This window comes from Gorilla gorilla, chromosome 4, assembly GCF_029281585.2.
Source record: "Gorilla gorilla gorilla isolate KB3781 chromosome 4, NHGRI_mGorGor1-v2.1_pri, whole genome shotgun sequence".
In the NCBI taxonomy this organism is placed as follows: Eukaryota; Metazoa; Chordata; class Mammalia; order Primates; family Hominidae; genus Gorilla; species Gorilla gorilla.
The window spans coordinates 103,459,800-103,531,888 of record NC_073228.2 but is presented as its reverse complement, the minus strand read 5'-3'; positions in this window follow the sequence as shown (position 1 = coordinate 103,531,888).

The following is a 72,089-nucleotide window of genomic DNA, read 5'->3' as shown; positions in this document are numbered from 1 at the left end:
AGATGCAGTAGTGAATCCAGTATAACACAGATTCCAGAAATCCTTGCACATTTCTCCAAGTGAGAATTAGAATTTTAAATAATTCCTCTTTATAAGTCCAAATACGTTATGGGTGAAAGGTAATATACAGTTTGGATATATCTCAGATCTAAAACATGAGCCTGCAGGAGTTTGACATACCTGAGAAAACTGACCATTAAGCACTCAGGAATGTGCTGGGAATGTCCACAGTTACTTGCATCTGGTAAGAAGTTAGGCACATGGCCAAGCGCAGTGGCTCATGCCTGTAATCCCAGCACTTTGGGAGGTCGAAGTGGGTGGATTACCTGAGGTCAGGAGTTCAAGACCAGCCCGGCCAACATGGTGAAACCCAGTCTCTACTAAAAGTACAAAAATTAGACAGGCACAGTAGCACATGCCTGTAATCGCAGCTACTTGGGAGGCTGAGGCAGGAGAATTTCTTGAGTCTGGGAGACGGAGCTTGCAGTGAGCCAAGATTGTGTCATTGCACTCCAGCCTGGCAGAGAGAGCGAGCCTCTGTCTCAAAAAAAAATAAATAATAATAATAATATACACATAGCCACAGACTCCAAGGCAGTTGGGAAACGTAAGAAGAATCTAAAAATTCCCCTGGAAGGAATAGCAATGGGTGTTGAAGAACCTTTTGGGACCTCCACCCCATCAGATGATACATCTGCACCAGGAGGCCTTGGGGGCTTTGAAAGCAAGGGGGCTTATTTCTCTTAAGAAGGAGATTTTTCTCAAGTCTTTTCAATTGCACAGTTACCTAAGCATAGTAAGTTATATTATTTACATGCATATAAAAATATATCTTTTAAAATGAGTCCATTGGCATGTTTCTGTCAATTATTTTCACCATGTTACACTCCAACAACCGTGATTTTTTTTTTTTTTTTTTTTTTTTTTGAGATGGAGTTTTGCTATTGTCGCCCAGGCTGGAGTGTAAGGGCACGATCTCGGCTCACTGCAACCTCTGCCTCCCGGATTCAAGTGATTCTTCTGCCTCAGCCTCCTGAGTAGCTTGGATTACAGGCGCACACCACCACATCCGGCTAATTTTTTTTGTATTTTTTAGTAGAGATGGGGTTTCACCATGTTGGCCAAGCTGTTATCGAGCTCCTGAACTCAGGTGATCCGCCCACCTCAGCCTCCCAAAGCGCTGGGATTACAGGCGTGAGTCACTGAATTTCACAGGTATGAGCCTGTGAATTTTTATACTAACCAATTTAACTTGGATGTGAAAATTCAGAGGTCATGCAAGAAATGTCCATGTAATTAACTACCTTAGAAGTCCCCATTTTCTTCTACCTGGACTACTGTAACGATTTCTTACCAGATATTCCCACTTCAGCCTCATTCCTACTACAATCTATCGTATACACTGTTTTCAGGTGAATCTTCTAAAGTAGCTACATATAATGGAAACTGAATACACAAGGATTTGAATTCCAAGCTTTTCTGATTCCTTGTGTGACTAGGAATGTCACAAAAGAATCACTCTGACACTCAATTTCCTAATTTTCAAAATGCAAACAAGATGCTTCTGTCAGTTATTAATTTATTGTCCTTTAGCTCCAAATTTACCTTTCTTTGTTGGCTCCTACTCCTGGACTCGGCCAGCTGGCGTGATGTTAAGCTTTATCAGTAGAGGATGCTAGAGGGACACTGGAGGTGATAGGGGTTTCTCTTCCTCATTCTGATGTGGTTCTATCCCAGGTTCCTGCAACACACATGGATCCCATGGTACCCAACTCCTGCAGCATGTGGCAGCCAGTAAGTAGTACCTGATGGCCAGCAGCTTGCAGCACATCTGCACAGGCAGCTTCCTGTGGCACTCACTAGAGCAGCTTTGCAAGTGGTGCCAATGTCTCCATCCATCTTTGTGAATAGCATTCCCCTGTAACCCTTTCCACAGCTTTGCACATGAATTAGTCCCCACCTGTTTTCCCAGGGGTTCATTTTTCCTGGTTTCAGTTACCTGCTTTTCCAGTTACCCATGGTCAACCATAGTCTGAAAATATTAAATAGAATAATCTAGAAATAATTCATGTTTTAAATTGCACGCTGTTCTGAGTAGGGTGATGAAATCATGCTCCTTCCCCCTGGGATCCAAACTGTATACATATACTAGCTTCCCACTAGTCATCGACATCGTTGGCTCCTGACATCCAACCGTCATCATTGTTATGGTTCAATGATCCAGAATCACCCGAAGCAGATAATCCTCCTTCTGATGTATTGTCAGAAGGTCAATAGGAGCCTAAGGCGACACCACAATGCCTATGTCATTTACTTCACTTCAGATCATCATGTAGGCATTTTATCATCTCATGTCATTACAAGAAGAAGGGTGAGTACAGTGAGATAGACTGAGAGAGAGAGAACACATTCACATATTACAGCATAACATGATAATTATTCTATTTTATTATTAGTTATTGTTAATACCTTACTGTGTCTAATTTATAAATTAAACTTTATCATAAGTATGTGTGTATAGGAACAAACATAGAATATATAGGGTTCAGCACTATCCATGGTTTCAGGCATCCACTGGGGGGTCTTGGAGTATATCCCCCCATGGATAATGGGCAACTACTGTAGTTCTAATTCTCAGGACTTCCCCGTGAGCAACTTCTGCCATTACCCTGGAAGATAAATACCCCAGTGAGTCCTGCCATTGCAACACTTCAGCCAACTTATCCACCATCAAGTGAGACACAGTTGCACCATTTCCAGCAAGTTCTGCATCTCAGTCCTGTGAGAGAAACTTCGTGCAGATTTGCCTCTTTCTTGTGTGCTGGGCACCCAGAAATAGGGGTAGAACCCTTCTACCTGTATCTGCTCTATTTAAATTCTTTAGAATTTTCTTTTCCCCTCACCAGCCAGCCCCATATTATAGTTAGTAATTCGTATATTTAACTTTCCCTGTCTAATTTACTGTGTGATTTCTGTCTCCTAATTGGAACCTGATTTATACAAAAGTATTAACCATTGTCATAGGATTGTCCATTGAATAGAGGGTTTAAGTTATAAGCACGGTAGCATGTATATGGTAAAAGTGCTTAGTAAATTGTCGATGTTAATATTATTAATGAAATTTAATCCTGACAATGACAAGCACTAGTAAGTCAAACTGTAGAACTCACATTTTGCAAACACACTCCATGTTTCCTCTTTCTCTGTCTTTGCTCATGCCTATAGCTCAGCTTAGATTGCCTTTGAACCAATCCTTCAAAATTAAGAACCTTTGGAAAAACACTAAAATTTTAGCCTAGGGTTATTGAGTCCAAATACAAGGAAACCTTGATTTCAAAGCAAATGTTCTTAGTGGCAATAAATTCATTTCAATCTAACAAACATTGTTTCAATACTTTGTATATGTCAAGCATTATGCTAATCATAACAGATACTGAAGAAGAATAAGACTTCTTTCCGCCCTCAAGTCATTCATGTCCCATTAGTATATATAGAATTGATGACAAAAAAAGCTATGATATAATTCTAATGGGGGTCACAAATTTATTCACATTGCACTTAATGTGAACAGATCATAGATGTCCTTTTGTCTATAACTGAACTTACTTTCTGAGTAGCTCATATGCTGCTGAATAGTAAACATAAATATTAAATTTTCCCATCATAGTAAAATGTTTATCTTATGCCTTACTCTCTTTTAAAACTTTGTCTCTTATCTATCTAAATAATGCTTCAGTTTAACAAGCGTTCCACTCCAAGAAGACATCCAGGTTTACTAAAGGTAGTTTACTTGACTTCGCAGCATTAGAACAAAGAAAACTCCCTTGCCCTGTACTGATTCTTGTGTCTGTGCTGGCTGGGGTTTTGAGGCATTGGTACCAAGGTTCCCATTCTTGTGGAGTATGTTGCTTCCTGCTTCTCAACTACTGCCTGGAATAATGTGCGGCTTTTGTCTCTACTTGGTCTGAGGTCAGATAGACTTTCTGTCTGACTGGGCCCCACCTCAGTACTCTAGCTGGCATTACATATATATTCTGATTCTTCTCTTCCCTGTCCACCACAGGTTCTTAGACTTAGACATTCTATCTATCATATAGCCTTTGCTATATCTCTCTCTGAATCATCTTGGCTCTCATCCATGGAATGTCCACAAACTCTCAGCTACCTGCTGTAATGCCCCTGATATGGGACAAGTAGGAAACTCTGGGTGTCTTAAAACCAAAGAGAACCAAAAGTAACTTAATAATGCTAAATAGGTACCCTCTATCTGGCTACAGAACTTTGTAAAGAGTCTTCTGCTCTTTACAGGAATATCATGGGTTGATTCCAGACCTTGGTGTACTACCAGTTGTCCCTCTGAGAGTCCTAAAATCGAAGAGAAGACAAACCCTCTCTGGCTTCAATGATCCCCTCTATTACCTAAAATACTTTTCCATGCCAGGGTTTTATTTTAAAGGAGTGAGGCTTCGACTCACACATGTCAGCCAGGTGTTTCTCTTACCTCTGCTCTCTTTTGTCCACATAATTCTCTGTGGCCAGAAGAAGCACATATTTACTTTGCTTTTTTTTCTTCCCTGAGAGTTCATCTACATTGCATTTTTTCCAGCTTCTCTCACATAGAAAAGTCTTATGGCAGGCAGAAAAACTGGCTTACTAATAAAGAAAACACAAAAAAGTTTTACATATTACATCACTTTTATATTTCAAGAGAGTTTAGTTAGAATATTCTCTTCTCAATATTCCCCAAAGACTGAAAATTTCTGGTGCTCTTTGTTTACCTTAGAGAGAGAGAGATGCCACAGATTACATCCCAGTCCTTTTCTTCCTGATTGCCTGCCTCATTGCCTCAATGACATTCTAGCACCTGGCACTAGTCATGGTATTACCCTGACTTTTTGAGCCAGAAACTGATTTAAGAATCTGGTTTTCTCTCTTCATGTTGTGCTAGCAAGAGCATCTTCATTTCTCTCTATATACTGAATGAAGAAACAGAAATAGCTTGGGCACCAACTTAAAATAAAATAAATGTGTTTTAAATAGTTAAAATACTGTAGCTCCATTTCAGAGATACACAAAAAGTACTTAATGACCCCAACACAATCTCCAAAATAATTTGACCTAATTGCAAAAGGACATAACCTAACAGGATTATGAAAGATAAAAAGGAGGTATAAGTTAACCTGGTTGGGGAATGTTCTTGAAGTCAGAAATCATGTTTTATTTGTCTCTGTATTCTTCATAACACCTAACATAGTTCCTCATGCACTGTAGAAACAGTATTTGTTGAACTGAAGTTCATGGAATTGATGTGTCATACTTGGTTACATATTGAATAGTAGAAATTAAAGTCATTCACTGACCCCTTGATAATATAAAAACATATTCATCTGCAAAAACTTCTCACAAAACTCAGGCAGAACCTGAGATGTTTTGAAAAGCTAGGCTTATTTTTATTTCTTCTAAAAATGAAACCACTTAAATTTAAAAGGTTTACATGGCTGCCACTGTGTTTGGTTTCTACACCCCATTTCATAAACATTTTCATGAACCTTTGCTTTTGTTTGCTTTCTATTAAAGGGAGTCTGGGGTTTCTTTGAATGGAAAAAGAGAAGAGCAGTCATTGTTGCATGTACAGTTCAAAACAGCTTTTTTTTCCTGACTGATTCTTTAGTCACAGGAAGCATATCACTGCAGGTGGTTGTGAGTCTGAGATTCAGCTTGAGGGAGAGCAAATCAATGTTTCACTTTAAGGAAAAATAACTAGCTTTAAGCAAAAAATAAAATTCAGGACAATAAATGAAAGCAGTATATATCATGTTCAGAAATTATATTAGTGACTCAACAAAGAGCTGAGAAATTCAACACTGTGATATAGTCATCAAAGCTTTCATCTAAGCTTTCTTTGTCTGAAACAGTGTTTGGAAATTTAGCAGAAAATGAAATACCCTAAAAAGCAATGTGATCAAAACTCTGTCATACTGATCAGAACAAATCATCTACACAGGAACTAAATAAGCATGATTTAACTGTATTACTTACACACCACAGAAAGAGATTGAGCTGATTAGAGATTATCCTGGGAATGCTTTTGGAAGAATTTAATTAACATATTCAGGTACAGTTTTAAAATACATAAAGAGAAGCAGTAGAATAAAAATATTTACTATATTATAGAATGCAATACTATGGGAATAAATAGAGAGGCATACATTTGTTTTTGTAGCATAAAGAAGTTATTAGAATTGCATTTATGACACTAGAAAAAATATAAATTAGGTGTAAGAGAAGGAAATATAGCATAATAGAAAAGTATCTGCTTTCATTTGGATGAAGTATCATAGGCTGCAATTGGTAAAAATCCAAAAGTTACATTTTTTATCAAGTTGAGGTAAAAGGGGCCTTTATATGTTGCTAGTGGGAATGCAAAATGATACAGCCCTTGTAGAAGAGAATTTCATCATATCTAGCAAAATCATAAATGCTCTAATTTTGACCCAGCAATCTCTCTTCTATAAATCTATCCTAAATATATGAGGAAAAAAATTTAAAAAATATGCAAATGACAATGAATTAGACCATTATAATTTACTATCACAAAATATTGAAAATAACCATTAATGGGAAGCTTGGTGAAATATTTCATAAGTATGCAATGAAGTATACATATGTGTAAAAGAAAAAAACTAATAACTAGCCATATAGTGAAGGGAGTCAGCTCCAGTATACATTTCTAAGTGGAGAAACCAAAAAAGAGAAAGTTTGTATAATATGCTACAACTCATCTAAACTATTATTTTTTATGATTCTATTAATATTGGCTTTTTAATGGAAGCCTAATTCATTGATTTTTAAAACTTTTTATTTATTTTTCTAATTTATCATGTGTTGTTCATTATGTTTTTATCTCAAGCTACTTGTTCCAGTTTTGTCTATCTCCCCATTTAGAAAGTTATTCCGCTAGGACTTTTAACTTCTCTCTTTTTACCTCAAATTTTTTGTTATGTATATTATTACTTTTACATTGTTCAGATTTTATCAATTGTTTTTGTTTTGTCTTTTTTAATTTCAATTTTTATTTTAGATTCAGGAGGTGCATGTGCAGGATTGTTACAAGGGTACACTGTGTTGTGTTAAGGTTTGGCGTATGATCGAACCCATCACCCACATAGGGAGTATAGTACCAAATAGCTTTTCAACCCTTTCTTTCCTCCTTCACTTCCCGCCTTATGGTCCCCACTGTCTACTGTCCCCATCTTTATATCTGTGTGTACCTACTGTTTAGCTCCCACTTATAAGTAAGAATATGTGGTATTTGGTTTTCTGTTACTGTGTTAATTCACTTAGGATAATGGCCTCTAGCTGCATTCACATTGCTGCAAAGGACATGATTTCAATTGTGCTCATGGCTGTGTAGTATTCCATGGTATATATGTACCACCCTTTTTTTTTATCCAGTCCTCCAATAATGGACAACTGGCTTGATTCCATTTCTTTGCTATTGTGAATAGCTCTACAATAAACATACTAGTGCATGGGTCTTTTTGATACAGTGATTTATTTTCCTTTGGGTGTATAAACAGTAATGGGGGTGCTGGATTAAATGGTAGTTCTATTTTTATTTTTTATTTTTTTGAGATAATAGGGTCTCGCTCTGTTCCCGAGTTAGAGTGCAGTGACCTGATCACAGAAGCAATCCTCCCACCTCAGTCTCCCAGGTACCTGGGACTATAGGTGCACACCACATGCCCAGCTAGTTTTGTTTTGTTTTCTTTTTTCTATTTTTTTTGTAGAGACAAGGTTTTGCCATGTTGCCCAGGCTGGTCTCAAACTCCTGAGCTCAAAAAAATCCAACTACCTCGGCTTCCCAAAGTGCTGGAATTACAAGTGTGGGCCACCGTGCCTGCAATAGTTCTATTTTTAGTTCTTTGACAAATCTCCAAATTGCTTTCCAGAGTAGCTGAACTAACTTACATTCCCATCAATACTATATAAGCATTCCATTTTCTCCTCATCCTCACCAACATCTGTTATTTTTTACTTTTTCTAATAGCCAGTCTGACTGGTGTGAGATCGTATCTCATTGTGGTTTTGGTCTGCATGTCTCTAATGATTACTGATGTGAGCTTCTTTTCATGTTTATTGACCACTTGTCGTCTTCTTTTAAGAAGGGTCTGTTCATGTCCATTGCTTACTTTTTACTGAACTTATTTAATTTTTTCTTGTTGATTTGTTTACATTCCTAATTCTGGATATTAGACCTTCATCAAATGCAGAGGTTACGAATAATTTCTCCCACTCTGTAGATTGTTTGTTACTCTGTTGATAGTTTCTTTTGTTGCACAGAAGTATTTCATTTAGTTAGGTCTCACTTGTCAATTTTTGGTTTTGTTGAAATTGCGTTTGAGAACTTAGTCATAAATTCTTTTATTATTATTATTATTATTATTATTATTATTATTATACTTTACTAGGGTACATGTCCACAACATGCAGGTTTGTTATATAGGTATGCATGTGCCATGGTGGTTTGCTGCACACATCAACTTGTCGTTTACATTAGGTATTTCTCCTAACGCTATCCCTCCCCCAGCCCCCCAACCCCCAACAGGCCCCAGTGTGTGATGCTCCCGTCCCTGTGTCCATGGGTTCTCATTGTTCAACTCCCACTTGAAAGTGCGAACATGTGGTGTTTGGTTTTCTGTCCTTGTGATATTTTGCTAAGAATGATGGTTTCCAGCTTCATCCACGTTCCTGCAAAGGACATGAACTCATCCTTTTTATGGTTGTATAGTATTCCGTGATGTATATGTGCCACATTTTCTTTATCCAGTCTATTATTGATGGACATTTGGGTTGGTTCCAAGTCTTTGCTATTGTGAATAGTGCCACAATAAACATACGTGTGCATGTGTCTTTATAGTAGCATGATTTATAATCCTTTGGGTATATACCCAGTAATGGAATTGCTGGGTCAAATTCCCCAAGGCTGATGTCTAGAATATTTCCTAGGTTTTTTTCTAAGATTTTTATAGTTTGAGGTCTTAATTTAAGTCCTTCATTCATGTTGAGTTAATTTTTGTATATGGTAAGAGTTAGGGGTCCAGTTTCCTTCTTCTGCATATGGTTAGCCAGGTATCGCAGCACTATTTGTTGAATAGTGAGTCCTTTCCTCATTGCTTATTTTTGTTGACTTTGTCAAAGATCAGTTGGTTGTAGGTGTGTGGTTTTATTTCTGGGTTCTCTATTCTGTTCCATTAGTCTCTGTGTCTGTTTTTTATCGGCGCCATGCTGTTTTGGTAATTGTAGCCTTGTAGTATAGTTTGAAGTTAGGTAATGTCACGCCTCCAGCTTTCTTTTGCTTAGGATTTCTTTGGCTATTTAGGCTCTTTTTTGGTTCCATGTAAATTTTAACTTAGTTTTTCCTAGTTCTGTGAAAAATGACATTGGTAGTTTGTTAAAAATAATGTTGAATCTGTAGATTGCTTTGGACAGCATGGACATTTGAATGATATTGGTTCTTCCAACCCATTAGCATATAATATTTTTCCATTTGATTGTTTTATCTATGATTTCTTTCAGCAGTGTTTTGTAGTTCTCCTTATAGAGATCTTTTACCTTGTTGGTTAGATGCATTCCTAGATATTACAATTTTTGTGACTATTATAAATGAGATTACATTGTTGATTTAGCTCTCAATTTGAATGTTATTGGCGTTTAGAAATGCTACTGACTTATACACTAATATGTACATTGATTTTGTATCTTGAAACTTTACTGAAGGCATATATCAGATCTAGGAGCCTTTTGGTGGAGTTTAGGTTAGAATCATATTGTCAATTAAGAGACATAATTTGACTCCTTCTTTTCCTATTGGGATGCCTTTTATTTCTTTCTGTTGTCTGATTGCTCTAGCTAGGACTAGGACTTCCAGTACTATCAGAAATAGGAGTGGTGAGAGTGTGCACCCTGGTCTGGTTATGGTTTTGAAAGAGAATGTTTCCAGCTTTTTCCCATTCATTATGATATTGGCTGTGGGTTAGTCATAGATGGCTATTATTACTTTGAGATATTGCTTCCATGCCTAGTTTTTTGAGGATTTTTATCATGAAGACATATTGGATTTTATAAGGATGATTATATGGTTTTTGTTTTTCATTCTGTTTATGAATAATGTGGTTTATGTGATGAATCACATTTATTGATTTGCATATGTTAAACCAGACTTGCATGCAAGGAATATAGCCTACTTGGTGATGATGAATAAACTTCTTGATGTGCTGCTAGATTCAGTTTGCTAGTATTTTGCTGAGGATTTTTGCATCTGTGTTCATCAGGGATATTGACCTGTAGTTTTCCTTTTTCATTGTGTCTTTATCAGGTTTTGCTATCAGGATGATGTCAGCCTCTTTGTACATCTGGCAGAATTTGGCTGTGAATCTATCTGGTACAGAGCTCTTTTTTTTTTTTTTTTTGGTTGATAGGTTTTTTATTACTGATTCAATTTCAGAAGTTATTATTGATCTGTTCAGGATTTCAATTTCTTTCAGTTCATCCTTAGGAGGTTTGGAGTTTGCAGGAATTTATCCATTTCTTCTAAATTTTCTAGTTTTTGTACATACAGGTGTTCATAAAAGTCTCTGAGGATCTTTTGTATCTTTGTGGGATTAGTTGTAATGCCATCTTTGTCATTTCTGATTGTGCCTATTTGGATCTTCTCTCTTTTTTTCTTTGTTAATCTAGCAGCAGTCTATGAATGTTGTTTTATCCTCTCAAAGAACCAACATTTTCTTTCATTGATCCTTTGTATGGATTTTTGGGTCTCAATTTTGTACAGTTCCAGCCTGATTGTAGTTATTTCTTTTCTTTTATTAGCTTTGGGACTATACTGTTCTTGTTTTTGTAGTTCTTCTAGGTGTGATGCTAGATCACAAATTTAAAACTTTTCAACTTTTTGAGGTAGGTATTTGGCACTATAAACTTTCCTCCTTACACTACTTTTGCTCCACCTGAGAGATTTTGGTATATTGTGTCTCTGTTTTTATTAATTTCAAAGAATTCTTTTATTTCTGACTTAATTTTGTTGTCTACCCAAAAGTCATTTAGAAGCAAGTTGTTTAATTTCTATATAATTTTGTAGTTTGGGGGGATTTTCTTGGTATTTATTTTTATTTTCATTCCACTGAGGTCTGAGTGTATTGGTGGTATGATTTCAAATTTTTAAAATTTATTGAGACTTGCTTTATGATTCAGCATGTGGTTAATCTTGGAGTATGTTCCTTGTGGAGACCAGAAGAATGTATATTTTGTGATTGACGAGTGCAGTTTTCTGTAGATGCCTATTAGGTCCAAATGGTCAAGTGTCAAATTTAAGTCCAGTATTTTTTTGTTACTTTTCTGCCTTCATGATCTATCTAACATTGTTAGTGGGGTGTCAAAGTACCCACTATTATTGTGTGGCTGTTTAAGCCTTTTTATAAGTCTAGAAGTACTTGTTTTATGAATCCAGGTGTTCCAATGTTTAGTGCATAAATAGGTGCATATATGTTTAGGATAACTAAGTCTGCTTGTTGTATCGAACACTTTATCACTATGTAATGCCCTTCTTTGTCCTTTTATACTGTTGTTAGTTTAAACTGTATTTTTTATGATACAAAAATGATGACTCCTCTTTTTTGCTTTCCATTTGCATGATAGATTTTTCTTCATTCCTTTACTTTGAGTCCATGAGTGTTACAAAAAGATGGCAATTAGACTGGAAAATTCCATCAAACAACCTTGTTGGTTCAACAATTGAATTATAAGAAAAATAAAAAGAAGGGAGGGGAGCTTTAGGTTAAAAATACCAAGTGCATCAACCACTTTCAATGTATTAATCTCATAATCCTAACTAAAACAAGTAATTTGAAAAGAGAGAAATTTGAGTCCCTTATATTTAATATTAATAAATTATAATTTTTAAGTATAATCATCATACTTCTGGTAATTTCTCTAATAATTTTTTACTTTTAGACATGATATGGTTTGGCTGTGGCCCCGCCCAAATTTCATCTTTAATTGTAGCTCCAATAATCCCCAGGTGTTGTGGGAGGGACCTGCTGGGAGGCAACTGAATCATGAGGGCAGGTTTTTCCCGTGATGGTCTTGTGATAGTGAGTTAGTCTCACGAGGTCTGAAAGTTTTATAAAGGGCAGTTCCCCTGCACAGGCTCTCTTTTGCCTGCCACCATGTAAGACATGCCTTTGCTCCTCCTTCACCTTCTGCCATGATTGTGAGGCCTCCCCAGCCATGTGGAACTGTGAGTCCATTAAACTTTTTCTTTATAAATCACCCAGTCTTGGGTATTTCTTCATCGCAGTATGAAAACGGACTAATACAAGATGTAAGTAATATGAATATTTGCTTCAACATAAAACAGAGGGAGAGGGAAAGTAGGAAGAAGTGTTCATTAAATAAGACTGGTCAAGGGTTAATTATTGTAAGCTTGGCAATGGCACATGTGTGTTCATTATACTGCTATCTAGTTTTAAAAGTGTTTGAAAATTCTGGAAAAAGTTAATGTTGGTGCAAATTATTAGCTATGTGATCTACATAAGTTGCCTAGCTTCCCTGAACCGTATCTGGAAAAGAAGATGGTATTGTTTCCATAGGATAGTTATTTCATTAATTCTGACTTCTCTAATGTTTTAACTAAAGTCCACTAACATTAGCATCTAAAATAAAACTTAACAGAACCCTGCATGTGAAGTAAAATACAAACACTGTTATATTAGTAGGAAAGCAGAAACATTGAAACTCACACAAATTTGTTATGGTCATGTATTATAAGATTCAAGATTAAAGCTCAAATTGAAAACCTATGTTTATAATTAAAAATATAAATATTACAATGTTACTTTAAAATTTCTCAAGTTTTAGAGTTTTTCTCTATTTCATGTGAAACAAAAGAAATAACTTGAATGAAGATAAGAAAAAAGCACCAAGGGTAGCAACAGATTTACTTAATGAATTTAAGCCCTATTATTTTACAAAGTACATACCTATACCCTGAGCTTTGCCTGAGAATTACTGTAAATGCCAAAGCTGTATATGATACACAATAATTTGTTTTAAGCTTACTTCTGTAGAGGAAAATGTGCTGAATGCATCTTTAAATATAATATGTATTTTGAAGCTAACATTACACCAACCCTAGAGACATTGCAGGAACCTGTTTAGAAAGATTGGAAGTGACAGAGACAATTTTTATGGGCATGGAGACAACATCAAAGCAAGCTGTGGTTCACCCTGTGGCATTTTCACAGCAGCTCATCATAATTATGGATATAATAGGTGACTGGTCAGTTAACTCCATGAATTATTGGCAGGAATGCCAAAAAATAATCCTCCTATCCCTCCCTCATATAACCTGAGGCAGCATGATATTCCATATTTTCTATCATTTTAATCAACAGTCACAAATTTTGCTTTAAACTAAAATCTAATTTCCTGCGATGTCATGACTCTCTCTCCTTTCAAAAAACTACCCTTCCAAGATTATTTTTAAAATAGCGGAAACAGTAATAGCTAAAAATTGGTGTTTACCCAATTTGTACTTCCAAAACCATGTGGGAAATGGACGATGTAGAGGGTAATAGCATTTTGGTTTGCTACTTTTAAGAGCATAGGAATTTTTAGGAACTCTTTGGTTTTCCCCTTTTTGCACTATTCTCATAGATCTTTACTGTAGTTCCTTGTAAGTTTTCCCAATTTAGGAGAGAAACGGGATGTGATATTTCTTTTTTCCCTTTCTTTCTGTCTTTTTTTTTTTTTTTTTTTTGACAGAGTTTCTCTCTTGTTGCCCGGGCTGGAGTGCAATGGCGTGATCCCAGCTCACCGCAACCTCCACTTACCAGGTTCAAGCAATTCTCCCGCCTCAGCCTCCCAAGTAGCTGGGATTACAGGCATGCGCCACCATTTCCAGCTAATTTTGTATTTTTAGTACAGACAGGCTTTCTCCATGTTGGTCAGCCTGGTCTCGAACTCCTGACCTCAGGTGATCCACCTGCCTCAGCCTCCCAAAGTGCTGGGATTACAGGCGTGAGCCACCGCGCCAGGTGGGATAGGATATTTCTAATAGGATGTGGCAGCCCACGGGAAGGGTCAGAATTAAGAGGTAGATGGTAGATCTGAGCTGGGCCAAAAGGTTCTGAGCAAGAGTCAAACAAAAGTGGGATGTCACCACCTATGCCCCCAAATTATTTGGTTCTCAGTTCCAGAAAAGAAAGAGGCAGCATCCTACTGAAGACTATCTGCAGCTAGAGCACCAAGCCAGTAACTCAGTGGCTAGCTGAGTGGACTGACTGCAGAGGTGTGTATGAGTGACACATTCAGTGGTCTTTTCTTGCCTAAAAAGGCTCAGAATGAGGAAAGGATGTAACACTTATGCTGAAGTCAAGCCTATTTTAGTTTTTTTTTTAGTTTTCCTCTTTCCAATCTCAAATTGGAAATGTAGTTCTTACTAAGAAGAAAGGAGGGAAGGAAAAAATAAAAGAAGGAAGTGAAAAAATGTAAAGAAATATTGATGAATAAATGTGAACAGAGTCCCTAAGGGAGAAATGAAAATAAAGGCAAAAGAGGAATACATAATTTCAGATAAAGCTATAAAATTTATCACAACAGACCCTGCTACTTTATGCAGTGTTCATAGTAGTTCAAAGTGATTTAAAAATTTAAACAAAGCTGTCTGATTCCAAAGCTGACCATTAACAACTTTTCTGTATGAAATTTAATAAAGGTAGTCATTAATGTATGATGTTTTAAGATTTTTAATGTCATGAAAAAAGTTTATGTAAAATCAAGAAAGATACTAAGTTTAATATAAAATATAGAATTAACTATGAAATTACATGTTAAAAGGTGACATAAATTGGTTAAAATATTAAAAGTTGCTTTGGGTGGTTATTTTAAAGGTGCATTTTTCCCTAATTGTTTATATATTTTCTCATTTTTTAAATTTTTCTATAATAGCATACTTCGCTTTTATTATCAGAAAAAAAATGTGCAATAATTGGTTCTATGCAGCCAAATTATATACGCTCAGATGGATTTTAACTGATGTTATACTACTTCTCAAAAACCCCATTTATTAAAGCTCACTACTCGTTTTATCCAAAATCTAGTCAGTTTCCCTCTCCTAAAGGCTTCTGATCAACATGCCTAAAATCAAATTCAACATTTTATAAAACCAGTCATCATCTGTCTTGGCTTCCCTGTTGTTGTTCATTTTCCTAATGCCTTAAGCAAAATCCTTAAAGACATCTTATGTCCTATCAGTCTCTAATTCCTATTGGAAAAATAGTAAGAAACTTTCTTTCAAATATCTGCCACATGCATTCTTTTCTTTCATTCTAAATGGCATCACTCTGTTTCATGTCCTTATCAGGTTGGCCTGGGGTCTGCACTAGTTGGACGCATTTACCATGCATTTATCAAAGTTATTTAAAGCACTGCCTTCGCCATGTCATTTCAATGCTCAACAATCATCAAACACTCCTAAGTGCATTATCAACTCTTTATCCAGGTACTTAAACTCCACCTCCTGCCCCAACCTGTTCCAACCAACTTTTTTGGTCTCAAATCCCATTACTTGGTTTCTTCATACCATCTGAACTCTAATTTACTATTCATATATTTTACACTATATGAATGTGTTCAGTCTTTGAAGAGAGTCCTTAGACATTCTAAGAAGCGCCTAAGAAGAAATTTCTTAGACACTCTAGACAAAAATGTATCTTCCAAGTAAATCTAAACAAATTATAGAGAAATAGATGGATAGATAGATAGATAGATATAGATAGATAGGATCATTAACAGTATCAAGATGCAAAAAGAGGGTCTTGTTATTCCCCATTAACAAGTGGAGACCCTGAAGCATAAGTAAAGATTTAACTAAGCTACGTGAAAATCCAGCATCTACATTGTTATAAGTAAATATATTGAAAAGTACTAAATTAGTATGAGTGGCCTTTTTCAATTGAGAAAGCAGATTCATCTTATGAAATGTTTCATCAGACATCTGTCTCAAATAAATATATTGTTATCCACAGGAAAAGTATTGAAACCCAAATGTTGCATCAAGGATGATTAGAAACAATAAGTATTATTCCAAGTTCTTATTTCCATGTTGAGTTTAAAAAGACCATGAAAGAAGATAAATACTCTATCTTAGAAACATGCTTATCTCTAACACCTGCTTATCTCAGTCACTATTTTGATATACACCTTGACACAAACAGTACAACAGAGGTGTAATATACTGGGAACAAATAATTTGTATGGTGGCTTCATGGAAACACACTTGCATCAGAAGCAAACATAGAAAACTAAGCACAGATGGCCAGTGCAGTGGCTCACACCTGTAATTCTAGCACTTTGGGAGGCCAAGGCAGGAAGATCACTTGAGCACAGGAGTTCCAGGCCAGCCAGGGCAACGTGGTGAAACCCCAACTCTACAGAAAATACAAAAGTTAGCTGGGCGTGTGCCTGTAGTCCCAGCTACTCAGGAGGCTGAGGAGGGAGAACCACCTGAGCCCTGGGGGTTGAGGCTGTGGTGAGTGTGATCATGGCACTGCACTCGAGCCTGGGCGACAGAGCAAGACTCATTTCAAAAAGTAAAAAAGAAGGAAAGAGGGAAAGGGGGAAAGGGGGAAAACGGGAAAGGGGGAAAAGAAAGGAAGGGAAGGGAAGGGAAGGGAAAAGGGAGGGAGGGAGGAGAGAGGTCCCTTTTCTCTACTTCTTTCTATTGTCATGACCTTAGAAAGTCAGAGTAGATGTATATTTATTTCTGTTTGTTAATAAAATAATAAAGCCCAATCCTTATTTTATCTTCCATCATATAGTCAAATTCTTTGCTATTCTTTTCCTTACTGAGTCCAGCAATCGATTTTCATGTAAATGGTTTGTGGGTATTGTTTGGGGCTCTAGGAAGCCTCTAAGCATCATATACATTTTTTTTTTTTTTTTTTTTTTGAGACGGAGTCTGGCTCTGTCGCCCAGGCTGGAGTGCAGTGGCGCCATCTCAGCTCACTGCAAGCTCTGCCTCCCAGGTTCACGCCATTCTCCTGCCTCAGCCTCCTGAGTAGCTGGGACTACAGGCGCCCGCCACGACGCCCGGCTAATTTTTTGTATTTTTAGTAGAGACGGGGTTTCACCATGTTAGCCAGGATGGTCTCGATCTCCTGACCTCGTGATCCGCCCGCCTCGGCCTCCCAAAGTGCTGGGATTACAGGCGTTAGCCACCGCGCCCGGCCTACATTTTTTAAAGTAATGAATGTTAAATTACTTTAGTAACTTTCACTTTTAAAATATAGCATCATTCCATATTTTCCTGCTTTTTGCTTAACACTGTCTTGTGTTTTATAGTTCTATTTTCTCTTAGAAAAAATGAATACAGAGTTAACATTAATCAAAACTATGAAGTTCAATATAGATTTATGAAATGTTATTATGAAACTTAAAATTATGTACCTATTAACTCAGCAAGGTCCTATTTTATTTTCAAGAAAATATTAATTTTGTCCTTTTTATAACAATATTTTAGACTATAAATTTCCGAAAAAATTCAAGGGAGTTATATTCCTTTGCTTCAGCTATCAAATCAAATGTACATACATCCTAACAAAGAGAGAATTCCAGAAAGGGATATTTAATAAATTATATTCTGATTATCTTTTTTCATATCAAAAAACACAAAGTATTTGGGTATTACATAAAATCACAGATACAATGTGATAAAATTTAAACATATTCTTTAATTTCAAATTTTTGCAGTGACTTTAACTGTAAATAAAATATAAAACATGTAATGTATGCTTTCATATTTCTATGTAGTCTTCATAAAACTTTCTAATAAGTTCAATCTTATGTTATTTTAAATAATTAAAATAAATTATTTTGTTATTTAATTAAACGATTAAAAATGGGCAGATGCAGTAGTGACTACTTTTGGTCATAGATGAAGTAGTACACAACAGGCTTTAAAACGTCACTTTCCTGCCCACCACAAACTCACCTTCTAAGAAATTCCATTATCTGTAGCAGTCAAGAGCAAGGACCATTTGGTAGGCCTGAGGTCTCATTACCACGATTAAATATCTTGATTGCCCTAATCAGCAGAATATTTAGAAGCTGACAGTACAGAAGAGGTAGGCACAAAGAACAGAAACATCCAGGAGTCAGGCAAGATGGATTAGCAGTAGATTTGCAGGGGGAGGGGGAGCTTTGGCAGCACATCCCCAGTGGCCTCTGATGATAAATACTTAGTTTATGAGGCACGCCTCCCATTTGAAGCTATTATCATTTGCCCTGAGGTGCTCTTCTTTCCTGATTTCCTCATTTGGTTCCTTCTTTATCACTTTTCACGTTAGGATGTTTATAAATGTTTCTTGTGAAAGGTATTTGAAAAGTGAAGGAACTATGTGTAGAACGCTCTCTGTTCTTCAGAGGAAAGGTGCCATAAAATCTAATACATAAATACTAAATCAACTCAACAGATGTTGACTTTTTCTTGTCAGACAGAGACTTTAAACTCCTGATTCAAAATCTCTCTGACAGAATAAATAAACTAAAAGTGAAAATCAATTTGTCAACCTTACCCAAGGACAAAAGATAAAAACTTGGATTAAACAGAATTATCTATATTCTATCAAACAAGATGAGAAAAGAAACACCATTTATGTCTTCAAAGTAGATCTGATAATAAAAGTACATAAATATCCTATTCAGTGTGCAGAATAGGATATTTTTCAAGTTGCATATTCTGTACAGTAAATGAAAATTAATAAACCCACATCATATGCTTTTCATGAGATTCTGAAAATAATTTAACACATCTTTTAAAAAAGAAAACAGATACTGAATATTATCCAAAAAATATTAAAATCTAAGCACTAATTGAGAATCAACTTACAATTTCTTTTCTAAAAGAGCACTGTTTTCTGGCATTAAAAACAGAACATTAGCCAAGAAGGAGACATAATCCTTGTACCAAAAATTGGAGTATGCCCTCTGGAATTGTAAGTTAGCTATCCAAAATTGTTTAAAATGTATGCTCATTGCCTATGTTTCTACCTTAAGCATGGCAGTGGAAATGCTTTTTATTTGAATTTCTGTGTTTCTGAAAATCCCACATTATTATACTATTGTAAATTGTAAATATCATATGTGGGAAACATCTTTGAATGTTTGTTATTTAACATGCTGTGCACAGACATGCCACATAGTCATCACATTGGGACCTATTAGACACACAGAATTAAGGGCCCCACATCAGATCCACTGAATCAAAATCTGAATTTTGGCAAAAATCTCCAAGTGATTTCAATGCATAGTACAGTTTTAGAAGCACTGATTTAGCCACTTCCTGGTATGTAATCAGCCTTCTATATGTGTTAATAATCGTTCAGTAATTTCTTTTAGTTATTTATAAATTTAACTCAAGCTACCAAATACACTTGCCAAAAGAATGACATCACTACAGTTAATAAATGGAAATAATTGCCTCTGCAGTTTAAATGTCCTGTTAGGAAAAAAAATTCATATTGAATGAAAAGAAGTCTTAGAAAAACTGTGAAACAGACCAAGTTGATCTTTTGTGATCCAACACTATCCTCACCAATGCCCAGAACTCCCTCACAAATATCCGTATTCCTTTAAAACACTTTCCTTTCTGTATTATTCTTCTACATTGTTTGTTTTCTTTTCTTTAAGAAGATTAATTTTGCCAAATTTTGTCAAGCCTCAAAATGTTTTATTAAATACACTTAATATTTAAAACAAAAATTCTTTCCTTCTAATGTTTGTTTTATTATATATCAAAATTGCACACAAAAATTACAGGAAATATGCAGTATTTAAAAATAACTGTAGGAGCACAAGAATCATCCATTTGAAAAGAAGGAAGCCCTATGTGCTTCTCCCCAAAAAGACACATTTTTTTTAAACTTTCATTTTAGGTTCAGGGGTACATGTGCTGATTTGTAAACTCATTTCACAGGGGCTTGATGTGCAGAATATTTTGTCACCCAAGTACTAAGCCTAGTATCCAATAGTTATTTTTTCTGTTCCTCTCCCTCCTCCCAAACTCTACTCTCTGGTAGGCCCCAATGTCTCCTCTTCCCCTCTTTGTGTTCATGTGTTCTTATCATTCAACTCCCACTTATAAATGAAAATATTTGGTATTTGTTTTTCTCTTCCTGTGTTAGTTTTCTAAGAATATTGGCCTCCAGCTCCATCCACATTCCTGCAAAGAACATTATATTTTTCGTTTTTATGGCTGCATAGTATTCCATGATGCATATGTACCACATTTTCTTTATCCAGTCTTCCACCAATGGGCATTTAAGTGGGTTCTATGTCTTTGCTATTGCAAGTAGTACTGTAATGAACATACACATGCATGTGTCTTTATGACAGAAAAATTTATATTCCTTTGGGTATATACTAAGTAATGGGATTGCTGGGTTGAATGGTACTTCTGTTTTTAGTTCTTTGAGGAATTGCCACACTGCTTCCCACAATGATTGAACTAATTGACCCTCCCATCAACAGTGTACAAGCATTTCCTTTTCTCTGAAACCTCACCAGCATCTGTTTTTCACATGATTGTTGGCTGCATATATGTCTTCTTTTGAAAAGTGTCTGTTCATAAACTTTGCCCACTTTTTAATGGGCTTATTTGTTTTTTTTTCTTATAAATTTCAGTTCCTTGTAGAGGCTGAATATTAGACCTTTGTCAGAGGCATAGTTTGCAAAAATCTTCTCCTGCTCTGTAGGTTGTCTGTTTACTCTGTTGATCATTTCCTTTGTTGTGCAGAAGCTCTTTACATTAATTAGACCTCATTTGTCAAATTTTGTTTTTGTTGTGATTACTTTGGCATCTTCAACATGAAATCTTTGCCCGTGCCTATGTCCTCTCTGGTATTGCCTAGGTTTTCTCCCAGGGTTTTTACAGTTTTGGGTTTTACGTTTAAGTCTTTAATCCATCTTGAGTTGATTTTTAATATGGTCTAAGGAAGGGGTCCGGTTTTAATCTTCTGGATATGGCTAGCCAGTTATCCCAGCACCATTTATTGAATAGGGAGTCATTTCCCCATTGCTTGTTTTTGTCAGCTTTGTAAAAGATCAGATGGTTGTAGGTGTGTGCCCTTGTTTCTGGGTGATGTATTTGTTCCATGGTTTTATATGTCTGTGTATGTACCAGTACCATGCTGTTTTGGTTACTGTAGTCCTATAGTATAGTTTAAAGTCAGGTAGCATGATGCTTCCTGTTTTATTCTTTTTGCTTAAGATTGCATTGGCTATTTGGGCTCTTTTTTGTTTCCATATGAATTTTTAAATAGTTCCATATGAATTAAGTTAAATATGAGTTAGTTAAATATGAGTTAGTTAAATAGTTCCATATGAATTTTTAAATGTGAAGAATGTTATTTGTAGTTTGATAAAAATAGCACTGAATCTGTAAACTGCTTTTGTCAGTATGGCCGTTTTAAGGATATTGGTTCTTCCTATCTATGAGTGTGGGATAATTTTCCCATTTGTTTGTGTCATCTCTGATTTCTTTGAGTAGTGTTTTGTAATTCTTGTTGTAAAGATGTTTCACTTTCCTGGGTAGCTGTATTCCTAGGTATTTTATATTTTTAGGCAATTTTGAATGGGATTGTATTCCTGACTTGACTTTTGGGTTGGGTGCTGTTTAGTGTATAAGGATGCTACTAATTTTTGTATACAATTTTGTATCTTGAGACTTTGCTGAAGTTGTTTATCAGCCTAAGGAAGTTTTGGGCTGAGACAATGGGATTTTCTAGATATAGGATGATGTCATTTGTAAACAGAGATAGTTTGACTTCCTCTCTTCCTATTTGGATGCCCTTTATTTCCTTTTCTTGCCTGATTGCTATGGCCAGGACTTCCAATACTATATTTGAATAGGAGTGGTTCGAGAGGGCATTCTTGTCTTGTGCTGGTTTTCAAGAGGAATGCTTTCAGCTTTTGCCCATTCATTATGATGTTGACTGTGGGTTTGTCACAGATGGCTTTCATTATTTTGAGGTATGTTCTTTCAATACCTAGTTTGTTGAGAGTTTTTCACATGAAGGGATGTTGAATTTTATTAAAAGCCTTTTCTGCATTTATTGAGATAATCATGTGGTTTTTATCCTTAGTTCTGTTTATATGTTGAATCCTGTGTACATTAAACCAACCTTACATCCCAGAGATAAAGCCTACTTATCATGGTGTATTAGTTTTTTGAAGTGCTGCTTGATTTGGTTTGCCAGTATTTTCTTGAGGATTTTTGCCTCAATGTTCACTAAGGGTATTGGCCTGAAATTTTCTTTTTTGTTATGTCCCTGTAGGTTTTGGTATCAGGATGATGCTGGCCTCATAGAATGAGTTAGGAAAGAGTCCCTCCTCCTCAATTTTTTGAAATAGTTTCAACAGGAATAGTACCAGCTCTTCTTTGTACATCTGTTAGAATTTGGCTGTGAATCCAAATGTTCCTGAGCTTTTTTGATTGGTAGACTGTTTATTACTGATTCAAGTTTGGAGTTTGTTATTGGTCTGTTCAGATATTTAATTTCTTCCAGGTTTAGTCTTGGGTTATGTGTCCAGAAAAGTATCCATTTCTTCCTCACCACATTGTTTTGTCAGCATTGTGTGTGTGGTGGACATAGCCTTGCCTTCCCAGGCAGCCTGCATGTGCCTGTGCACACTGCCATGCCACTACTGCCAGAGTGAGTGCACCCCATCTTCCCCACTCCCAAGCCCCACTGCAGGACCCTTGTTGTCAGAGCATTCACAGGCATGGATTAAGAAAATGCGGCACATATACACCATGGAATACTATGCAGCCATAAAAAAGGATGAGGATGAGTTCATGTCCTTTGTAGGGACATAGATGAAGCTGGAAACCATCATTCTGAGCAAACTGTCACGGGGACAGAAAACCAAACACCACATGTTCTCACTCATAGGTGGGAACTGAACAATGAGAACACTTGGATACAGGGCGGGGAACATCACGAACACTGGGGCCTGTCATGGGGTGGGGGCATGGGGGAGGGATAGCATTAGGAGAAATACCTAATGTAAATGATGAGTTAATGGGTGCAGCAAACCAACATGGCACATGTATACATATGTAACAAACCTGCAAGTTGTGCACATGGAACCTAGAACTTAAAGTATAATAATAATAATAAAAGAAAATTTATAAAGAGGTTTCTGTGTTTGTCCAGAATAGTAAAACATTAATATCTCTTTATGAGTTAAATGTTAAACTTCTAGAATGTGTGACTTGAATTGCTGTGGTATATGTAGTGGCTGTTTTTATCAGGCATTAATACCTTTGTATTCATTATGCCATAAACATACTTTCCCATTGTTTGTAAGAAACTTTTGATTGAGATAGGGTAGTGAGACCTTCCTGATGGGCACAGGTTAATGTTATAATCAGTATGTTTTAGATGTGGTATAAATATTTGGTTGGAAATTTGTTGTTTAGTACTTCACATGGGCTGGGTGCAGTGCTTCCTGTCTGTAATCCCAGCACTTTGGGAGTCAAGGCAGGAGGATTGCTTGAGTCCAGGAGTTCAAGGTTGCAATGAACGATGATCATACCACTTCACTCCAGAATGGGTGACAGAGCATGACCCTGTCTCAAAAAAAAAAGAACTTTACATGTGTACTTTAAAAGACACACTGACTTTATTGCATTTGCCTTCCTGAAAGAGAAAACCCTGGGCCATGTAGGGAACAGGCATACTCCCATTAAAATACTGTAGTACCAATTGGTTTAGAATGTGATTTTGCAGGTGGGTGAGGAACCTCAGTCCCCTAATGTCCTGTATAGCACTTACACTCTTTCTGCATGATAAGCATCACAAGGAGAACAGCACACAAAATATGAAACTAGTTGCAAACATTCTTAGATCTAGTCCAGTGACACAAAACATTTGCACAAGAAGTCAGGGAAAACAGATTTATGAATCAAAGATAGGCAGCAATGATAAACAGAGGCACATGCAGGGTGCTCTCAGGGTCCATGGCCCACAGTGCAACATGGTGCATGTGCAAATGAGACTTCACCCACCCTCACAGTAGTGAGTTAAATTATTTAATATTTTAGACAATTTAATCTGAATTATTACACTGCCTCTTTCCTAGTTATCTTTGTTTGTTTCAGCAAGGATCAGAATTAACAACTGTAGGACAGGTCTTACAGTATATTTAAGAGCCTGATGGCATGATCTCAAGAAAATGTAGGCAATTGTTCCTAGTTCTAGTTCAGAGATGTCAGTTCAGGAAAATGCCTGCAGCAGAATGTGTTATTATTTTAAACTAGAACACACTGTTCCAATTATTGCTTAAAATCCATGTTATGTCATCCTTTGCCTTATATTAAATAATACATTTTTGCATTTTTTTAGTTTGCTTTTTTCTTCCATTTCAATTCTGTCTTTGCTGCAAATTATAATAGGGAAGCTAAGGACTAATTAAATATTAAAATACCTAAATATGATAACAATAAGAAATTATTGCAGAAACAAGTGCAGAGTCTACAGAAACAATATAATCAAAACTGAAAAGAATTTTTTTTTTTTTGAGACATGGTCTTGCTTTATTGCCCAGGCTGGAGTGCAGTGGTGTGATCATAGCTCACTGTAACCTCAAACTCCTGGGTTCAAGCAATCCTGCTGCCTCAGCCCCCTGAGAGCTAAGACTATAGGCATGTGCTAGCATGCCCAGCTGTTTTATTATTATTATTCTTTTTGTAAAGATGAGGCCTTGTTTATCTTGAACTCCTAGTCTTAAGTGATCCTCCCACCTCAGCCTCCCAAAGTGTTGAGAATGCAGGCATGAGCCACCACACCCAGACTGAAAAAAATCATTTTTGCTATAATCTCTAGAATCTGATATTTAAGAGCAGGAGAATAGGTTTTTATTTGTTGGAAACTAATATAAGAAATAAGTCTGAATGTGACAAGGTATTTTTGTGCCATCAGATTTTAACATAACCCAAGATGGAAAAAGAATGTCTTCTTACTTATTTAAATGGATGTCCCTGTTTTTTAGCTGACATTTCAAAACAACACAAATCTTATTTTTTTTTCATTTCATTAGTGCATGAGACTGTGCCTATATGGCAGAATTTAATTAGAAAATTAAATTCGAAAATTTAGGACATAAGAGATCATTGATACACTAATATATGATCACCCATTTCATCACTTGGCAACTTCACTTTCTAATACCATCAACTCTATTTTTATCTATGCAAAGGAAACAAAGTTGAAATGATTATTCCTAAAACTTACAAAGAAAAGGCAATTTACTTTTGGTCTCTACAAACCTGATTCATAAATATGGTCCTTTATGTACAAATCCTCAGGTGAAAGGATCTATTATTTATTTATTGTTGATTTATTTAGTCTGTACTTACTGTTAGGCAATATACTAAATGCCACTGAAATAAAGACTAAGATAAAATTATTGCCCGCAAAAATCCTAAACCAAGTGGAAGAGATAGACAAGTGAATTAAGACGCACAAAACTGCATGTCACATTTGATCACTGGTATGGAAACGTTCCTATTAAAAGGTGAAAGAAGTTGGGGGAGAAAAAAATGGTAGGGGAAGAATCTATAGAGGAGGTGACACTTAAGCTGATCCTTGAAGGATGAATAGGAGCTCCCCTGTAGAGCAACAAGAAAAAGGGGATTTCCAGACTGATGAGGCTTTGTGATCACAAGCAGCTTAGCAAAGCTAGAATACAGTGTAAGTACAAGGGCATAGCAAAAGAGGAGTCTGACAGTTGGCCCAATCGTGAAGGGCTTTGAATATTAAGCCAGAGAAGCTCATAGAAAATGGGCATTTTGGTTGGATTTAATCAAGCAAGGGATATATTTGGGGTTTGGATAGAACCCTTTGTAGTTCTGTGGAAGATGAATTTGAAAGGAACAATATTGGAGGCAGGGACATGAGTTATGATTAACTGCAACCACACAAAGGAGAAACTGTCAGCCAGTGTCTAAACTAAAGAAGATAGACAGGACAAAGAGCATGGAATAGATCTGAATATGTCCAAGGAGGTAAAATAGGCAGAACCTAGAGACAGTTTGGATTTGAGCCATAAATGTGAGATAGGATAAGTTTTTAGCTTATGTCATTGCAGTGAATTTACTGAAGAATTATAGAAGAAGACCAAGATGGGTTGTTTTTGTTGTTGTTCTTACTTTTGTTTGTTATTTTTGTTTGTTTTGAGAGTGAGGAAAGACGAAAATGGTAAGTTTAGTGATATCCAATAAGCATTCTGTAATATGTGTTTTCAGTGATGATTTTCAAAATATTTAACAATCAGTTCAACAGGCAAATCACTGAGGCCAACCAGGGAGAAGGTGTTTGTGCAGAGCCCTAGAGCCACCTGCAGTGTCAGGTATCAAGTCATTAGTTACTCCGTTGTAGGAAGATTTGGGCCAAGACACTGTAGTGAGAGGGTGTGGTCACAGGGCTTAGGCAAGGACTGTTAACTAACTAGTATAGAAGTATTTCAAAATTTTAGCAACTATAATAGCCATAGGGTACATACAAGCTAAATATCATCCCTAAGCAAAGGGAGGAAAACAATAGAAAAAATTTTAAAAGCTGTAATTCTTTCATCGTTTGAAGAGGGGCAGAATATGACTTTGGTGGAGAATGTTCATTTGAATGGGACCATGTTACTGGGTATTTTATCTATGCAAAAGTAAGTCTCAGGCTCAGGGCCATCCCCTGAAAGGTAGAGGTTTAGGTAAGAGTGAGATAAAATGCTTTGAAGAATAAAGCAAAAGACTTTTTCATATATTGAAGAAAAGATATGTTGCCCCAAACAGATATTTTGATACTAGGAGATTTTCCACTTTCTCTAAGGGGCAATAAAAAAAGAACATAAAAAGGATGAGTGGACCCCAGCACATTACGACTGACCATGTCTGGGTAGAAGGACAGTTGGCAGGGCACTCCCAGCAAAAGGCAGGATAAATGTCATGCATGAACTGAAAGGCCTCAGACAAAAGAGAAGCCATGATTTGGTGGCCAATCAAGGCAAAGCAAAAGTTCCATATAATAAGTAATGAGCGGCAATTTAAGCTCCCTCTGAGGACATTGTAACTTGAGGAGGTACTAAGCTTCCTGAAGTCAGACAGGATGAAGGTGTAGCCTGTGGTTAAATGGATATTAAACGAGAAGTAAGAAAAAAACTGGAAAAACTCAGGAAACCTTGGGTATCATACAGATATATAGTATTTAAGATAATTGTGGGATTTATAGGATTGAGTCTTGGGCTGAGAAGTCATCTTATAATTGTATATGGTTAAATGATTGAGAGTTTGTAAAATTAGGAGAACTGAGGATGTAACTGCCAGACGCTACCATCTATGGAACAGATGGAGAAACATTCACATTCAAGAAACACCAAGGAGTGAGTCTGAAATGCAGAAGATTCGGTGACTGAATTTTTGAAGAAACTAAGAAAAAAAAGATTTTGAAAGTGTGCATGGTCAGGGAAGTTAAGTAAGATAGGACTGGAAAGAATCAACAGTATTTGGTAATAAGGAAGCCATTAGCAAGCAATGAGAAAGGGCTCCTAGTGTTGTACCAGTGGCCTTAACCTATTTGTAGTGAGTTGAGGAAGGAAAGCACAGTACAGATAACGAAATAGTAAATTTAGACCGCACTCTTGCTAAACGGATGTAAGAAGAAATGAATGACATAAAGCAAGAGCTAAAAACATTACTGGGTTAAGAGAGGTATTTCTTTTAAGATGGGATAAAGCTAAACCTATTTATATGATGGAGAAAGCAATGAGGGAGCAAAGGAAAATAAAGAAAGAGAGCAGAGGAGAAATAAATAGTGATAGATGAGCTCAGAAGGCTAGAGACTGATGACAATCCAAACACAGTTAAGAGATAACATTGAGTAGGAAAAAGTAACTCTCCTCCATTAGTGCAATCCTTGTCTCTTTATCTCAAGTTTCATAGCTAGAAAACACAGAGGTATCAGTAAGTGAGACACTACAAGAGTATACCTCTCTTTCAGTAAGTCATTGTGTAATAAAAACTGAAGTTCTTCTGCAGAATTTTAAAAATAGTTTTCAATATCTAAGGCAATACTTCATATGGAAGAGCTATTCTTCTAGGGTACTATTTGAATAGTGATCACGTTTTAAGAATTAATGTGTAAGTCATTCACCCACAATACTGCCATCAGTAGGATGATTATAGGTCATTTTATTTATGGAGAGAAAACTCTAAGTTTCCCATCAAAAAATAGTTGTTTTTCAAAGGAAAAATTTCCATCTAATTGATCCCTGTAAGAATGCAGCTTGTGGGCCTGGCATGGTGGCTCATGCCTGTAATCCAAACACTTTGGGAAGCCAAGGTGGGTAGATCACCTGAGGTCAGGAGTTTGAGACCAGCCTGGCCAACATGGTGAAACCCCATCTCTACTAAAAATACAAAAATTAGCCAGGTGTGGTGGCAAGCTCCTGTAATCCTAGCAATTCAGGAGGGTGAGGCAAGAGAATCGCTTGAACCTGGGAGGCAGAGGTTGCAGTGAGCTGAGATCGTGCCACTACACTATGGCCCGGGCAACAGAGCAAGACTTTGTAAAAAAAAAAAAAAAAAAAAAAAAATTCAAGAATGGAGTTTGTATGTGTTTTTTTTTAAATTTTAGCTATTATGTGGTTCTCAAAACAAGTGAGGTAAATGGCTGACTTAAGTAGATGTGGGTTTATAAATCGCTAAATCATAACATCAAAGCATATCCTAGTAGTTAAAAGAGTGAATTTGAAAACGAGACTGCCTAAGTCATAGGATTGAATCCCTAATTCAATCTAATCCTAATTACCTAATCTAAGTCTCAGTGCCTTCATCTGAAATAAGAGAATAAAAATAGTACTCATTTTACAAAATAGTTAACAGGTTTAATTATACACACATACACACACACACACATGCCCCTAAGTGTATATATGCGTGTAACACGTGGAATAGTGCCTGGCATATAGCAAGTATTTATGAGTATTTGTAATTTTTATTGTAAAATTGCATTTGGGGTAGTTAAGAAATTTATTTCTCACAGGACACTGAGTTTCTTCACTGGAGATGTTCAAGAATCAGCTAGAAAATGAAATTATCAAATGATGTTTTCTAGAATTCGCAAAAACTCTTAAGATTTTGAGTTTTTATCATTTTCATGTTAAAGATAGAAAAAATGCAGTGACCATCTTTATTTGACCCAAGACAAGCAGTAAGTAAATAAATCCAAAGCCTCCAGACCACCTACCTAATCATGATCAGCATAAGTTGGAAAATCAACTTAGATTTATTGTGTATGTGCTTAGTGTGTTACAGAAAATACTACTGAAAGGAATTTGAACAGTTATCTGTTGTTAAAGTCAGTCACTGACAGTTTGTTATGCATCTGGTTGACCTCTTCTGAGGTAAACAAGCCACTGGAAATATGGAAAACCAGTTCTGAGTCTCCATGGAGCCCTATGAGGCACATGGATGGATAGAGAGTAGAGACGTGTAGACCAAATAGGTGACATTTTGATAATACATTCTTTTGAAAGTGACATCAAGAAAAGGAGACCTTTACCAGCTCTGTCTTGGAATGTCAGTGTGGCACTTCGGGGACTCACTGAACTCCTTATCCTGTTGAACTTTTAACCTTCATTGATCTAAAATTCTTGTTCTAAAACAAAACCAAGAAAAAAAAAAGGTTGCCTTTCTCTCATACAATCCTCAAGGAGAAACAGACATACAGTCATAAATTATTAATTCTCTGCCTTTGAAAAATAAAAAAGCGGCATCTCGTACAATGTCTGCAACCGTATTATTGTTTAATTTTTTCTTCATATACTACCTTGGAATTATCATACTACAATGAGATTAGAAAGTCATACTCAGAAACCTAATGGATATTCAGGGAAGTGGAAAAGCGCTGGCCCACCTTGGGAAAGATTCACTTTTTAAATGCATATCGAAGTTACAGTTTAATTACAGTTTTTAAATGAAGGGTAATCCGAATGTTACCTCTAATTATAATGGCCAATTGAATTGGAACACGGTTTTGTAAATAATCCCATTGGTTTCAAGCAAATACTAACGAACCACAATTTCCATCTTAAATTGGAGCATTTAGTATCTTTCTTTTTCAAATTTTCAAAAATAAATTTCACTGTATATATTGAAGGTATACAACATGATATTATAAGATATATATATGTTAAGATATATATATATCTATGTTAAGTCATATACATATATATGACCTAACGCTGCTGATAGGTTCTCAGAAACTGCAACTTTAACTGAAATTACATATAATTAAACCAATTTTACCAAAGGTTAATTGATGTAAACAAGAGTTAAGTTCCTATATATTTCTGGTCATAAAAACCAACAAACTTCTAAAAACACTTCTAATATTTAACATTGAAATAACTGTGAGTTATATATACATTTAAGAAAGAGTAGTAGAAACAAGTAAGATACTTATTTATCCAGTTATTCTAGCTCAAGATTTCGAGTGGTTGGAGCCACTCCCAGCAGTGCAGTACACAAAGTGGAAACCCACTTTGAACAGGAAGCCTCATCACAGGATGCACTCATATACACACTCACACTCATTCAGACTGTGACAATTTAGACATGCCAATGAAGCTAACGTGCATGTCTTTGAGATGTGGGAGGAAACAGGAGAACCTGGAGAAAACCCATGCAAAATATTGGGAGAACATGCAAACTCCAAACAGACAGGATCCAGGGTCCAGAATCATCTTTTTTTCTCACGAACATTATAATAAAATGACTCAAATGGATAGGATGTTATTTGAGGACCTGCTGCATATAGTAAAGTGGTTACCAAAGTATAACAAATTAACATATCCATCCTCTCACGTAGTTACCAGTTTTTCCTCCTGTGGCAAGAGTAATCTACTGTAGTACTGTAGTACTGTAGTATAGTATCAGCTGTAATCTACTCATCTAGCAAAACTTCAGAATACAATATTCCATTATCAACTATAGTCCTCATTTGGTACATTAGATCTTTCAACTTGCTTGTCCTACATATTTGCTACTTTGTATCTCTTTTAACCTCCATCTACCCATTTCCTTCCCCGACCTTAACCCTGAAAACCACTGTTTTATTTTCTGTCTCTATGTATTTGACTTTTTAAAGATTCCATATATAAGAAGGATCATGCATTTTTTTTTGGTGTCTGGTTTATTTTACTGAGAATAATGTCCTCCAGGTCCATCCATGTTGTGGCAAATGGGAGAATTTCCTTCCTTTTTAAGGCTAAGTAATACTCGTGTGTGTGTGTGTGTGTGTATGTGTGTGTGTGTATCACAGTTTCTTTACACAGTTGTTCATTGATAGACATCTAGTTTGTTTCCATACCTTAGCTACTGTGAATAGTGGTGCAATGAATAGAATTCAGCTCTTTTAATGAGATGGTGATTTCATCTCAGAAGAGGGATAGCTGGGTCATATGATGGTTCTATTTTCATTTATTAAGGAACCTCCACACTGTTTTCCACAATGGCTGCACCAACCCACATTCCCACAAAGAGTACACAAGCATTCCCTTTTCTCCACACACTTGTTACCTCTAGTTTTTTTGATAATAGACATTCTGACAGGTGTGAGAAAAATCTCGTAGTGGTTTTGATTTGCATTCCCCTGATGACGAGTATTGATGTCAAAACAAATCTCCAACTTCACAGGACACATGAGATTATTAATAAGCATATGAAGTCATATCTGTACAAATAGATGTCTGTTTCTGGAACGCAGTTCAAAGGATAACAGTTTTTAATTAAACATTTTTCAAATCCATTTTATTATCTTTATTCTCACTAAAATGGATGAATCATGCCTTCTCTATCAAGAGGCAAATAGAAAGCAGATTTGTAAATCAAATATTACATAAGGGTTTAGTATGCAGAATATACAAATTCTGTAACTATTAAAACTCAGCAATCAAAAGACAAATTACTCAATTGAAAATGACAAAATACTTGACTAGACCATTTTTCCAAAGAAGATATAGAAATATCCAATAAAGCGTGAAAAGATTAGAATATCGTTCTCAAGGTCTATCTATGCTGTAGCATGGACCAATACTTTGTTCCTTTTTCTGACTGAATAATATTCTATTGTATGCATATGCCACAAAAAAATAGACAAATGATACAATTAAATTAAAAAGCCTCCGCACAACAAAAGAAATAATCAACAGAGTGAACAACTTGCAGAATGGGAGAAAATATTTGCAAGTTATGTGTCCAACAAAAGACTAATATTCGAATCGACAAGGAACTCAAACATCTGAACAACAACAAAAACCCAAATAAGTACATTAAATAGTGAGCAAAGGACATGAAAAAGATATTTTTTAAAGCCATGAAAGTAGACAATAAGCATATGAAGAAATGCTCAACATCACTAGTCATCAGAGAAATGCAAATTAAAATCACTACGAGGCTGGACACAGTGGTTCATGCCTGTAATCCCAGCACTTTGGAAGGCAGATCACTTGAGTCCAAGAGTTCAAGACCAGCCTGGCCAACATGGCAAAACCCCATTTCTAATAAAAATACAAAAATTAGCTAGGAATGGTGGTGCACACTAGTAGTCCCAGTTACTCAGGAAGCTGAGACATGAAAATCGTCTGAACCCAGGAGGCAGAGGTTGCAGTGAGCCAAAATCACACCACTACACTCTAGCACCTCTAGCCTGGGCAATAGAGTGAGACTGTCTCAAAAAAAAAAAAAAAAAAAAAAAAAAAAGCCACTATGATATCCCCTCCAATACCAGTCACAATGGCTGTTATTAGAAAGTCAAAAAAAAATCAATTGTTGCTGAGGATGTGGAGAAAAGGAAACACACACTGTGGGAATGTAAATTAGTATGACCATTATGGAAAACAGTATGGAGATTTCTCAAAGAACTAAAAATAGAGCCACCATGCTACCATTTGATCCAGCAATCCCATTACTGGTATCTACCCAAGGGGAAAGAAATCATTATACCAAAAAAGATACTTGTACTCATGCTTACTCCAGCACTATTCACAATAACAAAAATATGGAATTAACCCAAATTCCTATCAATAGATGATTGAATAAAGAAAATGTGGTATATATGTGTGTATATGTATATATACATATATACATATACACACACACCATAGAACTGTACTCAGCCATAAAAAAGAATGAAATCATATATTTTCCAACAACATGAATGGAACTGGGGGCCATTATCTTAAGAAAAATAACTTAGAAATCAAATACTGCATATTCTTATTTATAAGTGAGAGCTAAACAATGTGTACACATGGACATAAAGAGGGGAATGATAGACATTAGAGACTTGCAAGGGTGGGAGGATGGAAAGGGGGTGAGGAATGAGAACTTATTTAATTGGTATAATGTACATTATTTGAGTGATGGCTATACTAAAAGACCAGATTTCACTGCTATGCAATATATTGATCTAACAAAACTTCACTTGTACCGCCTAAATCTGTAATTTTAACAAATGTCTATTCTGGACATTTCATATAAATGGAATAGCACACTATGTGAACCTTTGTGTCTGGTTCCTTTTCCTTAATATAATGATCTCAAGGTTTATCCAAACTGAGCATGTATCAATACTTTATTCCTTATATAGCTGAATAATATTACATTGTATGAATACCACCTCTTTATTCACTCATCCATTAATAGACATTTGGGTTGTTTTGACTTTTGGGGCTAGTATGAGTAACACTGCTATGAGCATTCCTGTACAAGTTTTTGAGGGGGCATATGTTTTTATTTTTCTTGAGGATATATCTAAGACTGGAATTGCTGGATTATAGGGTAACCCTACACTTAACATTTTGAGGAATTGCCAAACTGTTTTCCAAAGTGGCTGCACCATTTTACATTTCTCAGTTTAATATAATTCAGCTTCTCTCTGTGTGTTCTAATTCTCATATTCAAAATCAACCAGGAGAAGGTTTTCCCCTATCCCTGCTTCTTAGGGTTTCACCTAAATTCCAGGCTTAAGATTATGGAATTGGAGGGAAATGATTATTTGAAAAGGCAAAATAGCGATTAAATTGAGCTGTAGCAAAATAAGGTTACATTACTTGGCTAAGTTAATTGAAAGACATAGAATTCTGTACTTGACATATGCAGATGTAATCAGAATGATGTTTATGTGCACACAGGTACGATGGTTGATTATTTTAAAATCTTAGGAGTTGTATTTCAGGAAATGGCTATTTCTACTTTAATTGGCTGGAGGAAACATTTTTGAGCCTGTGAGATTAGCTATTTAAATGATAGGAGGCAGAGTGTTTGGGACACTTGAAAAGCGGTGGTTCAGGAGAGAACCTGGAAATTTGACTGAGATAATTAAAAGCAAACATCAAAGAGTTTGGAAGAACCATAAACACACGGATATGGAGATTTAAAGTAGAATCTTGGTCTGAATTTGTAGGGCATTTGGGAAGCCACTACACAGTGTGAAGGAAGCAGGTGACAACGTTAAAGCAGAGGTCAAATTAATGATTTAACAGCAGTTTTGAGAAATTGCTGGAGTCAGGCAGGACTATAGTCTGCGAGTGAAATGATATTAAACCAGGCCAGGTGGAAGATGCTGGCTCTGAGTCTTGGCAGCTGATATGCTTGGTTAGGAGAATGATTGATAAGAGTCTACATCTTGCTAAAAAGCTGATTGTAAAATGTTTACAGTAGAACAGAAAATGGACACTTGTGAAGACTAGTCTTTGGTCCTCTTTTGTATTCATCTGTTACGTAGATTGATGAGAAAAGAAAAGAAAATCAATTTAGATGATTAAAGAAACTCTTTCCTTCCAGCCATCCAGACTGGGTCTGTTGTCTCCAAACATACTTGGTGATAGGAATTACCTGGCAACAACAAGAAAATATCTTTCACTAAACAGAAGGTTTTTCAAAGACCATTCAGTCAAGCAAACAGCTACCTCATTAACCAAACTGGAAAAGATTCCAAATGTTTACAAAATAATTATATTCAACACCTACAGGCACATCTCAAGCTTCTTTCATGGGCATTCTCTCCTTTCAGCCACAGTAAAGCAGCCCACCATTTTCCTAAGCAGCATTTTAAAACACTTTTGTTTTTTATTTCAGACAAAACATGATGGACAGTGATAAAGCAAATTATATATTAATTCTCCCCACCAAAAACAAGTAAATAAAAAAGATGCTTTCAGATGCTTCATGCTTCCATTGAGACTGGGGTATGAATTCTGAACGATTCATTTGAATGAGTTCACTACATCTTTTGTTTAGTTATGTATGCAACCTGAACCAGTAGGACTGCAGAAGACATATAATTACTACGTCTATTCTGATTCTAAAAATCACTTTAAATCTTTTCTGCAAGTAATGATTTCAAAAAGCAACATCCTGGTACTATTCAGTTCCAGGCCTTTTACCTAAATACACACACACACGTACACACATAAACACATACACACACACACACATATGGTTGCTTAATATTTTTGTAGCAATTAAGAGAATTAAACAAGACCAGCCTTCGTCTGGGATCCCCTTCATTTCCACTTAAAGTCAACAGTTTATTTTGTGGACACACTAATTCTTAGGTTCTTAGTGACTTCCAATTTTCTCTATTTTTAGAGTGTTAATAGATCAGAAAACCACGCATAACTTCATGCTTCAGATGTTTCCATTCAATTTACCATCAAAATGCACTTGCCCTTGGCTTTAATTCTTCAGAGCTTTACTTTCTGAAAGGGATCTATCCTAGTATTCAGATTTATTTATTCGCTAAGATTGGCGTTTTATCTCATCACCCCTCCAAGAGAATGTATTTAAATCAGAACAGTGACCTTCTGTTGATACCGTCTTAGCTCAAAGACATAATTCTGACTGTGGGAATACCAAGAACTATGGCACACCACTTTGGAAATATTCTGAGCAAAACAGAGGCAACTGCCTATTCCACCTTTGCATCAGACTGCCTCAGGCCCAGAAAATAAATGCACATGTGCAGCAAATCTCAAAAGAGCAAACCCTAAGAGGCTAAGTCATAGAAGTCGTTCATCACATTAGGTAATTCTTGAGCCTTAGGATGATTGATGTGTTTAATTTAAACTGGCCTGGGTACACAAGATATGTCCCTGAAGTGGAAATAGCGTGAGTGGGTGAGATGGAGGAAGAGATTTTAAAAGAAAGCAGTTTTCTCCTTCAAGCTTTTCTGTGTACATGTCTTTTAACAAAACAAACGAGAAAGTGTTTTAATTACCACATTATAGAATTTTATCCTGTTCTCTGGTTTTCTCCTGTACTTGTGAGGTAAACGCTGTCTTGTCTCATTTCATAAGAAGTTCATTTTTATAAGTAATAATGCCTTTAATAAGAAACTCATTTTAGTGTGTTATGACAGTGGAACACACAGTCATATAGATCAGTTAAAGTCCCACTCATGATGCGTTAAAAGATGCCAGCTGAAGTAATGGTATTTATACTGATGGGCTTAGCTTTGGTCTTTCTCTTTAAGGGAACATACAGGAAAATTACTAAATTGGACACCCAATACAACAACAAAGCATATTATGTAGTATGACTTTCTGAACTTCATTGCTAATTAAAAATATTTTCTGTATATTTAATTTAATATTACCTATATTGGGTAGTAGGATATGACTATTTTAGATATGACTATATGTCAAACTCCAGTATTAAATTTTGGTGCATATATGAAATATCTAAGTAGCTTTGATAAGGGGAATTCCTTAGATTGGTCTGATTTGCTAGGCCAAGGACTACATTAGATTCTGTAAATAAGATGGTGAGATGCTTTGGACTGTACAGTTGAAGTATGCAAATTGGTATGAACAAAAAGAATTTCACACATAAAAATACAACTATAACATGTATTTATTTCTAAGAAGAAAAATTATAGAGTATTTTGAAGGCATTTTATAAGAGATCTATTATAGACAATGTTTGCGGTCCCCCAAAATTTACATGTTGAAATCTTCACCCTCAACGTGAAGGTGTTAGGAGGTGAGACCTTTGGGAGGTAGTTAGGTCCTGAGGGTGGAGCCTTCATGATAGAATCAGTGCTCTTATGAGAATAAATGAATAAATATGATGAGTAGTGCTCTTATAAAAAGGACCTGGCTTCATTTCTGTTCTCAGCCATCTGAGGATACAAGGAGAAGATGTTCATCTGCAAACCAAAAAGCAGGCCTTCACCAGACACAAGATCTACAAGCACTGTGATCTTGGGCTTCTCTGGCTCCAGAACTGTAAGAAATAACTTTCTGTTGATTAAGCTACCCAGTCTATGATATTCTGTTTCAGCAGCCCAAACTGACTAAGACAAGATTATTATGCAATCACGGAGAGTAGGAAAAGCCTCCCTGACATCGTGTAATCAGAGCAAGCTCTGAAAGATGCTTAGTAGCTACGTAGGTTGGAGGAAGAGTACTAAAAGTGGTTAAAAATTGATGGAAGAGGACCCAAATGGGGAAAGTATGGTGCATTTGAGGCAATGGAAGAAGATGTTAATGACTGGAGAATAGTGGACTCGAGAGAATTAAGAAAGATGAGAATAAAAATATATAGTCAGAAAGCAAATCATGGAGGGCCTTATAGGCCATAATAAATTTTTTTATCCTATAGTTACTGGAAAATGATTAAAATGTTTTAATCATGACACGGCATGAGTACCCATCTGCACTCATACTCTCCTGCTTCTCCTATGAAGAATGGTTGCAAATTGGGCCAGAGTCAAAATAGGAAGTTTAATGAAAAGGCTATTGTATTAATCCAGAAAAAGCTTCAACTTTAATGGCATGGCAAACTCTATTTCCCTCTAGAGAGGTAGACCATTTTAGGAAATATTCAAGAAGCAATGCGAACAGTATTTAATGAATGATGAGTGAAGAAGATGGAGGTTTCAGAGAAAATATACAGGTTTTGTCCTGTACAAGTGGATGGATGTAGTGTCATTTGCTGAAATAAAGAACATCAGAGGGGAATATAGTTTTCTGAGTAAGCCAGTAACTCGATTTTCATCATAATCATATTGAAGTTCCTTTGAGACATCCAACGGTAGTATATAAAAATCTGGAGCTTACAAGATAAATTGGGGCTAGAGAGATCAACTAGAGCTCCTTGGCATGTAGATGGCAAGAATCCTATGAACATGGAGAGAAGAGAACCTAGGATGGAATTTGAAGAAACTAAATATTTACAGTCGGTATGAAAAGTTGAGCAGGCAAAAAAGACGGATTAAGAGATTTCATGTAAGACTGCTATGCTTTTAAAGAGGTTTCTGAATGGAGTAAAAGCTGTAAAAATATAAAACACATGGGATTGAAACAGTAACTTTTAGTACTATTAAGATAGGATGGAAAATAAAGGGTAGGTGAGTTTTTGTTCAACTTAATGAGCAGAGAGCACACTTATTGGAGATGAAAAAAAGATGGTGGATCAAAAACAAATGAAAATTAAGTTTTTCTTCTTACCATGAACTTCAGAAATGTTCAATGACACCATAAAAAACGGAAAATCCTTATAAGATGAAAAATCTGCATGCTAATTGTATGGCTTTTAGAGTCTCAGTGGTAGGTGTTACAGCAGATCAAAACATAAGTACCAAAGATGTCACTTAGGCTTAAAGAGACCATCAAAATTAAGGCATTCCATGGATATTCTGTGTCAATTGAAATTATATTTGTTTTCATTTTCCTGACACTTGCTTAATCTCCTATATTCTTAGGGCTAATTGTTCACCAAGTTTTCTGGCAGGAGTGATAATCTTGTATGAATTCATGCAAAGCGAAACTTCAAGTGAGCTACATGTTTTGGCCAAGCTGACCCTCCTGGAATTCACTGTTCTCCATCTTCCAACTGGATTAGGTGCTCCCTAATCTGTCATAACAGTGTACAACTGGATTCCTGGAACTTATCTTTGCCAGCACCTTGGGAATTTTCTTTGTGGGTTTTTTTTTTTTTTTTTTTTTTTTTGGAGATGGAGTCTTTCTCTGTCACCCAGGCTGGAGTGCAGTGGCGCCATCATGGCTCACTGCAACCTCCGCCTCCCTGGTTCAAGCGATTCTCCTGCCTCAGCCTCCCAAGTAGCTGGGATTACAGGTGCATGCAACCACACCCAGCTAATTTTTGTATTTTTAGTAGAGATGGGGTTTCACCATGTTGGTCGGGCTTGTCTCAAACTCCCGACCTCATGATCCGCCCGCCTCACCCTCCAAAAGTGCTGGGATTACAGGCATAAGCCACCATAATCGGTCTTGTGTTTTTCTTAAATCTCATGTTGTCTCATTTCTTGATTTTCTTTATTGTTTTAGTGGAACATCTCATCCAGTAGTTTTCTAAAATAAACAGACTATATGGAAGGTAAATTTTAAAAACTTTATGTGTCTGAAAACACGTTTCTTCTACACTTGCACTTGACTGATAGGTTATTAAAGCATTCTAAATTGGAAATTACTTTTTGTTATAACTATGAAAACATTGCCTCATTATCTTTGAACTTTTTGTATTGCTATTGGTAAGTCTGATGCCATTTTAATTTATCTTTTCTTTCCTATGGAGTCTGTTTTCTTTTGTCCATATGAAACAAATTGGAATTCTTTCCTCATAGCCAATGTTTTGAAATTTTATGCTAATGACTCTTGGTGAAAATTATCTCTGTCCACTGTGCTAAACAATTATGCACTTTTTGCTGTCACCTTATGCACTTAGTTCTGGGTAATATTTTTAGGTTAAATCTTTGCTAATTTTTCTTCATCTCCATTATCTTTCTTTGAAATATCCAAATACATAAATATTGCACTTTGGGGGCTAATTTTTAATTATCTTTTATTGCAATACTTTATATCTCTCTGTCTTTTTGTTCTATTTTATGGGAGATTTCATTAACCTTATATTCCAACCTTATATGCTATAATATTTTCACTTTATAAGATTACCATTCAGATAATATTATTTGGTTAAATTTTTTTTCTGTTGTCTTTTGCATCTGCCTTGTTTATTCTCCAAGGATATTTTACACATATATTTCATTTTATATATTTTAAGAATATTATTTCTATACTAATAATCTTTCTCTGAAGCTTTCTCTAATTTTTTGGTGATCCTTGGCTATTCATTAATATTGTTAAGGATGAGGTCAATTGTGAGCCTCTAATGGTTTAGTATGACTTGAAGAATGGGCGTCAGTATAGAGAGAGCAGGAAAGGAGCTCACTGTGTTGGGGCCATTCTTTCTCTTTAAACAGTTCATTTATCCTGAAATAATATCTGCAATGTCCTGCTCAGTTGCTATGAACTGGGCTGCCAAAACACTGGGAAGAGAGTGAGAAAAGGCAAATGTGCTACTCTCTGCTTTGTATGTGCAGTTAATTCCTATATGCAATATGGCATCTCTGATCTCTGCGTATTTTTCCAGGAGTCAGAGTCCTTTTGGCAGGAGTCTGTCAAGAAAGTATACTTTCTACTTTTAGAGTGTGGAAGTGTAATTACCTGAACACAGGTGGTTAGAGAGAAAATTGATGTCTCCTTATATAGACTTTCTGCCAGTTTTTCTGTTTTCAAGACACCTTGTACCTTTACTTTCACTGGTATTTTGTGCCCCCAACTTCTAAGCCTATTTCTCTAACACACTCCTAATGGACATGACTTAGCTACTCCAGAATTTCTAATGACATCCTTTTCCACATTCATAAACACCAAAAGAATAAATATGCAAATTCTTCGTATAAATCACTCTTACTTGAGGTATTGCTCCTCACAAGAGGCCATTAGCTGCGGGTGTGTGCCCGCAGACCCTGACCCAAAGGACGGATGAATAAACGTACACTGACACACATTCTGCTTTGCCAGTCCTGCTGAGTGTCTGACCGCCTACACACCAAGAGAGGTTTGTTACTGTGGCCAGTCTTGATCAACTAGGGAGACTCGCATTTATTCATTAAGATTAGTTAACAAAAGCTTGAGTCAACACCATTAGAGGGTAATTGACATTGTGGACTTCCCCAGCAAAAAGCACACATCAGAGGCTCCTCTTAAGACCACATGAGTAAACAAGCTAACTAGATAACTTCCCCACATCCACTTGTTTACTACTCTAATCTATTTAACTAAAGGTAATGGAACCAGGCCACCTTCCGTCCCTTCTATTACGGAAGTCATGTGAAACCCTCGAGCCTTCCAAAAGGGTTTTGTGGCTATCATAACTAATATTTTTCCCACCAGCCTGATCGAATCCCAACACTTACCCTTAGGAGTTTTTGCTTATTTATTCCTTTACTGGTCATTCCATTAAGTTTAACAAAAACTCTCGATAGTTCTTTAAATGAGAATATTTTAAATACAGGTTACATTCCTATTTAAAATTTGGTAGTGCTACATATAGATATTGCCCAACAGTCTGTCAAATTGCATCAAAACTAATGAGAGGTACACTTGACTTTAAAACCTCATCTATATCTGACTCTAAGAATTTCTTTAGCCTCAATGTTAACCCAAAATATTAATTGCCTGTTAAACAAGAGAGGGTACGATCATCATACATTAACCGAAAAAAAGATAGATATATATATATTTAAAATACTATCAAATTAGGTATTGACTACACATATCTCTTAGATTTATTAATACATTTTTACAGGTGCCAACATAATAAAAGGTGGCCGGGATAGAAATTATATATATATATATATGTGTATATATATATATAGAAAACACTTCAAATGTTGACATTTGGAGTGTTCTGGTCCTAAAGGCAAATCAGTGTTGAGTGAGTGGAGCTCCTGGCTGGGGTAAAGTCCTCTAAAGCCTGAACCAGTAATACTTCAGGGTTCCATCTCCTACTTGGTAGCCCAGGCATGTCCCTCTGCTCAGAGGCCTCGTGGAGGAGGGACTTTGAAGAGAACATGGCTTCCTCAGGTCAGGATGCTCTGATAAAGGATCACAGAGGATTTTGCTCTTCTTGTAAGACGCCTGATATTAGTATGAAACATGACCAGAATATATTTGGAAAGCAGTTTCTTCCAAATAGTTTTCAAGAAAAATCCTTGTCAGTAATTTTTAACATATATAATCTGTGCCTTATTCTACATCAAAATCTAAAGATGTTTATATTGTGTCATCACACAAAGAAATTAATCTGATAAAGTTCCAAAAACAATCATTTGGGATTTTGTTTGGACTTGCATTAAAATGAATAATATTAACAACTGGGAGAATGAAAAGCTTTACAATCTTGACAGTTCTCATCCAGGAACTTGAAAACTGCAAGATGTGAATTAACATGGTTTGGTTACGTACATTTCTTTTCTGAAACACTGCTTCTTCAAATAAAGCCTAAAATAGCAAAGAATGGCTTAAATGGTCAGGAAAAAGAAAATTGGACAGATAGTAAAGAAATCATGGAAACTGATTTGTTAAAGGGAGACAACATTTTCCACCCAGCACACAGTAGAATCAAAATCATTTAGATCAGTAAACAGCCATAAATCTCAATTTCTTGAGCCAATTTGTAGTTTTCTTTTGAAGAAATTGAATAAAATTGAGTATTTTCCAGAAGCAGATTTCAGATATCTTGATCTAAGTTAGAAGAAAATGATGTTATTAAACGTTAGTATTCTTTAAAATGTAGTACTTTCCCTTACAAGAAACTATTCAGTAATACACATTACTTAGATTATAAATCTTTCTGAAGATAATACAGTGAACTTCCACTAGAAAGTAGGTTCCCCAAACATAACATTTTATAGTTTTCACATAAACTTTTCAAGAATTATTTTTACAAGTAGACTATATAATGTTCCCAAATCCACTTCCCTTCTCTTTTTCTCCGGCTCTCTTCATTCCTCCTCCAAGAATTGACCATTAATCTAATTCAGTATTTATTATTCTCGTCTGTTTTATATTATATCTACATTTGTGTTGTATGTTTTTAAACTTTATAGAAATTATATCTCATATATTCTGCTATACATTTTTATTCAACAACAAAACAAGAAGTTCAAATTCACACATTAGCTCTAGTTTAATCATTTTCATTATTCTACAGTTTCACTGATCATATTAACCAAAATTTACTTATGTATTCCCAAATTGATAGACATTTAGATTATTTTATTTTATTCATTGTTATAAACAATATCACAACGAACATTTTTATTTGTGCCTCCCCCTTGTGCACATGGATGTGAGTTTCTCCAGGGCATTTCTCAGCCTAAGCACTAATGGAATTTTGGGGAGATTAATTATTTGTTGTTCAAGTTAGAAGTGGGGTGGGAACTGTCCTGTGCATTGTAGAATGTTCAGTAGAATCCCTAGTCTATATCCATTAGAAGCCGATATCAGCCTATATTTTGTGACCAAAATTTTAAAAAAGTCTCCAGACATTGCCAAATGTTCTCCTTGGGACATTAGCCCTCATTTAAAACCACTACTCTGAAGTATAGGCATTTAAGTGCTGTTTCACAGACTCGCATGTCCCAGCTTTACTAAATATTGCCAAATTGCTGTACAAAACAATGTGTCACTTTCCATTGCCACCAGCAGATGTTGCATTTCTAGATCTTTATAATGAAATATTCCTAACATACAAAATAATACATAAAGTACAGATATAAGAAGTCAATTATAATAAATAGATTAGCACTATGTATTTACAACCTGGTTTAAAAAATAGGAAATTATAATACTTTTGAAATTCATATGTCCCTTTCTAATATTAATTATTCTTTCTCACTCCTCCTTCTCTCAGAAGTAACCAAGAGGTAAAGCCTATCCTTTAGAGTAGTGGTTTTAAATGAGGGCTAATGTTCCCAACAGAACATTTGGCAATATCTGGAGACATTTTTTTTGGTCACAAAATGTTGGCTGTGAGTTGCTTCTAATGGTTATAGGTTAGAGATTCTACTGAATATCCTACAATACACAGGAAAGTTCCCACCCCGCCTGTAACTCCAAAAACAAAGAATTATTCTCCACAAAATATGACTAGTGCTGAGGCTGAGAAATCCTGCCCTAGAGAAATTTGCATCCGTGTGCACAAACAGACATAAATAAAAATGTTCATTCCAATATTGTTTATAATAATGAATAAAATAAAATCTAAATATGTACCAATTTGTCTAAAAATATCCTCATATTTTTATTCATTTCCTTCCTTTTCATACCACAAATAGGCACATATCTAAATATTATGCTGTTATTCATCTTTTTATATACTTTTAAAAATTTGTCTAATCAATTTTATCAGCTTTATTAAATTATAATTGTATATTTATAAACTGTACATGTTTAATGTCTACAATTTGATGAGTTGGGACATACGCAAATACTCATGGTACCATCACCACAATCAAGGTAATAAACATATTCATCAAATATTTTCTTGTGACCCTTTGTGTTTGTGCTTGTGCAATGAAAACACTTAACGTGAGATCTAACTTCTCAACAAATGTTTAAGTGTGCAATACCTTATCATTAACTATAGATGCTATGTTGCACAGCAGATGACTAGAGCTTATTCATCTTGCATAACTGACACTTTGTACCCATTAAGTAAAAATTCCCCATTTCCTCTTTCCCTCAGCTCCCAGAAACCACCAATCTATTTTCTGCTCCTATGAGTTTGACTATTTAAATCTCATATAAGTGAAATTGATAGTGACAGGAGGCAGAGAAACTCTAGGCAGACAGGCAGGTCCCTGGCAAAACCCCACCTTAGAGCCAAAAGGCCTGAAACTCATGGCCCAAGGTGAGAACTTTCATCCCTGTGTGCCCAATCTCTCCTCATTGGTTCTTTCTGAATAATGTCTTTTCACCAATTGAATGTTGCCTCTTCCAAAACTACCTATGGCCTGCCCCCATCCTATGCCTATAAAGACCCCAGACTCAGCCAGCAGAGAATAGAAGCAGCTGGACAATGGGAGAAGCAGCTGGATGTTGGGAAGATGTGGCTGGACATTGGAAAGAAGTGGCTTGACTTCAGAAGATGGAGGAAGAGAGGCAGTTTGACTTTAGAGGAGAGCAACCTTCCCTGCCCAACCCCTTTCCAGCTCTCCTCTCTGCTGACAGCTGCTTTCATCACTCAATAAAATTGTCCACATTTGCCATCCTTCAATTCATCTGCATGACCTCATTCCTCTTGGGCACCAGACAAGAATTCGGGATACACCAAGTGCAGGTACTCAAAAAAGGCTGTCACACTGGCCCTTTGCCCTCACTGGCAGAAGACATCCCACCCCACATTATGAGGCAAAGGATCCACTGAGCTGATAACACACTGCTGTCTGCAGGTGGCAGAGGTAAGAGAACATTGTAACATGCCCTCTGGGGCCTTGGGGTGGCAGGAACCTTCACCAGGACGCTGCTGAGGGGCCCGCACAGAGTTTGCTTCTGCCAGCACCAAAGCAGCCGGTTCCTGCACTCATCTGCTCTGAGTCCTGTATTCCTTCACTTGCATGCTCCCTCCCATGAGGGATGGAGTGGGTGGCCTGACTAATTGAGGCTGCTTTGTCACTAGTCCCACGAACGGGTCAAGAAAATATCTTGCATCAGAATCATGCAGTATTTGTCCTTCTGTGGCTGGTTTATTTCAGCTAACATACTATCCTTCCAGTTCATTCCTGTTGGCACAAATAGTAGGGTTTCTTTCTTTTTTTAAAAGACTCAATAATATTCTATTTTATTTATACACCACATTTTCTTTATCCATTCAACTGTCAATAGACATTGGAGTTGCTTCCATATCTTGACTATCAGGAAGAATAGGGCTATAAACATAGGAGTAACGATATATCTTCCAAATCCTGATTTCAATTTTTTTTTTCTTTTGAGACCGAGTTTCACTCTTGTCACCCAGGCTGGAGTGCAACGGCACAATCTCAACTCACTGCAACCTGCATCTCCCGGATTCAAGTGATTCTCTTGCCTTAGCCTCCTGAGTAGCTGGGATTACAGACACATGCCACCAGCCTAGCTAATTTTTGTATTTTTAGTAGAGATAGGGTTTCACCACATTGGCCAGGCTGGTCTCGAACTCTTGACCCTAGCTGATCCACCTGCCTCGGCCTCCCAAAGTGCTGGAATTACAGGTGTGAGCCACTGCACCTGGCCCTCAATTTTTAAAATATATAACCAGAAGTGCGATTGATGGATCATATAGTAGTGCTATTTTCAGTATTTTGAGGAACTTCCATAGGCTTTCCATAGTGACTGCATCATTTTCAGTGTTACCCTCATGGGATCATATTTCTACAACTTGGTTATTTTGTTTTGTTTTTTTATCCCCCAACTTTACGATTTTTGCTTATCATTCTCATTGTGAGTTTTATCAATACTCATGCAGAGTATGAGTATGGCCAAAATATAATAAAATAAAATTCAACCAGATTTATTATATCATTTAGGTAAAAATCTAAAATCTCTAAACCAAGGCTCCAAATAAAAATAAAATAGGCTTGCAGACAGTCAAACAAAAATGGTCTTTACTTATCCCTCCATGAAATCCTGAAGTTTTACACATAAGCCACTGAAACCCAGGACAATTAAATAACCACATATGATTTGTACACCATATCAATTTAGTTGCATAATTCAAGACCATAGTTTCCCAATTTCCAATTGTAGTCTTTCCAGTCATTAACTTAATTCTGGCCTAAGCACCATAAGGTAAAACCTGTCTTTTTCATCTTTTCCTGTCCTTCTTTTTGACCCAGTATACAGTATCATGCTTTACACATAGTAGAGTGAAAATCAAACATTTGAACATATTTGCAATTGTGCCCCAATAAAGTATGACTAATTTTAGCTGACAAAACATCTTAATCAGTGTTGAATTAAAGGAAATCAAAGGGAAATGGTATTTAAATCAAGAATGCACTTGAATTTGTCCTCGGTGGAAATGTATGACCCAAATATATGCCTCCCCCTTGAATGTCATGAGTGTATTCATCACTTAGCATTACCTTTATGGACAATAGATACAAGAGTCCCAGGAGGAAAATGGATTTTTTAGGATAGCAGTTATAAGCATATGCTATCTTAAAAAGACAAAGTACAAAGGAGGAAAGGAAAATTGACATGTTTATGATCGCTCAGAAGTGGAAGAAAATAACCTAGTAATGATAGTATAATAAGGTATTACTCTGTGAGCTTTGCCCATTCGGTCCCAACCAATTGAGAAACAGCTACAAAACTGATAATTACATGCATAACTGGTATGAAATGTTATTAAACCTGGCATTTTAAAAGTGTATTTCCCATTCCCCTGAAAAGTGTATGCAAATGAAAAGCGATATGAGGCTGCTCACTGAGCTAAATAAACTGAGACAAGAGTTAGATGACTCATTTAACATATTTAGGAAAATAACATGATAGAATGCATTTCTAATCTGTGACATAAAAGGAAACAGACCTGTTTTTGGTGGTGTTCAGTGGTTTCCTCATTTATGGCAAAGGGGAATTTTCTAATTAATTTATAGCCTAAAATTAACTTTTCAATCGAGCTATGACCAGGAACAGAGAGCATGGTATCCCCTCAGTTGTATTACACCTGGTACCACTCAAGAGATCTAAAAGGAAAAAAAAGTTGGGCCTTTGCTCACATGATAGTATGCATTTCCAGATTTATTATGTGGAGATAGACCATATTAAGCACATTGTTCTCTCAACATCTTTGTACTACTTTACTAAAAAATCAGATCATAAGTTTCATAGCTCTTTTCTTCCCTTTCTTTTTCCATTTAACATACGTCGTTTTTGGATTCATTCAATGAACTTTATTTCCTCCTATGTGCTAGACTGCTGTGCTAGACACCAGAGATAAGTAATAAATGAAGATATACTTCTGACCTTAAGTAGGCATTAAATGAATATTGCAAAGCTTCATTGGTTCCAGGAGGGGTAAAATTCATGTGTCTTTGGAAGGGAGCAAATCTAGAAAGAGCAAGATGCATCTAAACTGGTGTTGTATTTGTTTTCTTCTGTCTGTGTCTCATTCTCCTGCATGATCAAGAGAAATACATAAATTCAATTATCAGTTACCATAGCACATGGTAATCTGATTCAATTTAATAAACATTTGAAGGTAAAGATAGGGACTTTGTCTTGTTCATTGCTGTATGCCCAGTACCTAGCATAGCACTTGGTACATAGTAGGTTTTCAAAAATCTATGTTCAAAGAAGCACTTACAGAATAAATGATAGGGTAAGGTTTTCCAATAATCAGTTGATCTATAAAAGCAATGAGAATACTGGCAAAAACAAATTACCAAAATCAACTTTTTCTGAAATATGGAAATTGGCCAAAGGCTTGCAACAATCCCAGGAGTGCTTATTTAAGAATCTCAGTAAGAACACTTTTTAATTATTTAAATCACACTATTCTTATCCCTTTTCCCCAGCTATACAGAATCTCAAAAAGCAGCAGTTTTAAAACATGGTAGCTGTGAAAAACAGCATTCTGGTAGCAATTACAGGAAGCAGAATAGATTTGAGCTCCCCCTACAAACGAAATTCCATCTCCAGGGAATTGTCACTATTTGACCTTTCTGGAAACTCCATGGAGAAGCCCCATTCACAGAGTTTGTCTTCATTTGACCTGTCTCAGGGAAAACTTAACGAGGAAAGCCTTGACTCCAGGGCATTTGTAGAAAACAATCAATGGAAATTGTTTAACATCATAGCTGTCTGAGGCAGCAATACCAGCTGAGGTAAACAAGAATCTGGCCAAAAAAAAACCTTGAAAGGAATATCTGGAAAATTAGATGTCCAAGTTTTGAAAACTCTCAACATTTTTGTGGGAAAAAAGAAGGCCATGCACATGAGTAAGGCAATGAACATGCTCAAGAAAATTCTGAAAAATGTCAGTGTCTGACCACTGACTGATACTGAGATTCTATACCAGCAGAAATTTCAGGCTAAGGCAGAGTTGTAAACTCTCAAACCACTGAAGCATGGAGCAGCACACATACAGAGTCCATCAACAAAGGGTGGGAGACATCAGATCAATTTATTTAAGGAAGCCCCTTTGTTGTCATTCATATACACTCTGGTTTCTGGTACGTTGACTTTGAATATTTTTTTATTTCTCACTTTTGATATTTCCTAATTCAAAGTCAATGTAGCAGAAAGTAGAGTGTATATGAATGACAACAAAGGCTTTAGAAAATTAGAGGAGAAAAATTACTAAACAAAAACAATAACAAATAGCAACAATGAAAAAGCCCTGGAGTTTTATTATGTTAAATATCCAGTTTTCAGCAACAGTAAAAAAACTATGAGATGCACAAAGAAACAGTAAAGTGTAGCCCATATGCAGGAAAAAGATCAGTCAATAGAAACTGTCCCTGAAGAAGCCCAATGTAGACTTGATTGACAAAGATGTTAAATTAGCTATTATAAATATACTCAAAACACTAAAAGAAAAAATGCATAAAGAATTAAAGTATAAAAACAATGTCTCATGAAATAAAGAGTATCAGTTAAGGAAAAAGGAATTATATACAAAAACAAAACAGAAATTCTGGAGGCAGAAAGTACGATAAACATAATTTAAAATTTACCAGAGAAGCTCAAAAAAGACTTGAGCTTCAGAAAAAAAGGACCAATGAACTTGAAAACAGGTTGAGATTATCCCATCTGAAGAACAGAAAGAATAAAAAATAAAGCAAAACTACCAGAGCCTAAGAGACCAGTGGTACCCCATGAAGCATACCAACATATGCATAATGGAGTCCAAGGGTGAAAGGAGAAGGGAAAAGGAACAAAACAAATTTTTGAAGAAATAATAACCAAACATTTCCCAAATTTGATTAAATTTTATCTACACATCGAAGAGCCACAATGAGGTCCAATTAGGATGAACTCAGAAACATCAAAACCTTGTCACATGATCATCAAACTACTGAACAACAAAAACAAAGAGAGAATCTTGAAAGCAACAAGCGCAATGTGACCCCACACATAAAAAGGAGCTGCAATAAAGCTAATTTACATAAAAATAAAGATATTTCATATAATATAACACTCTTTCAACAATGGAGTCCTAAATTTCATAGAAACTAACAGATTGATTTGGGAAATAGAGAATTAAACAATAATAGTTGGAGGCATTAATATCCCACTTCCAATAGGAAAACAACTATGCAGAAGTTCAACATGAAAATAGAACATTTGAAAAACATTCAAAAACAATTAGACTTAACAAATATCTATACGACATTTCATCTAAAAACAGCTGAATATAAATTTTTTTCTCCAGTGTGCATGGAATGTTCTCCAAGATAGGTGATAAAACAAAACTAAACTTAAAATATTTAATTCATAAAAAGTATATCTTCCAAACTACAATGGAATTAAGATAAAATCAATAATAGGATGATATAGTTTGGCTGTGTCCCCACCCAAATATCATCTTGAATCCCCACATGTTGTGGGAGGGACCCAGTGGGAGGTAATTGATTCATGGGGGCAGGTCATTCCTTGCTGTTCTCGTGATAGTAAATAAGTTTCACAAGATCTGATGTTTTTAAAAATGGGAGTTTCCCTGCACAAGTTCTCTCTCTCTTTTCCTGCTGCCATTCAAGTAAGATGTGACTTGCTCCTCCTTGCTCCTCCTTGCCTTCTGCCATGCTTGTGAGGTCTCCACAGCCACGTGGAACTGTAAGTCCATTAAACCACTTTTCCTGAATAGATTACCCAGTCTTGGGTATGTCTTTATCAGTAGTGTGAAAACAGACTAATACATAGGAGAAATTCAGAAAATTTGGAAACATACAGAAATTAAACAACATATTACTAAATAACCAGTAGCACAAAGAAAATCACAAAGAAAACCAGTAGCACAAAGAAAAACTGTAAAATACTTTGAGATGAATTAAAATTAAAGTGAAAATACAACATACCAAAACTTCTTGAATGAAGCTTAGGTGATACATTTATAGCTAAAATTTCTGTATTAAGAAAAAAATCTCAAACCATTGGTCTAATCTTCTACATTAAAAAACTAGAAAAAGAAGAGGAAACCAAATTCAAAGTGAGAAGAAAGAAGGAAATATTTAAGATGAGACCAGAAATAAATGAAATAGAAAATAGAAAAGCAATAAACATAATGATTAAAACCAAAAGCTAGAGGAATCACCCTATCCAATGTCAAAACTTTTTACAAGGCTACAATAAGCAAGAGAGTGTGGTATTAGCTACACTCTCTTGATACAAAGATGGATTAAAAGAATACAAAGATACATTAGATAGATACCCAAGCATAATGAGATAAAATACATAGATCGATACAAAGAATAATGAGATAAAATTGAGAGTCCAGAACCCTTACATTTATGGTGAATTGATTTTCAATGTGATTGCCAAGTCAATTAAATAGGAGAAAGAATAGTCTTTTTAACAAATGGTGTTGGGACAAGTGAATATCTACATGTATAAGAAGAAAGCTATAGTCCTATCTCACAACATAAACAAACATTAACCCAAAATGGTTCACAGAACTAAATGTAGGTGCTAAAACCATGAAACTCATAGAAGAAAATATAGTATTAAACCTTTGTGATCCTAGGTAATCTTCAGAGATATGTTTATCTTAATCTTACTGATGGCAGTGGTGGCCCATCTGGAGCGGTGCTACCATGACGCCGGCTGCAGTGGGAGAGGCAAAGCCAGGGCTGAGTGCTCCAAGAAGCCAGTTGGAGTTGGGAACAAATGGGGTCCCTGCTCCCTTCCAAGTTAGAGGAGTGGGAGCCCCACCCTCCCAGGTGCACCTGCAGCTTCTCGGTCATGACTGCAGACCTGGGCATCCTTGCACTAGGAGATCCAGAAAGCCCATGGGCTCAAAAGTGTCTGCTCCTGATACATGGGCTCTCCCCATTCCCAGTTCCCACTCTGATTTTGGAGCAAAGTTGAGGCTGAGCCAGGTGCTGTCACAATGCAGCCAAGTGTAAGTTTGCTTGGGGCAGCTCTGACATGCCAGCCCCCTACCATCTCAGGCCCCTCCAGACTTTGGGTAAAAACAAGCATGAAAGGGAGGCTGAGGGGGTGTTGAAGGCAGCTTGGTGCGGGCCTGCAGGCACCCCTCAGCATGAACCTGGGTGATGTGGGCACTGTGGAAAGCAGGTTGATGGTGGCAGGAGCAGACAGGCTCCTGGGTAGAAATGGGCATGTCCCCTGTGAAGCCCTACCTTCAAGTTAGGGATGGTCAGAAGCCTGGGGGTTGGGCTACCAGTTCTGTGGACTGGAGTGAAAACTTATGGTGGTTTTTCCGGGCCCACTCATGGCTGCCCTTGGACCAATCAACATGCACTTCCTCCCCTCTGAAGCCCATATAAACCCCAGACTCAGCCAGGCTCAGACAGATGATGGAATGACCTGCTTGCAGATGGGAGCTACCCACTCTGGGTCTCCGCTCCATGGAGGGCTGTGCAGATGATGGAATGACCTGAATGCACATAGGAGCTACTCACTCTGGGTCTCCTCTTTGCTGAGAGCTGGAAACTCATCTAGATGACCTGCCTGCAGAAAGGAGCTACCCACTTCAAGTCTGATAACCATTCTGCTATTCAATGAAGCTCCTCTCTGCCTTGCTCACCCTCCAGTTGTCTGCATACCTAATTCTTCCTTGACATGGGACAAGAACCCAGGGCCTGCTGAATTGCAGGACTTAAAGAGCTGTAACACAAACAGGGCTGAAACTTGCCCCCTCCCCACTTACCACTCACCACGTTGCAGGTAATGAGAAAAAAAGAGCTGTGGACATTTGGGGATCCTAGACCTAGGGGCTCCTCAAGCCAGGGCTGTGACACTTTCTTTGGAGTTTTGCAGTTCCTGGCATTGCCAAGCTTCCAGGCACCACCACCTTCCCCTTATCCAGATGCAGGTGCATGCAGCAGAAGCTGTGTGCGATATATGTGGTCCACCTGCAGCCTGGCATGAAGTCGGCACTTGTGCCAGCACCTGGAGCTGCCTTTCCTGCCACAGCACCCAGTGTGCTTGGATGTACACAGGTACACAGTTGTTGGACCCTGCACTCACTCACCCACACACCCTTTGCCACTCCATGCCTGGCTCACTCTTGACAGGTATAGGATCCAGGCTGGTAGCACAAGCTGAGCACAGCCTGCTGGGCTGAGTGGATGGAATGAGCCCAGCAAGTGCAAGTAATACTCAAGCAGAAGGTGCTGCCAGCCACAGAGGTTTCCAGCTGGTGAAGCAACACCCTAAGGATCCTGTGACATTACTAAGTTTGCAGAGTTACTTAGCCAAGACATCTAGCCTTAGTGAAAAAATTAATGGTAAAAACTCCAAAGTTTAAAATCTTTTAATTAGAACATATCACCCTCAAAGAGAACCCCCAAAAGCAAAAATGTCCACTTTTATTAAAGGAATCCATATTTAAAATAAAGGATCACTGTTTAAGTTTAAATCACTTAATGAATTATTCTGATTTTTTTAAAAAATTGCTATTGTTTATAGTTACCATCAACATTTTCATTTGAAAGTTAAAGTCTTATCTCTAAGATCACTTTTTCTACATGCTTCTATCCCCTACTATGATAAATTTCTGACCGTTTGTTCTTCGTGCTGTTTTAATAGCTTTGCATGTGTGATTCTCTGTCTGGAAAGGTATTTCTGTCTTCAACTAAATAAATACTATTTATTCTTCCAGATGGAGATTATGGCTAACCTCTCTGGGAAGTTCTTCCTCTCCCTTAGCCAGTTGGTCACACACTTTCGTCTACTTCCACAGCATTTCCTCACTCTAAGGCAGCAATTATTTTTCAATGTATTAGAACTGCTTCTTTATCTTCCTCCTTTACTAGACAATGAGTATTTGGAGATCATGGCTTATGGTTTCTAATTTTTTTACCTGCAGTGCCTAGTATTGTAGCTATACAATAAACTTTGATTTAAAGTAAAAATAATCCCATGTTTTCTGAATATTGAAGGAATACTGCAGCATTTTTAAAAGTTATTTCCCAGTGTACAGTTGTCTCAGATTCCATATATTAGAGATGGGGAAGAATGCAAGGGCAGAGTTTGTTTTGTACATAACTACATGAATAGAACACTCTTTACTAAATTGTAAGAGTACATATGTGTATTTACCTTAAGTTGAATGATAACAGATGAGGTTCAGAGACAAACCCTTTACTAATAAGATATTTTCAGTTATTTCATCCTTAAGTTATCATTGGAATGTCGTTGGAAATACAAGTTTCAAAAATTAAAACATGAAAATATTCTATGGGTTTTTATTTATTGCCCTTTATTTGTCATTATATATTAGGCATGTATTCTGAGATTATTGGTAAGTTTAAAAGCCTTACAGAAATATTTTCCTTTTTGAATCAGCTAAAATGGATTTTAAGAGGAAATTGAAAAATGTCTCAAATCAATTCAATTTAAAAGCTGAATTCACTTATACATTTTCCACATGAATTTTGTTACAGTGCTACATTGGAAAATCTTAAGACTTGCAAGATAAAATGTCCATTTCTTAAAAAAAGATAAGCCTGTTTCCTATACAGACATACAAAAATGCACACACACACACATACACATCTCACACACACACACACACAAAGCACATTCACATTTACCCAGCTTAAAGAATAAAAGGACATGTGAGATTCAGGGTAAGAAGAAGGGCAAAAGAATTTCAAACAATCAGAAACCAGAAAGATCTCTTCCTGACAAGAAATAATAAACCACTTAAATTACAGGTAATTTCCCTCTTCCTTATGGTAAAGATCAGATAGCTATGTGAGGTATAGTGTATCAAACCAAACACACATGGGAGAAGTTGCCAAACACATCCAAGTGGAACTTGTTGCACTGTACAACAGAATGGAACATCCCTTCTCACTGTTTCAGCCAAAACATCCCAGTAAATTTACTTCTATAACGGATACAGGCAATCCGTCCTGCTAGTGATTTGGGATGTTACCCATAAGTTTCCTTGTTTTCAATGCTATTTGACAGGTCTGACACTCTTTATACTTTGATTCCAATGTTAATTCAAGTTATCAATCATTTATTATTTGATTAAAAAATAAAGACCTTGTAACTTCCTCCCTTTGTTTTACTGTGAAGAGGGTGACAAGGTTAACACAGTCTGCAATTTGGACAATAATTAACTTCACTGGCTAGTATTCAGTCACAAAGAAAACATGATTAACATTACTCAAAATAAACAAAATATTTATGTTAATGTCAAATCAGGTCAGAAATGTTAGTAGCTACTCTGCAGTAAGTTTTTTAAAACAATGAGCTCAAAGGTGAATCTCTTGAGCTCCTATTTACTTTGCTATTCTATACTTCCTAAAGCTAAAACATAAAATCCTCACCTAAAATTTTCCTCACCTACTTCTTGACCCAAGGAACATGTAGTTAACTATTTTTCTTTTCATAGACTGGGAACTGTATGATATTCTAAAATCTCTTGGCTAGTGACCAGATTATTGAGGCTTCTGACGTTTGTTATCCAAATCAAAAGGAATCATACATCTAAATGGGTACCTTTAAAAAAAAATGCAGTTCGTTCTATGGACATTTGGAGGTTTGGGATTCAGCACGCTACAGTTTCAACTGTTTCACCAAAAAATAAGGAACTGCTATGGCTATTCCTTTAGGTTTCCATCAGTATCAAAATGGAAGGATTAAGAATTAAATATCTCACTCATACTTTCATGATAATCAGGACACAAAAGGTTGTCCTTGGTATCTTTGAAAAGTTACTTTCCTAATCAAAGCAAATAATAATATTAGAACTGGGAGAGATAATTTTTGTCTTCAGAATATATAATTTAGGATTAGCTTAATATTGCTATTTGTTAATTTCTAGGTAATTGGATCTCAGAGTTAGTGATGCAGACAAACAGCTAAAAGGACATCCAGAAATAAGCAAGCTAAACTTATGTTCAGATTGGAAAAACAGTAGGTAAAGAATAGTAAGAAAAAGCAGGCAGAAAAGTAGCATTTCTCATACCAGTTACTTAGTGTTATGTCACAGCCAGTCAGATACACCAGGGGCTCATACGCTTGGTGCCCCTGTTGTATCTTTCCAGGATCGTGATTCACTGTAATACTTATATCCGTTTCATTTTTGTCAACTTAGCATATCTTGACTTTCTATAATTTAAATTTTAAAAATAAACTCCTCTTAATTTATTTCCAACTTTCCTCCTGTGCATCCACCATAAAATGTTGTATCCTATAATATTTGTCACTTAAAAGCACATTATTTACATTTTTTACATAACGCTAATTAAATCTTTTGTTCTTTTATATAGTTTCATTTTCAGTGATTTCAGTTACGGTTATATAACTATTTTTCCCTACATAACTCTTTATTGTAGTTGAATATATAGTGACAGAAATGGAAGCTTGAGTCAAAAGAGGTTCCTGCAAAAGAAAATGTCAAATGAATTACCTTTCAAAGACTATTCCTATTTACATATTTATGTAATACCATGCTATAGTGTTGTTTGCTTCTTATTTCAATCATGATTTTCTTGTAAAGTCTTGGGGTTTTTTTCTCTCCTTTTTATTAGTTTATGATTTCACCAGAATGCTAAGATTATGTATCCACATTTTATTTTTTATTGTTATAAATTTAAAGGGTACAAGTTCAGTATTGTTAGGTGGATATATTGCACAGTGGTGAAGTCTGGGCTTTTAGTGCATTCATCACCTGAATAATATGCATCGCACCCATAATTTCTCATCCTCACTCCCATCCACCCTCTCATTTTTCCTAGTTTTCAGTCTCTAACATTTCACACTCTATGTCATATGTACACATTATTTAGCTCTCACTTATAAGTAAAAACGTGTGATATTTGACTTTCTGTTTGAGTTGTTTCACTTAAGATAATGACCTCCAGTTCCATCCATGTTTCTGTAAAAGACATAATTTCATTCTTTTTATGGCTGAATAGTATTCTATGGTGTAGATATACATTTCCTTTAGCTAATCATGGTATATTTTTGATATTATGCAGGTATATAATGCAGGTATATTTTTGATATTATGATTTATTTTCCTTTGAGTAGATTCCCAGGAGTGGGATTGCTAAATTGAATAGTAGTTCTATTTTTAATTCTTTGAGAAATCTCCATATTGTTTTCCATAGAGATTGTACTAATTTACATTCCCACAAACAGTGCATAGGTGTTCATTTTCTCAGCATGCTTGCCAACATCTGTTTTTTTCTTACTTTTTAATAATAGACGTTCTATCTGTATGTGTGACTAAAGAATGTTTTATTTAGATTTGTTTTATTTATTGCATTGCAGATATATGAGGCTTCCTTTTTTCACTCAATATTGTGTTTCTAAAATTTATCCCTACTCTAAGTGTGGTAGTAGTACATAATGGTAAATGGATCAATTCAACAAGAAGAGCTAACTATCCTAAATATATATGCACCCAATACAAGAGCACCCAGATTCATAAAGCAAGTCCTGAGTGACCTACAAAGAGACTTAAACTCCCACACAATAATAATGGGAGACTTTAACACCCACTGTCAACATTAGACAGATCAACAAGACAGAAAGTTAACAAGGATATCCAGGAATTGAACTCAGCTCTGCACCAAGTGGACCTAATAGACATCTACAGAACTCTCCAGCCCAAATCAACAGAATATACATTTTTCTCAGCACCACACCACACCTATTCCAAAATTGACCACATACTTGGAAGTAAAGCTCTCCTCAGCAAATGTAAAAGAACAGAAATTATAACCAACTGTATCTCAGACCACAGTTTGCAATCAAACTAGAACTCAGGATTAAGAAACTCCCTCAAAACTGCTCAACTACATGGAAACTGAACAACTTGCTCCTGAATGACTACTGGGTACATAACGAAATGAAGGCAGAAATAAAGATGTTCTTTGAAACCAATGAGAACAGAGATACAACATACCAGAATCTCTGGGACACATTCAAAGCAGTGTGTAGAGGGAAATTTATAGCACTAAATGCCCACAAGAGAAAGCAGGAAAGATCCAAAATTGGCACTCTAACATCGCAATTAAAAGAACTAGAGAAGCAAGAGCAAACACATTCAAAAGCTAGCAGAAGGCAAGAAATAACTAAAATCAGAGCAGAACTGAAGGAAATAGAGACACAAAAAAACCCTTCAGAAAATTAATGAATCCAGGAGCTGGTTTTTTGAAAGGATCAACAAAATGGATAGACCGCTAGCAAGACTAATAAAGAAGAAAAGAGAGAAGAATCAAATAGACGCAATGAAAAATGATAAAGGGGATATCACCACCAATCCCACAGAAATACAAACTACCATCAGAGAATACTACAAACACCTCTATGCAAATAAACTAGAAAATCTAGAAGAAATGGATAAATTCCTCGACACACACACCCTCCCAAGACTAAACCAGGAAGAAGTTGAATCTCTGAATAGAACAATAACAGGCTCTGAAATTGTGGCAATAATCAATAGCTTACCAACAAAAAAAGAGTCCAGGACCAGATGGATTCACAGCCGAATTCTACCAGAGGTACAAGGAGGAACTGGTACCATTCCTTCTGAAACTATTCCAATCAATAGAAAAAGAGGGAATCCTCCCTAACTCATTTTATGGGGACAGCATCATTCTGATACCAAAGCTGGGCAGAGACACAACCAAAAAAGAGAATTTTAGACCAATATCCTTGATGAACATTGATGCAAAAATCCTCAATAAAATACTGGCAAACCGAATCCAGCAGCACATCAAAAAGCTTATCCACCATGATCAAGTGGGCTTCATCCCTGGGATGCAAGGCTGGTTCAACATATGCAAATCAATAAATGTAATCCAGCATATAAACAGAACCAAAGACAAAAACCACATGATTATCTCAACAGATGCAGAAAAGGCCTGTGACAAAATTCAACAACACTTCATGCTAAAAACTCTCAATAAATTAGGTATTGATGGGACATATCTAAAAATAATAAGAGCTATCCAGGACAAACCCACAGCCAATATCATACTGAATGGGCAAAAAATTGGAAGCATTCCCTTTGAAAACTGGCACAAGACAGGGATGCCCTCTCTCACCACTCTTATTCAACATAGTCTTGGAAGTTCTGGCCAGGGCAATTAGGCAGGAGAAGGAAATAAAAGGTATTCAATTAGGAAAAGAGGAAGTCAAATTGTCCCTGTTTGCAGATGACATGATTGTATATCTAGAAAACCCCATTGTCTCAGCCCAAAATCTCCTTAAGGTGATAAGCAACTTCAGCAAAGGCTCAGGATACAAAATCAATGTGCAAAAATCACAAGCATTCTTATACACCAATAACAGACAAAGAGAGAGCCAAATTATGAGTGAACTCCCATTCACAATTGCTTCAAAGAGAATAAAATACCTAGGAATCCAACTTACAAGGGACGTGAAGGACCTCTTCAAGGAGAACTACAAACCACTGCTCAGTGAAATAAAAGAGGATATAAACAAATGTAAGAACATTCCATGCTCATGGGTAGGAAGAATCAATATCGTGAAAATGGCCATACTGCCCAAGGTAATTTATAGATTCAATGCCATCCCCATCAAGCTACCAATGACTTTCTTCATAGAACTGGAAAAAACTACTTTAAAGTTCATATGGAACCAAAAAAGAGCCCACATCACCAAGTCTACCCTAAGCCAAAAGAACAAAGCTGGAGGCATCACGCTACCTGACTTCAAACTATACTACAAGGCTACAGTAACCAAAACAGCATGGTACTGGTACCAAAACAGAGATATAGATCAATTGAACAGAACAGAGCCCTCAGAAATAACGCTGCATGTCTACAACTATCTGATCTTTGACAAACCTGAGAAAAACAAGCAATGGGGAAAGGATTCCCTATTTAATAAATGGTGCTGGGAAAACTGGCTAGCCATATGTAGAAAGCTGAAACTGGATCCTTTCCTTACACCTTATACAAAAATTAATTCAAGATGGATTAAAGACTTAAACGTTAGACCTAAAACCATAAAAACCCTAGAAGAAAACATAGGCAATACCATTCAGGACATAGGCATGGGCAAGGACTTCATGTCTAAAACACCAAAAGCAATGGCAACAAAAGCCAAAATTGACAAATGGGATCTAATTAAACTCAAGAGCTTCTGCACAGCAAAACAAACTACCATCAGAGTGAACAGGCAACCTACAAAATGGGAGAAGATTTTCGCAACCTACTCATCTGACAAAGGGCTAATATCCAGAATCTACAATGAACTCAAAGAAATTTACAAGAAAAAACCAAACAACCCCATCAAAAAGTGGGCGAAAGACATGAACAGACAATTCTCAAAAGAAGACATTTATGCAGCCGAAAAACACATGAAAAAATGTTCACCATCACTGGCCATCAGAGAAATGCAAATCAAAACCACAGTGAGATACCATCTCACAGCACTTAGAATGGCAATCATTCAAAAGTCAGGAAACAACAGGTGCTGGAGAGGATGTGGAGAAATTGGAACACTTTTACACTGTTGGTGGGACTGTAAACTAGTTCAACCATTGTGGATGTCAGTGTGGCGATTCCTCAGGGATCTAGAACTAGAAATACCATTTGACCCAGCCGTCCCATTACTGGGTATATACCCAAAGGACTATAAATCATGCTGCTATAAAGACACATGCACACATATATTTATTGTGGCACTATTCACAATAGCAAGGACTTGGAACCAACCCAAATGTCCAACAATGATAGACTGGATTAAGAAAATGTGGCACATATACACCACGGAATACTATGCAGCCATAAAAAATGATGAGTTCATGTCCTTTGTAGGGACATGGATGAAATTGGAAATCATCATTCTCAGTAAACTATCACAAGGACAAAAAACCAAACACCGCATGTTCTCACTCATAGGTGGGAATTGGACAATGAGAACACATGGTCACAGGGAGGGGAACATCACACTCTGGGGACTGTTATATGGTGGGGGGAGAGGGGAGGGATAGCATTAGGAGATATACCTAATGCTAAATGACAAGTTAATGGGTGCAGCACACCAGCATGGCACATGTATACATATGTAACTAACCTGCACATTGTGCACATGTACCCTAAAACTTAAAGTATAATAATAATAAAATAAAATAAAATTAAAAAAGAAATTTTTTTCTATTTCTGAGGAAAATTATGCTGGTATTTTAATAGGGATTGCATTGAATCTGTATATTGTTTTTGGTATTATGGTCATTTTGACAATAATAATTTTCCTGATCCCTGAGTGTGGGATGTTTTTCATTAGTTTCTGTCATCTACAATGATTTTCAATTTGTAGTCTTTCTTGTAGAAATCTTTCATCTCCTTGTTTAAATTTATTCCTAAATCATTTAAATTTATTCCTAAGTCATTTAATTATTGTAAATGGGATCAAGTTCTTGCTTTGCTTCTCTGCTTGATTATTATGAGTGTATAGAAATACTACTGATTTTTATACATTGATAATGTGTCCTGCAACTTTATGGAATTTATTTAACAAGTCTAAGCACTTTTTGACGGAGTTTTCAGGGTTTTCTAGATGTAAGATTATATCCTCAGCAAACGGAAAATTTGACTTCCTGTTTTCCACTTTGGATGCCTTTTACTTCTTTCTCTTGTCTGATAGCTCTGGCTAAGATTTCCAGTACTATGTTGAATAGCAGTGGTGAGAATGGCATTCTTGTCTTATTCCAGGTCTTAAGAGTGATGCTTTCAATTTTCCCCCCATTCACTATAATGTTGGCTTTCAGTTTGTTATATATGACTCATTATTTTGAGCTATGTCCTTCTATGCCTAGATTGTTGAGGGTTTTTATCAGGAAGACATGGTGAATTTTATCAAACGCTTTTTCTGCATATATTGAGTACATGGCTTTTGTCCTTACTTGTGTTTATGTGATGAATTACATTTATTGATTTGCATCCTTTTATTTTTCTTTTTTTTTTCTTGAGACAGAGTCTCGTTCTGTCACCCAGGCTGGAGCACAGTGGCGCGATCTCAGCTAACTGCAACCCCCACCTCCGGAGTTTAAGAGATTCTCCTGCCTCAGCCTCCTGAGGAGCTGGGATTACAGGCATGCTCCACCATGCCCGGCTAATTTTTATATTTTTAGTAGAGTCAAGGTTTCGCCGTGTTGGCTAGGCTAGTCTCGAACTCCTGACCTCAAGTGATCTACCTGCCTCGGCCTCTGAAAGTGCTGGGATTACAGGCTGAGCCACCGCACCCAGCCTGAACCATCATTCATTCCAGGAGTACGTTCCAGTTTGTCATGGTTTATTATATTTTTCATGTGCTGTTGGATTTTGTTTGCTAGTATTTTGTTGAGGATTTTTGCATCTTTGTTTATTTGGGATATTCGTGTGTAGTTTTTTTGTTGTTGTTGTGTCTCTGACTGGTTTGGTTATCAGGGTGACACTGGTTTCAAAAGTGATATAGGGAGACATTTCTTCTCCTCAATTTTTAGGAATAGTTTTAGGATTGGTACCAGTTATTTGTATGTTCAGTAGAAGTCAACTGTGAATCCATCTGGTCCAGGCTTTTGGGGGACTGGGGAGGGGTAGATTTTTATTATTGATTCAATCTCACTATTGGTTACTGGTCTCTTTAGGATTTCTATTTCTTCCTGGCTCATTCTTGGAAGGCTTATATTTCTAAGAATTTATTCATTTTGTCTAGGTTTGCTAGTTTGTTAGTATATGGTTGTTCATAATAGTCTCTGATGATCTTTTGCATTTCTGCCATACCAGTTGTAGCATCTCCTTTTTCATTTCTGATTGTGTTTATCTGGATCTTCTCTCCTCTTTTTTTGGTTAGTCTAGTCAGCCGTTAATCAATTTTGTTTATCTTTTGAAGAACCAGCTTTTCATTTTGTTCACCGTTTATATTGGATTTTTTGGTCTTTATTGCATTTAGCTCTGCTTTGATGTTTTTTATTTATTTTCTTCTGCTAGCTTTGGGCTTCATTTTTTTGTTTGTTTTACTAGTTCCTTCAGGAGTGATGATAGGTTGTTAACTTGTGATCTTTCTTTTTTTTTTATGTACGTATTTAATGCTATAAACTGCCCTCTTGTTACTGCTTTTGCTCTATCTCAGAGGTTTAGGTACATAGTTTCAATTTTCATTCATTTCAAAAATTGTTTAAAGTTCTGTCTTAATATGATAATTGATCCAAAGATGATTCATGAGGATGTTATTTAATTTCCATGTATTCGTATTGTTTCCAAAGTTTCTTTTGGAATTGATTTCTAGCTTTATTCCACAGTGACCTGAGAAGATACTTCATACGATTTTCATTTTAAGTCTATTGAGACTTGTTTTGTGGCCTAATATATAGTCTATCTTGAAGAATGTTTCATGTGTTGATGAGATGAATGTATATTCTGCAGTTTCTGGGTAGACTGTTCTATAAATGTCTGTTAGGTCCATTTGGTCTAAAGACCATTTCAAGTCTAATATTTCTTTGTTAAATTTTCTATCTCAGTGATCTCTCTAGTGCTGTGAGTGGGGTATTAAAGTCCCCCACTATTATTATATTGTTGTTTATTTCTTTTTTAGGTCTAATAACATTTATTTTATGAATATAGGTGCTCAGGTGTTGGGCATGTATAGTTTTAGGATTTTCATACCATCTTGCTGAATCGATCTCTTTATCATTATACAGTTACCTTCTTTGTCTATTATGACTGTCTTTGATTTAAAGTCTGTTTTATCTTATATAAGCATGACAACTCCTGTTTGCTTTTCATTTCCATTTGCATGGAATATCTTTTTCTGCCTGTTCACTTTGAGTCTATATGTGTCTTTACAGGTGAGTTTCCTATAAGCAGCACTTGGTTGGATTCTGTTTTTTATACATTTTGCCAATCTATAGCTTTTAAGTGGAGCATTTAATCCAATTACATTGAAGGTTAATATTGATATGTGGGGTTTGTTCCTGTCATATTGTTGTTTGTTGTTTTATCAATATTTGTTTCTTTTTTATTTCTCTAGTTGTTTTTCTTTGTGGATTTTTGTCATGTTGTCATTTGGCTTCTCTTCCTCCTTTGTGAAATTGTTTTATAAAACCTGTGGGTTTTATTCTTTCATATGTTTTTATGAAGGTAAATATCAATCTTTTGTTTTATATTTAGAACTCCTTTGAACATTTATTGTAGGGCTAGTATAGTGGTTACAAATTTCCTCAGTGTTTACTTGTCAGGGAAAGACTATTTCTCCTTCATTTATGAAGCATAGTTTAACGGGATACAAAATTCTAGGCTAACAGATATTTTCTTTTAGCACTTTGAAAATAGAATATCATTCTCTTCAAGCTTGTGAGGTTTCTCCTAAGAAGTTCATCATTAGTCTGATGGGGTTTTCTTTATTGATGACTTGATATTTTTCTTTTGTTAATTTTAGAATTTTTTCCTTCCCATTGACTTTAGACAATCTGATGACTATATGGCATGCTGAAGTGTGTTTTGCAATGCATTTTCTTGGTGATTGTCGGTCCTCCTGTGTGTGGATACCCAAGTATCTTGCTAAGCTAGAGAAGTTTTCATCAATTATTTCCTTAAATAACTTTTCTAAACTTTTTACTTTTTTTCTTCTTTAGGAATACTGATTGTTTATGTTTGGTTGCTTTATGTAATCCCATACTTCTTGAAGATTTTGTTCATTCTTTTTTATTTTTTATTTGTTTTTGTCTAGCTAGATTAGCTCAAAAGACCTGTCTTCAAGTTCTGAGATTCACTCTTCTGCTTGGTCTAGTCTGTTGTTAAAGCTTTCATGTATATTTAGTAATTCTTTCAATGAATCTTTTATTTCCAAAAGTTCTGCTTGGTTTTTTACAAAATATTCTCGGTAAACTTCTCATTTATATCCTGAATTGTTATATCTGATTTCTTTACATTGTTTTCAGATTTCTCTTGCATCTTATTGGTCCTCTTTAAAAATCAATACTTTGGATTATTTAGAATTTTGAGTGTTTCTTTCTTATTAGTATCCATTGCTAGAGAATTACTGTGTTCCTTTGGAGGTGCCACAATACCTTGCTCTTCCATACTTCTTGTACTATTGTGCTGATTTCTTTGCATCTGAAGAAACAGTTATTTCTTATTTTTAAATTTACTCTCATTGAGATGGGACTTTTTTGCTTGAAATTGTGACATGATAATGATTATGTTGAGTATAATCATTTGGCTTTGCTTCTGGATGTGTTCAGTGTTGACAACTCTGTATGATTTCCTTGGTTATAAATAGCCTTAGTGTGGTGGTGTTCTCAAATGCCAGTTGTAGTAGTGATGTACCAGACAGATGAGTGATCTCATGACTTCCTGAGTAACCAGGGTGGTGTGAGCTGTGTAGCAAAGTTCATAAGGTAATTCTTATCTCATTCCCAAGGGCTTTGCTCTTTTGTCAGCCAGTAGTGTAATAGGATATTTAGGTCAACTTCCAGTCCAGTAGGTGGTACTTGTAGGTAAGAGCCAGCTACAATGGAGGCAGTAGTGTTTATGCTTGGTTTTTGTTAACCAAGATAAGTACTCAGGTGCCCCGGACTATGGGCTGGGCCATAGAACACTCAATTGTCTGGGTCCTGTGCTCAGCCTCAGGGAGGGGGCAAAGTTGGGCAGAGCTGGACAGGTCAAGGCAGCACTCAGGTCCCCAGTGGTGGGCACAAGCACCAGCCCTGACAAATAACTGGAGAAGTCTCCAGGCCTTTGGAGAAATGCCTGGGCAAGGAGTAAAGCAACTGCTGCTGCACCAAGGTCCTAGTATGGGAAGGGAGGGGTGGCCCTGGTGCCAAGGCCAGGTAAGCAGAGGTGGGACCAAACTCATTCTCACACTTCAGACCTAGCAGGGCTCACTCCCCCAGCCCAAGCAAAGGAGCCAGTCAATGACACTCAGTAAACTCACAATCTGCCTGCAGTCCACAAATTGTATGTATATGTGTGTGTGCATGCATGTGAGCGAATTAGGGCTCTGATTCCCACTTTTGGCAACAGCACCTACCAATGCCTGCACATGAGAGCTGCTGGGGCCCTAATGAGTACCACCTCATTAAACTGGTGTCAACATATTAGAACTGTGCAGTTTGTATATACATGAAACATTAGGCAAGTGTGTCTGGGTAACAGAAGCAGCAGGCCTAGTCAGTAATTTTCCTTGAGCAAGAAGGAATTCTACCAGAATATATCCCTTGGCCTTGAACTAAAACTTTTCCTGGGTCTCCAGCCTGCCAGTCTACCTCATCACATCTTGGGCTCTTAATTTCCACACCCATCTATAGCTTTGAAGACTATCAAGAAGGAAAGCTCTTGTGGTGGACACCACAATATGCTATAACATCTCATGTATCGAATCAACAACTATTATTCTGTGCTAGTGGAAGTGAAGATAGAGACAGCCCTCAGTTGTCAGCTGTCTTTAGGGATTAACTCATCCAATAAAAAATTGTCTTGCTCAATATCTCATCTATTTCCAGGACCATTCTGCCCAGTGACTGATAGTGCAGAGGTATAAAGACTCAGTCTCTTCAATGCAACTCAGGACAAATCTGATGAGATTTTCTAACTTGAATTGAGGCTTTTGTTGGGTTTGCAGCACTGGCCATCCCCTCCTCTATCCAATACTGCTTCCTTCCTTTCTCTTCCATAGGTATTACTCTCAAGAAGATCCCCTAATAAATGACCTGCATTCTAATCTGCATCTTAGAGACTATTTCTGAAAAGATTCAACCTGCAAAACTTGTTCTCTCTACCGTGAAAACATTCTGCACTATCTTTACCCCTGCTAAAAAAGTAGAGTATATTAGCAATCTCCTTTTGCAAACTGATATGCCAACTAAAAATGAGATTAAAGTCTCCGTTTCCTGAATGCACTTCTAATTTCTATGAATTATTTGCTTGAAGTTCTTCTTACTTGGGTGTCAGTGTGATGCAAAACTTCCCCCTTCTCCTTGCCGTCTCAAGTGCTTCATCAATCCTCTGCATTTCTTATTTTTATACTCATTCATGCCTCAAAAATCACATTCAAATTCTTCAAAAAGACTCCTCATTTGGTTACACTCTCAGCATGGCACCAAGAGAGTCAATGTGCAGTCAGCCATCTAACAAAAGAACAAGATCCAATGCCCATTCTACTAGGTATCTTCTGTCTCTAAGAGTGCTTTTCTTGGTGCCTTTCCTCACTTGGCTGGGAGAGTGCCCTTCCTCTCTACCATAGCAGTTACCTCCTTTGTGAGGACTCACTGAAAGAAGATTGGATCATAAAATTTTGGAGATTATCTGTTAATTTTAGTTATTTGTTGCTTCTTTATTTTATGTACACAAATATTCTGTATTTGACTATTATGCTACTAACATTACTGGAAAGTTTCGGGTGTTTTCTCTTCATCTCTGCTACCCTTTGCAAATAAAATTAAATCAACATGTAGTTTTACTACATTTCATAATGCTAATAATAACTGCTAGCAGGCTTTGCTTTTGGAGTGGTTTTACTAGTTTCCTAATGAGTTCATTGAGTCAGTACTTTAACTCAAGGGCTCAATTGTAATTATGACCAGACACTGTAAGATAGCTAGCCAAGGTCAGGAGTGCATTTTTCTCATGGATCAGAGTTCTCTATTGGAAGATAAATAGCCCCTGCTATCATTAATATCATAGTGCAGCCTTTTGAACTAACTATGCATCTTATAAAACCTAGGTCTTCCACATCTCACTGAGCCGCAAATAGAAATGATAGCATGAATCCTTGCTAAGAGTGGGTTTTGTGGAAATGACTGAAATGATATGTTTTACAAACTTACAACATTATACCTCATTACATCAAAATCTTCCATCTTCCCAACCACCAAGCAGGAGTACATACATTATCTATTCATACTATGTATGCTTTAATGCTTAGATGAAAACAAAATAATACAATAGTCTATCTTCCTTTAGCTTCAGACTAGATATTTTATACCCCTCAAAAACATTGCCTAATTAAATGAATTTTATCTCTCTGTTTTAAATATATATATATATTTGCTTAAATCTTTTATCATGTTTTTGGTGTTCTTCCTTTTCTGAAGTTCATTTCAATAATACTATCCTTTAATCTTAATTCTCTTGCTTAAAAATATTCCACCTTACTGATGAGATTCCAAAGTTTCTTCCACATCATTAGTAAAATGTGTCCCAGTAGGTAGCGGTCAAATAGACAAGATCATTCAAGCATTTTTCAATTAGTTAAGAAACTTTTGATGCATCACATTTATCCTTCTCAGTGAACAAAATATCTTAGAAATATCTTCTTCAGGTCAAAGGGCAAATTTAGCATAATAGCTAGCCAAATTTTTATATAATTAAATCATATGGGGATTTAGGCCTTCTATTACTTTAGTTGCATATGATACGAGTAGTGCTTGCTAAATCGTGACCCACTGAGAACGGAAAATAATTGAGAAAGTGACCTTGGCACATTAGAAAAGGAAGCATGGAGGCTTTTGACAGTGTAAAATAATATAATTACAAGTAGGCTGAAGTTCAGGGGGAAAAAACCTATAATTGTATAGAAAAACAAAAGGTAGCTGACTCTGCTCTCACATTATTGGGTGAGGATTTTGGGTTCCAGTATGTGGCACACTATATTTTAAATGATTTATAAAAATAAATATGTGCAATACTAAACAAGTAGTTCAGATATTTGGAAATGATATTTTCCATGATTATTAACGATTAAACTTTTAGAAAGAATATAGAGCCATTAGGTGAGCAATAATACCAGTCATGCTGGTGGGACAGAATAAAAGAGAAACATTTTTGGAAGGTTAGGTTTGATGTAACTATCAGTTGCACAGTGAATTTACTGCAACTGTGGATTAGTGGAGTTAGACACATCCAGGTTTCAGTTTCTGTTCTGTCACTTATATACTAGCTGCTGACTTTGTGCAAAATATGCACCTCTCTGTGCCAGTTTTCTGATTTACAAAATGGTGTCAATTATTGGACTTTTATCAAGATTAAATTAGAAAATGTATCTAGAACAGTTCAGGGCCTAGCACATAGTAAGTAGTAAATTCGATGCTATTTTATCAGTAACTTTTGAGAATATGGATGGTTGGAATTAGACTGAATTTCCAAGAGTGCTTTAAGTCATACAACCTTGTAAGAAGGTTCTGAAGCATATAGGTGAGATCCAAGACAAGAAAGAAGCAAAGAGTTTTTTAGTCTTCCCTGCATCTTTCCATTCTCTATCTTCAATAATAACTTTGGGTGGCTTTTAGGAAATTCCTCTCTGAGGAACTAAAATTTGCATATTCAACAATCCTAGAAATTTCTCTGTAATTTTTATGAGAACTGTATAGAAAAACATTTTAATACCTCAAAAATTCTTCATGAGATCGAACAATTCAGTTTTGTTCTAACTGCAGTTAGGGAATTACTTGTCTCTACAGACAGAGTGTATTTGGGAGATGGTACTTCAGGCAATTGACACTCAACACCTGTCACCAAAGCAGCACTTGTTCCAGCAGCTCGGCAAACACAGAAACAGGAACAAGAACTAGACCTTACAGATCATTTTATTGCAGTTATTAAATGTTTATTCTTTAATTTCTTTTGGCTGATTAGTCCCACCGAAGAACCTGGCCATTTGAAACAAATGTTCTGGTTAAAAATTGTGTTGGGAAAATGTGATTAGTCCATAAAGACACATCAAATTACTATGCCTTGTTTCTAATTTTTATCATTTTTCCTTTATTTAACATTTATTTGGAACCCATACTGGTTAATGAAGAAAAACGTAACTGTCTTTCTACTACATAACAGAAAGAATAGGTAAGCTTTACAAATCATTATGCAAAAGAAACATCAAATATATATAATGGATAATTCAAAATATCTTTTGACTATAAGTATTTACATTTAAGAACATTTTATTGGGCAAATCTGAAATGTCACATATTCATTACAGCTCTATGAGAATAAAATAATTATAAAGTACCTAGGGGCAAGAAAAAGAAAATAAAGTTTTATTTTACATGAATAGACAAAAAATCAAATACTATTATATTATTAATTATATTTCTTAAACTTTGGAAAACTTTCATTATTAAAGTACTAGTTATTCCTTACATTATTTTACTAAAAGATGCTACTTCTAAGGAGTTAGAGCATGAGCTGTTATTACAAAGTTATTGCACCCAGTAGAATTATTAAATTCCATCAAAGCAAAGGCAAGAAGCTGTTCTAAGGTTCCAGTTTGAATCTAAAAGCTAAAATTTTCAGGAAATGATAAGGTGAGGTTTTGGTTCCAAAACACATTAAGTTGTCAGTTCTTTAGTGACATGTGTTTATAGGATAGATGTTAAGTGAAACACTTCCTATACGCCCCATTTCTTAATGGAAAAATCAAGTAAACTTCAGCTATCAAACACATGCAACTTACATCCCAAAGTTAATGCTCAGAAGGCAGCGTGAACATAATGTAGTGTACGTTGCCACGGAAAATTTAAGTTATCTGAAATTCCGTTTGCTGAGGTTAACTGGTTCAACGCTAAGCCCTTTGAATTCTAGCATGAAACATCATTGTAATAAATCCTGTGTTTGTGATACACATTGATTTTAGCTAAAATCCATTTAGAAGTCTATATCCTAAGCAAAGTAATCTTAATTTGCATGAGAAGAGAAGAAATGCTCTAAACTGAAGGCATTTGACTATGACAAAATATCTTTCTTCTTCAATCCACTCTAATCCTAAGAATCTATAATTCCCAGAGTTCATTTAACAATGTTTAATTGCATTTCACCATCTCTGTGGCCATTGCTGAACGGATCTGGCTTCCACTGAGATTTGAAAAAAAAAAAAAGAAATCAAAACATAGTTTATAGAATAAAAATTGTCAAAAAAAAAAAGTCCAGAACTCATAACTTTACCAATGAGGTGAGGGCCTATAATAGTTATTAATGTCCTCTTGCCAGAAATCTGTTCCTTTGCTTCCTTATGGTATTTACATCCTTGGCTTACTTTCTGTTACAGTCTTTTACTTTTACCCTATTCTTCTTTTTTCTCTTCTTTCTTTTTCTTTTTGGAAACTTTCTAGTCACGATCACTCTTTTCCTTTGTATCTAATGTAGTTTCTACCCTTTTGTTTCTGCACTTTGATTCCTTTCACCTTTAAGTCCTCCCTCATTTTCAATTTGGTTTGTTTCTTTTTTTTTTTTTTTTTTGTCTGACCCTCATTAGCTGATGAGCCATGCTCTTTTCGGTTTCTACACATGGACCTGAACATCTCTGTGAGGCATGCATTAGAGGGATCAGACAGCCTGAGGTACATGAAATGCAGTCTAGACTGTGAAGCGGTGGCCTGCCCCTCCACACCTGTGGGTATTTCCAGTTGGGTGGGACGAGAGACTGAGAAAAGAAATAAGACACAGAGACAAAGTATAGAGAAACAACAGTGGGCCCAGGGGACTGGCGCTCAGCATACCAAGGACCTGCACCGGCACCGGCCTCTGAGTTCTCTGTTTTTATTGATTATTATTTTCATTATATCAGCAAAAAGGTATGTAGTAGGAGAGCAGGGTGATAATAAGGAGAAGGTCAGCAAAAAACATGTGAGCAAAAGAATCTATATCATAATTAGGTTCAAGGGAAGGTACTGTGCCTAGATGTGCACGTAGGCCAGATTTATGTTTCTCTCCACCCAAACATCTCAGCGGAGTAAAGAATAACAAGGCAGCATTACTGAAAACGTATCTCGCCTCCCACCATAGGGCGGTTTTTCTCCTATTTGTTTCAGAATTGAACAAACGTACAATCGGGTTTTACACCAAGACATTCAGTTCCCAGGGGCAAGCAGGAGACAGTGGTCTTACTCTATCTCAACTACAAGAGGCTTTCCTCTTTTATTAATCCACCTCAGCACAGACCCTTTACGGGTGTGGGGCTGGGGG